We start from the raw sequence: 71,513 nt of genomic DNA, 5'->3' as shown, positions 1-71,513 counted from the left end.
TTAAGGAGAGGGTTAAGATTTGGGCTCTTCACTTTAAGAGTGACTATTCAAAATATGATTTCAAGTATGTTTTACTGATTCTAATGTTTGTGATGGTCAGTTCAGTCTGATGATCCAGCTGCAGTCTGTAAATGTAATACGTGCAAACAAACAGCAGAAGAACATCGCTGATTTACACATTCACACAACATCAGACAAACATGAGTCTCATGGATGATCTTGAACAAATGAATGCACATCATACAAGCTTGCATCCTGATTTCACTTGTTATAAAGCACCCCAGTTGAAACCAGGTGCAACCTCAAGAATGTGAAAGTGGTGTTGTTTTTTACTAAGTTGATATACAATTATTAGACCTCCATGTAGTTTGTAGTAGTCTGTTGCCCAGCAGCTAATTTTCTTTGCACTGAAGCTTTTCCACATACCATCAAGTATCCAGTTATTAGTAAGTTAGTATCAGTAAGTTAGTATCAAATTATAAGTTTTATGTCTGCTACACAACCCAGGATACCTCAATGAAGAAAGGGAAAGCTATGGGTTGCTTGATGTCTCCCATCCTTTTCACTCTAGCATTTGAGATCACCCTAACATGAAGAAGGCAGATGATTGGCAGATTGCCATATGGAGCTACGGGGGCAGTCATGGCCTAATGGTTAGAGCAGGGGTGCCCAATCACGGTCCTGGAGGGCCCCTGTCCCAGTTCCGACTGCGCTATCCAAACGGTGCGCAGATGCACTCTCTTCATAACAGCACTGAGACAGGGCGACATCAAAAGGAGGAAGCACATCAAACTAAAAAAACACCTTAAAGACCGACACCCGGATCAAATGAAAGAGTTCAAGCAGGTAAGTTTCAATTTTAAATGTAATATTTAGATCTTCTGTTATGAATATAATTGCATATTTTAATTTGAATGTCGGATTAAAATAAACATTGCCATTATAGCGGAGTTAATCGTTAGCATAAGCATGGCTAATGCTAATAAATTGAGCATTAGAATGAAGTTTCTTTATTAACTATTTAATGCTCCTATAACTTTGATTAGGGTAAAAAAAAAAACTGCAGGGCATGATGGTATTTACAATTTGTACACACCAGAGGCTTTTAAATGAATTGTAAATCTAAAATATGTGTGTTAGAGAATGTACAAATGGATAACAGTTATTATGTCATATCAGTTAGTTGTTATTCTTGGCTGGAACATCTAGCAGGTTTTAAAAGCCCTTTAAAATTAAATATGTACACAGTTTGGATTAAATGAAAGTACAGTCAAATTGTATTATTTTCATTAACATGACTTCATGTTATTATCTAACATCATCTTACAGTGAGTAAACAATATATTTTTACAACATTGATGTTTCTGAATGTTATTTAATACAAACACTTGATCATTCATGTTTGTTCATTGTGCATGGAATAATTTTAACAGATTGAACTTTTGATTTTATGTTTTAGTAAATTTTGAAATGAACCCTAAGCAGAATAATTGCTATAACTATTGCTTATTGATAGGTCATGTTATCTAACAAATGGAATCTTATTGTAAAGTGTTTTTAATACTACTGTTTCCATCTATTTGATATACCCTTGTCTTAAAATCTATGTAATCTTATCTAAATTTATTATAAAAGCTGAGGTTTGTTATTTACTGAAATGTTATATTTTAACTGGTGTCAATGATCCAATGTTGCATTTGGTCAGACTCAGCCCATCACTTTACTTTAGTATATTATATTTTCCTTTTACAGCTGCAGGCTGAGGAAGATCATGAAATATATCTCTTATATTCCCAGCAAACCCTAAAACAGACAACAGTTTACAGCTGTTTTTCGGCAGCAGCAGAAATATGACAAAATCTTTTGGGTGAAACTTGTTTACGTTTTTTTCATACTTTTATTACTTGTGGAAAAACTAAACAATTTTAAATAACCATAAAGAATGGCATTGATTTTTGTACAGTTTATTTTTGTTTAACTTTATTAATAAAACTAATTAGTTTTTTTAATTAGCATGTTTTTGTGTTTTGCTTTGCTACCAACATTGGTACAGAGAACCGTGGATTTTCACTGGTATTGGTACCGAATACAGAAATTTTGGTACCGTGACAACACTACAAAGCACCAAACCTCCAACTGCTCCCTGAGCACCGCAGCAAAAAATGGCTGCCCACTGCTCCGGGTGCATGTGTGTATTTGTTCACTACTTCTGTGCACACCCATCCAAGTGTACTGTACACACAACAGCTCACTGCCGTGTGTGTGCACTTGGATGGGCGAAATGCAGAGCAAAAATTCTAAGTATGGGTCACCATACTTGGCCACACGTCACGTCCTTTCCTTTCCGTGGACGTCCATGACATGCGGAGTCCCACAAGGCTCAATTCTTGCACCACTCTTGTTTAGCCTGTATATGCTCCCACTAAGTCAGATAATGAGAAAGAACCAAATTGCCTATCATAGCTATGCTGATGATACCCAGATTTACCTAGCCTTATCTCCAAATGACTATAGCCCCGTTGACTCCCTCTGCCAATGCATTGATGAAATAAACTGTTGGATGTGCCAGAACTTTCTTCAGTTAAACAAGGAGAAAACTGAAGTCATTGCATTTGGAAACAAAGATGAAGTTATCAAGGTGAATGCATACCTTGACTCTAGGGGTCAATCAACTAAAAACCAAGTCAAAAATCTTGGGGTGTTTCTGGAGACAGACCTTAGTTTTAGCAGTCATGTCAAAGCAGTAACTAAATCAGCATACTATCATCTCAAAAACATTGCAAGAATTAGATGTTTTGTTTCCAGTCAAGACTTGGAGAAACTTGTTCATGCCTTTATCACCAGCAGGGTGGATTATTGTAATGGTCTCTCACCGGCCTTCCAAAGAAGACCATTAGACAGCTGCAGCTCATCCAGAACGCTGCTGCCAGGATTCTGACTAGAACCAGAAAATTTGAGCATATTACACCAGTCCTCAGGTCCTTACACTGGCTTCCAGTTACATTTAGGATTGATTTTAAAGTACTTTTACTCGTTTATAAATCTCTAAATGGCCTAGGACCTAAATACATTGGAGATATGCTCACTGAATATAAACCTAACAGACCACTCAGATCATTAGGATCGAGTCAGTTAGAAATACCAAGGGTTCACACAAAACAAGGGGAGTCTGCTTTTAGCTATTATGCCGCCCGCAGTTGGAACCAGCTTCCAGAAGAGATCAGATGTGCTAAAACATTAGCCACTTTTAAATCCAGACTCAAAACTCATCTGTTTAGCTGTGCATTTGTAGAATGAGCACTGTGCTACGTCCGAACTGTATAATCACTTTCTATTCTTAAATGTTTTAAATTCTTTTAAAATCAATTTTTAAATCACTTTGTTTTTATTGTTGTGATTATTATTATTTTTAATTTCTTATTATTATTATTTTTAATGACTATTTCACTTCCTTTTATGTAAAGCACTTTGAATTACCATTGTGTATGAAATGTGCTATATAAATAAACTTGCCTTGCCTTGCCTTTTCTTCCTTTTCCTACAGAGGCTGGATGAGCTTTTACAATGGGCCGGTTTGAAGGTAAAACTTTGCAGCCTGTCAGTCTTCTCAGTCAATAATGAGAGAATTCCACTGTTGACAGAACAACCTGTACAAAGTCTCAGAAGGCTCTATACTTTTAAGATACCTGACAAGTACATGGCCGCCTCTGTGATGTCTCATTTAACGGATGGGTTGAGCAAAAATTACCAAACTGTCTCCCAGGAAAGTTCAGGATTTGGTGTTATGAGTTCACCCTTTGCCACGTCTGATGTGGTTCTTGAAGCTGTGTGATACCATCTTGACAGCAGTTGAGAAGATGGACTGCAGAGACAACAGCTATATTCGCAAATGGCAGGGCCTCCGGCGATGCCTCTCCAACATTACACTGTTCGGAAGGAACAACTTACAGTTTCCCCTGAAATCTATCAGCCTGCTAAGAGACTCACCTGACCCCACCATTCAGAACTCCAAGGTTCAAGTCCATTCTAGTCAAAATGGAATGCAGCAAAAAGGTAGAAGATCAGGTCATCAACAGGCTGAAGCATTAGGAGAACGTTGGCTGGCTGCAAACAGGCAGGACTGGCCTTGGATGTGGAATGCCTCCAAAGCTGTGAACCAAAGCCACAAAAAAAGAGAAGAGAAACCTGGTGATCTCAGAGGTTATTAAGACATACAAGATCGCAGCAGTGAATCAGCAATATCAGGGCAACTGGACAACCGGGAAGGCAGTTGTAGACAGGACCATCACAAGAGCGGACATGTGGACAATACACCAAACGAGGTTGAGCTTCAATATCCGGGCCATGTACAACACCCTTCCTAATTATCAGAACCTACACCTGTGGTATGGTTTGGTGGAGGCCTGTCAACGTTGTAAACACAAGAATGCATGTCTTCTTGCAAAGCACCACTGAAAATACTTTCCTATTAATGCATTAGAGCATGTAGCGTGGGTCAAAATTGTTAAGAGCCATTAATTTGCAAGGCAGAACTAGAAACTCATGTAATTTGTGCACACAACTTTTATTAACTAAACACTAACACATATAACTAATCTAAACAAACAAAAGATTAAACATACACTCACGCGTACATACAAAGGGGAGCTAAAGTGGATGAATGGAGCCATTAGAGAAACCAGAGAATGCAGTTATGGAAAGAGTCAGTTAACCACCCGAGTAAAACCATCAGCGCCGTTTATAACGGGGTCTATAACTTATACTAATCCTCTGTTTCATTTAGTTAGATGTACGATACTTGCATTGCCTTGGTCGTTGAGAAGTGTCCGGATGCAGTCTCGGATGGTTTCAAGGTTTTGGACTTGAGATCACGTTCTTCCGGGTTGAAGAGTGATGAATTCCAAAGATGTCCTGACTTGATGGTGATTGGGAATTTCTTCCCAGGCAGAAAGTGAAAACGAGCTAAGAAAGAGATCTGCTGAGATCCGAGGATCTTTTGTTGAATGGAAAGTCAAGGCCGCAAGGCCTGGTGCAAAAACTTAAAGGGGGCATAACACACACAGTTTCACCGAATCTTATGTTAATCTTGAGTACCTATAGAGTAGTACTGCATCCTTCATATCTCCAAAATGTTTTTAGTTTGATCATATCTATGAAAGAAAGATACAGCTTTACGATTCTCTCCGAAAAAAGCTGAGGCGCACCGTGGGCGGAGCTAGAGAGTGACGAGCACTTGAGCGGCAATTGAAAACAAAACATAGACATTTGATGCCGTTTCACTTACTGTCTGCAGTTCTGAATCATGACCGGAATGTTTTATAGCTGGGACCGCTCCATCTTTCAGTATCAAACGATGTGCAAATCCAGCATCAAACTGGGCCTTGTTTATAAAATGTTTGTCAACAAACACACTTGCGAAACTCCATTGCTGCCCCGGAAAAACCAGCTGCATCCACTTGTTCACGTAACACTGGGTTCTTTTGGGAAGCTGAACAAGGTTATCTGTCCCTCACAACCAAAAACACACTGAGCCTGTCCTCCAACAAAAAACGACCCTATAGGTCGTTTGTGCAAGCCCTTATTATGACCTATATTTATGTTTTAAAGTTAAGCGCCCTCTAGCGCGCGTAAAAATAATGACAGTCTCGTGTTGCATCTGTCGTCATGAAATGACGTATGACTGTCATTACCACTCAAAATGCGTGTTTATTTAAATGCAAAGTGTGGACTTTTTACACCGATCTCACAGTATTCGTACATATTTTACTAGGTGGCTAATTCGTACGAATGACCACACCTAACCCTACCCCTAAACCTACCCCTTACAGAAATCATGCAAAATCATGATTTTTAGTGCACCTTTTATGAGCACGTGCGTTCTCTGGGATCGAACCCATGATCGCATGATCACGTAATTACATAATTACATATCGTCGTATAACGCAACGCTCTACCAACCGAGCTACAGGAAACCCAAACTATAATGCAGATAAAAGGGTATTAAACATTAATATGAAAATGTCTTGTTGCCAATAGGGGCGCAATTGTAGTATACGCTCTGATGGGTCGTATTTCAGGGATTTGGACAAATGACCTATATGGGCGTATTGGTTGGAGGACAGGTTGTTCTTTAGAGACATTCTTCCTGAGCAAGTCACTGATGTGAGAGCTTTATCTGCTATAGAGGCCACTCCTTTCGGGTGTCAAAGAGCCAATGGTATCTTGAACTTTTGGAGGGAAAGTTTACGACTCTTTGTCTCCAAGCATGGTAATTTGCATATGAAATGGATTGGAAGTTGATATACAAACTATTAAAGATTCTTAGAACACTAATATGTTGCATAGTTATCAACATATAATATACACTCTCAATTAGTTCACCCGGAGACGAATTGATAGAGACCAAACATGGTATAAGTGAGGTAATATTAACTAGTGATCTATCATACGCATTCATAAAACAGGATACAATACACAAGAACATATACAAGAACAGTAATTATATACACAATGACCTGAAGGATATGTGTGTTCATTCAAAGAAAGGTTTTTCTGTGAATTAATTAGAGAATTATGTGTCTTTCCTAAGGGGAAATGAAGTTAGTGTTGCTCTGCCCGCATTCCTTAAATAAAACTAGTGTTATCAGATTGGTTGCCATGGAACTGGGGGCCTGGAGTCATTCACAGACATACTGGCACCCGGTATGTGTATTGGGTAAGGGGTCTGTGATTATTTGTTAAATCTAATGAAAAACTGTGTGTCTGATTGGTCCAAATGCTACAAAGAGGCTCTAAACTGAAAAAGTCCTGGCAGAGGAGGCAGAACACGGGAGTTTTGGCTCTGGAGGAAAGACAAGATGTGGGCAAAAAATGCATCCTATGGCTGACTGCAGGGGGTGGTTGGGAGACGCCACTGCCACTGCTCCACCACCTTGAGACTTTCCAGGAGTAAAGGAGTGAAACATCATTGAAGATTGGCTCCCATCTGATAACCTTGCAGCCAGCGTGCTGGCACCGGTGGAGGTGTGTCTGGCAGAAATGCCTTGCAGTTGTAAATAAGTAATACAATAAATTAAAAAAAGCTTTTTCAGTCTAAACTTGTGAATGGCAGTGTAAAACATGATTGTGTTTCTATTGCTTTTCTGTCTCTCTGTCAAAGGCAATTTCTCCTCATATTTCTGTAGATTAAAGTTCAAAGCTGTTCATAGTAGCAGGACAGGAAGATACTCTACAAACTAAACACATGTGCTTTGAATACCCACACTCACATACGTGATATTTCAACTTGTTTCAACTTTCATATTTCAACTTGTACTTTCAAGCTGTAATTAATTTTAATGTAACTTTTATTTTGCTTTACAGCAAATCATTTTAAAACACATTAAAGATCAAATTATTGATTCGCTCACATCTGAAGACAATGAAATACTGTAGATATTTGAAGCCGAAAAGTCTCTCATAGCTAAAATCAGCATTGAAAGCCAAATCTTCTACACATAGGATGATTAGAGAATGAATGAATATGTATATGTTGATCTTTTTGATAAGAGATTCAGAGACATACTGAAGCTGGACAATCAAACATCACAACTTAACATGCTGGGCGTTATAAACTACACTGTAAAAAATGACCGTGAATTTAATGGTAAAAGACTGTAAAAATGCTACAGTAAAAACCTGTTAAATGGTTATTGGTAAATTTCCCTACTATATATGGTGAAAAGCTGTAATGGACATTACATATAATTTTACGGTAGTATACCATTTTTGGAAGTGAAAAAGAACGTATAATTTACAGTGAATAACCGTAAATTGACATTCCCAGAATTCCCTGCGTTACATTTCAAATTTGATGTTTGTTTTTTTTTGTTGTTGTTGTTGAAATAACGGTTTATTCTTATTTTTTTTCTTATCAGTTTTGTACATTAGGGTTGTATGTTACACCTAATGTTGTTAAATGAATTTTTATTGCATTATTTCAGTTTCATGTGTGTTACCATGCTGGTGTTTAGTGTTTGTGTGAATGACACTGTGCACCTTCTATATATGTTCATATTTAAAAGCTGCTTGTGATGGGCTTTGGTTCATCATGTGACATTCTCATCACCACCTGCATTTGGTGGTTATCAGTGTATTACAAAGGTACAAAGCAGATTTCAGTACTTCAGTAGGTCAGTGTATTAACATTATATCAGTTAATGAAATTACCGTATTTAACTGAAAATTTAAGTTAAAACCGTAAAACCTAAAATGTTGCTACCATATATATATTTTTTTTTTTTCGGTAAAATTCCGGCAACCACAGCTGCCTTTTTTTTTTTACCGTACATTTTATGGAATTTTTTTAACAGTGTACAGTACAGATGAGTGGAGCTGAACTGTCATCAAAAACATTCAGTGTTTCTGTCTATGGTAAGTAAAAAGCTAATTTGTCCTCTGTTTATTTTCTTAGCTATTTGGATAATGAGATGCCTAATTATGTTATAGTCTCAGATGACAGACACAATCACTGTTCATCTTCACACTAAACACTCACTCAACACATTGAATCAAGAATAAGATCGACAATCCCATCAGCAACCAGACTCAACATCTATATATCAGGAAACTCTGTCACACATGTGCAGGTACGGCAGCACTGATATGAGTGGTTATTTACTTACCTGATCTCATTTATTGTAGACTGACACAATCCTCAAACTGACTGTCTGTTTTTAGCCATTACAGCACCGCTCCCCCAGACTCTCTCACACTCTCATTCTCATCCTTCAGTCTCATCCTGCTGCTGGATCTTTGTTGATGCACTGTAAAAAAAAAAAAAGTTGAGCGAATTAAAAAATTTTTTACCAGCTTCAGCAGATTTTTGAGTTTGCTCAACTTGTTTTTGTGGGAGATTCTCAAATTTTTGTTGTATAAACTTAAAACAACAAGTTGAGAAAACTCAAAAATCTGCTGAAGTTTGTTGCCTTAAAATTTTAAGTTGGCTCAACTTTTTTTTTTTTTTACAGTGTGGTTGCTGTAGTCAGGATGTGCTGAAACAGCAGGAAATGCAGAAAAACAGGTCAGGAATTTAAATATTAACTACAAATAATGCATTTGAAACAGAATTCTACATAGGAATGCATGCTCTATTGTTTATAACTCACCTGTATTATTGTTAATCCAGAGCAGAAGGAAGACAGAACTGATTCAGCAAACAAAAACACAAAACTGGTAAGACCACTCATGACTGCTGCAAGACGATGTGTTGCAGTCAGTTAGTCTGATTGAAGTTTTGTGTTTAATGTGCAGCAGGCGGTCAGTGAACAGACATGTGAATAACAGCCCAACTATTATTATTCTTACATTTAGTAGAGAGCAGATCAAACGGATAGTTTAAGCATGTTTTAAACTATTTACATTTAGTGTTTGTACTGTTTGCACCTCAGTGTACTGTGAATACTAATACATGGTATTTCCATTTTGCAGGCACAAGTTAATTAGCATAAATCAAAATTTATTAGCACAGAAAAGTATTGTGGGTTTTTTTTTCAATCCATGATGTATGCCACATGCCTGTGCTACTTCTAAATAGTTTTCCCACCTTGGAAATATACACGGGCAACCTGTGTCCTGTTGCATGAAGCTAGTTGAACAAACTTTCCGTTTACTAATAATCTTGGTTTCCTGAGATTACGGGAACGAGCTTTGCATAAACCGCTATGGGGAAACTCCTGTTTACTCTGAATACTGAAGCCTGATTTGTTAATGTTCATGTAACTGCACAAACAAATGTCATTTCAGCCCGCCAAAACGGGCAGAGCCAACTGCTTATATAAGTTGGTGCTAAATGCCATTTCATCAGAATCTTTTGAATTGATAGTGACAGTTTTAGCATGGCAGTGTGTGTATGTGTGTGTGTGTATGTGTGTGTGTGTGTGTGTGTGTGTAAGCATTCTTCATTTTTATCATTTAACAATGACTTTTTTTTTAAAGGTATAGTTGTCTGAATGTGTTAAATAAATAAAAGTAAATTAATATTTTGTTAAATGCAGCCTAACTCTAGTATTCTAAAAAACTGTTATATATTCAGTTTATTCAATTGTTGTGTATAGAAGAAGCAAAGTTAAAACTCACATTACTAGTCTTACTAAAGGTAAGCTTCTGCGTCTAAGCTGCTGTGGTCGAGTTTCTTCAGAAATGTTGTTTGATCTGTTGGGTGGACAGACAGAGAAATGGTATTTTTGAGCATGAAGTTTGTAGGTGAAGGGCCTCTTCCTGCTCAGACACTTTAATCTGCAGAAACATTGAACCATGATGAGAAATTGTTATTGACAAAGAGGGAGCTATAAGAGAAATAATAGAAATAGAAATGTAAATTTACATTTATTCATTTAGCAGGCACTTTTATCCAAAGCGACTTACAATTGGGGAATACATCAAGTGATTCATCTTAAAGAGGCAAATAGACACAGGAAGTGCCCGTAATGCCAAGTTTCAAGCATTGTTCAAGCTAGACAGGGAAAGATTAAAGAAAAGAGAAAACAAAGTTTTTAAAAAAGTCAAATAGTGACGAAAGAGATGAGTTTTCAGCTGAAATGTTATATATGTTTTCACATTTTATTATCAAATAACTTAATACTGTATCCATAAAATTAGAGCAGTTGGCAAACTCTCAGTTAGGGGCCATGAGAAATTTCCACTCACTGTGCAAAAAAACCTCAATGGTGTCCAACCTTACATTCTGCTTACTTATCACTGTCTTTCATGTCGTAACTATAAGACAATAAAGACATCTAAAGGTTTAGTAGATTCTCACAGATGACTGAGATTCAGCAAATCTCTAAAATTGGGCCTATTATTGACATCAGTGGGTCCATGTTCACCGTGTCAGTCCAAATCTGATTATTTGTGTATCCGATTGGATTCAGATCTAAACGATTGACTCTCTACACTGTATATTGCACAATCCGATTTGTGTCTTGTTTTCAGAATATTTGCAGTTTCAATGCCAGTGACACTGATTTGGTAGGCCTATGTCAAAATAAACCCAAAAAACAGCATAAACATGGAGTGGTTTGTAATACAGTGTGATAGTGGGTGCATCTCAATCAGCTCTTTAGATCAGTAGTCAGGGCACTCATTAGGGAGTCTCAATCGCAAAATCCTTCCAGTCCAAACTCTGTCTCCATCAGTAAAGTCACTGTCATTACTGCGGACATCGTATCATAACTTGTGCCCCGAATTAATGTCCTGAACATGGTGTACACATTTTCACAATGTGCACTGTGAAATGAGAGCATTGCATTGCAAGACTTCAATACCTTCACTAGTTCATTCTGACAGTGCACATAACTGCTTAATTACACTTAAAAGTCAAGCAAAACACATTCTAATTCATGAGCTGATTGAGACGCAGCCAATGTGTAGCTGTGGCATCTCCACTAGGCTGCAATGATGTATCACCCACAGTGAAAAAGCTAAGCACTTTTCCACATCAAAGGCAGTTCTTACAAATATGATTTAGGCACGTACACTCTAAGATCAAATCTGTGCGTACGCAAAAGTGGCCCGCATATGGTGCCACAAATGTGGCCCAGTTACCCTAAAACATATCTTGGCTAGTTTGGGCAAAAATATGGCACAGTAAGCACTGGCTAATTTGGCTATGAGCCTAAATCTGCCTTGCATATAAAATGACAAATATTGCCCAAATAATTAATAACAATTTGGGCCACTTTTGGCAAATATACGGCACAGGCAGCATTGACTAATCAGTGTGTAAGCCTGACTTGCCCCACATTTGACATGGCAAATATGCCCCATATATTATCAAACAGATGAGGGCCACTTCTGGTTTGGAAGTAACACTTGACACTGGCTAATTGGAAGATGGAAGTTTCAAATTGTAAATATGGTCTAATAGAATTTGGCTACTTTTAGTAGGATACAACACAGTTAACTGATGCGGGGTGATCTGGACATGAGTCTCAAGAAGGCTACATATCCAGCAATTTATTTTTTGAAATAAGCTTTTAATGGCAGGTTATATATATATATATATATATACAGTGAGGAAAATAAGTATTTGAACACCCTGCTATTTTGCAAGTTCTCCCACTTAGAAATCATGGAGGGTCTGAAATTGTCATCGTAGGTGCATGTCCACTGTGAGAGACATAATCTAAAAAAAATCCAGAAATCACAATGTATGATTTTTAACTATTTATTTGTATGATACAGCTGCAAATAAGTATTTGAACACCTGTCTATCAGCTAGAATTCTGACCCTCAAAGACCTGTTAGTCTGCCTTTAAAATGTCCACCTCCACTCCATTTATTATCCTAAATTAGATGCACCTGTTTGAGGTCGTTAGCTGCATAAAGACACCTGTCCACCCCATACAATCAGTAAGAATCCATGGCCAAGACCAAAGAGTTGTCCAAAGACACTAGAGACAAAATTGTACACCTCCACAAGGCTGGAAAGGGCTACGGGGAAATTGCCAAGCAGCTTGGTGAAAAAGGTCCACTGTTGGAGCAATCATTAGAAAATGGAAGAAGCTAAACATGACTGTCAATCTCCTCGGACTGGGGCTCCATGCAAGATCTCACCTCGTGGGGTCTCAATGATCCTAAGAAAGGTGAGAAATCAGCCCAGAACTACACGGGAGGAGCTGGTCAATGACCTGAAAAGAGCTGGGACCACCGCTTCCAAGGTTACTGTTGGTAATACACTAAGACGTCATGGTTTGAAATCATGCATGGCACGGAAGGTTCCCCTGCTTAAACCAGCACATGTCCAGGCCCGACTTAAGTTTGCCAATGACCATTTGGATGATCCAGAGGAGTCATGGGAGAAAGTCATGTGGTCAGATGAGACCAAAATAGAACTTTTGGTCATAATTCCACTAAACGTGTTTGGAGGAAGAAGAATGATGAGTACCATCCCAAGAACACCATCCCTACTGTGAAGCATGGGGTGGTAGCATCATGCTTTGGGGTGTTTTTCTGCACATGGGACAGGGCGACTGCACTGTATTAAGGAGAGGATGACCGGGGCCATGTATTGCGAGATTTTGGGGAACAACCTCCTTCCCTCAGTTAGAGCATTGAAGATGGGTCGAGGCTGGGTCTTCCAACATGACAATGACCAAGCACACAGCCAGGATAACCAAGGAGTGGCTCTGTAAGAAGCATATCAAGGTTCTGGCGTGGCCTAGCCAGTCTCCAGACCTAAACCCAATAGAGAATCTTTGAGGGAGCTCAAACTCCGTGTTTCTCAGCGACAGGCCAGAAACCTGACTGATCTAGAGAAGATCTGTGTGGAGGAGTGGGCCAAAATCCCTCCTGCAGTGTGTGCAAACCTGGTGAAAAACTACAGGAAACGTTTGACCTCTGTAATTGCAAACAAAGGCTACTGTACCAAATATTAACATTGATTTTCTCAGGTGTTCAAATACTTATTTGCAGCTGTATCATACAAATAAATAGTTAAAAATCATACATTGTGATTTCTGGATTTTTTTTTAGATTATGTCTCTCACAGTGGACATGCACCTCGATGACAATTTCAGACCCTCCATGATTTCTAAGTGGGAGAACTTGCAAAATAGCAGGGTGTTCAAATACTTATTTTCCTCACTGTATATATATATATTTTTTTGTTTTTGTTTTTTTTATATGTGTTCTGTGCAACATAAAAACAGAAGTGCACTATAATGATAGCTCTTACTGTCAAGGTTTCTGTTAATTTGGACTTTGTTTTCCTTTTGCACCATTTCCCTTGTTGTGTTGATTGTATTCTTCTGTTCAGGTGTGCCTAGTTAATTATCCTTGTTTGGTCTGAGTACTTAAGTTCCTGTATGTTCACTTTGAGTTTGTCTGTTCTTACGTCTACGTGTCTTAAATGTTGCTGTGTTACATTGTGTTCGGATTTACCCTGGTTGGATTAAAGACTTCTGATATATAACCTTGGTAACACTTTATTTTGATGGTCCCTTTTGAACATTCTGTTGACAATAAGTAATGTCGCAACTACATGTCAACAAACTCTAAGAGTATTAGTAGACTGTCTGCTTATTGTGTTGGTCTCCCAACAGATATTCTACTGACTGTAAGTAACTTTGCAAGGACGTGTCAACTTAATCTAACCCTAACCCTACCAGTCCTAACTAATACACTACTAACACTCTAATGAGAGTTGGTAGAAATGTAGGTGCAATGTTACTAGTAACATGTGTTAAAGGGACCATCAAAATAAAGTGAAACCATAACCTTTCATCTTCTTTGTGCGCTCTTTAACACAGCGTAGCGACACTTACAGACTTACTGTGTAGGTAGAGTCTAAGTGAGAAGCATTTATGTTCAAATTTGTGAAGAACTGTTTTTTAAAGTAATTGTGTCTTTGAATATTTATCTGTGACATCTAAATTGCTGTTTTTGTAAAACCTGGGTCGGGATGATTTTACTAAGTAGGACACATTTCTGGAGTTTTTTTTAACCTTTAGGGAGGACATTTTTAAATTCCTCTTTACAATATGTCGAGTATTGTTGATGCATAACTCAGTTAAGTTCAAGTTAATTTTACTTGTATAGCACATTTACAACAACCACCAGGCTGACCAAAGTGTTTTACAGACAAGCAATATATAACATTAACAGAAAACAGACCAGACAAAAAAAACAAACAAAAAAAAACCTTAAAGCTTAGTGTGGCCCAGATAATGTATATTTATGGTTTATTCGGTTCATTATAAGCTAAAATGTGGCTGTGTCGTGGCCTGCTTGTGGACCACTGCCAAAATGCCACCATTCTATGCAGCATGTGGGCCACATGAGGAATGTGGGGAAGACCAGGGTTAGAATAAAAATCAACTGTGGCCCACATTAGGCCAGTTTTGGTTTATTTGGTTGGCTTACATGTGGCAATGCTAAGGCTTACTTGAGGCCCAAATCTGGCAAACTGGACTGGACTGATGTCTTTCCGCTGTTGAAACACAGATTGAGTTAAAAAAAAAGTTAGATCATATTTTGTTTAATTCAAGTGAAATTTAATTGTAGACCAACCTTTAAATCGAGAACTTATAACATTTCTGTAGAACTTCTTCAAAGCTGAATCTGCTTTTCCTGTATTTCTAATGGCTTTTATCACTATGTTGATTAGAAAACTTATTTACGTGAATATTACTCTGTCAGCAGATACAATAAAGTGAGTGGTAATGAACCTTAGAAACCATCATCTTCTGAATATGTCTCTTAATTATTTAACAATGTAGAACTGCAACATCAACACAGAAGCACAAGAACAGGCGCAGCTACCACAGAGCAGTGAAATTAAATGACATCTAACATTCACTTCATATACATCAAATGACGGTTAAGGCTAGAAGGGATACGTATGACGCTACTGGGCATGCGCACATCGATACAGCGTAATTTTTGTCACACTGTACAACAATAATTACTATTTTTCATTATCGTAAGGGGTAGGTGTAGATGTTAATAAAACACAATCTAGTAGGTAGACAATTTTATTTCATTGTTCGTTTCCAGTCGGACCTGTATCCCTTCTAGCCACGACCATCAAATGACCTTTTAAACTGGATGAAACTGGCTTTGTATTGGTTATTTGAGATTAAAAGAAGTGTTTACATGATTTTAATCAGTGAGTGAATAAATTATGTATCAGTAAACTATTTACACAAGAGTTCAAACAGAACATACACTTGTAAATACCATGGAAGGGAAGGGAAGGGAAGGAAGACGTGTGGCCAAGTATAGTGACCCATACTCAGAATTTGTGCTCTGGATTTAACCCGTCCAAGTGCGCGCACACACAGCAGTGAGTACTAAACACACACACACACACACGTCTGGTTTGCTATCCTTATGGGGAATATATTCTATTGCCCTACACCTAAACCTACCCCTTACAGGAAACTTTCTGCATTTTTAGATTTTCAAAAAACGTAATTCTATGTGATTTATTAGCTTGTTTACCTGTGGGGACCTCAACACACGCACACACCAGGAGCAGTGGGCAGCCATTTATGCCGCGGCGCCCGGGGAGCAGTTGGGGGTACAGTGCCTTGCACAAGGGTCTCACCTCAGTCGTGGTATTGAGGATGGAGGAGAGCGCTGTATATTCACTTCCCCCACCGACAATCCCTGCCAATACCGAGACTCAAACCCATTACAATGTAGTCCGACTCTCTAACCATTAGGCCACGACTGCCCCCTTAAAGTGCATTAGAGCGTCATCTAGTGTCCAAACTAGGAATTCACCATTCAAAGGATCTATTTATAATGAGTGAATCAGATGTTTTAATGGCATTTATCACACGAACATACACATATCTTTCAAGTTAATTTTGCTTGTTTCAGAAAGAAAATGTTGTTTATAGGCTGATGCAAAGTTAAAGAAATAAATTCATATTTAAAAATATTCTGCTTATTCAAAAGCACATGATTTTTTCATACCTCAACATAAAACCTCTTTATATTCACAGATCATTTATAATATATGAATAGCTTATTAAACATTGAAACATCAATTTTAATGGAATTTAACGATATATGTCCAGCTCTTATTGATTTATATCATGGCAAGGTGTATGTTACAAATGACAGTATTTTAACCCTGGCATGACAAAACATTGACAAAAGCCACAAAATCTACCAATTCTATTTATTTATTTTCATTATTTTTATTTTAAAAGGGACAATGCACATTAAGTAACATAAGCAGTCAAGTATATTATGTAATGTGCCAGATGTAACCATTCAGGCAAATTTTCATCTGCAGTCCCTATACAATTACATATTTACTATGAGCACAAAACAAAAACAAGTCCAAAAAGGGGAATAGGTGTATATGACTTTCTCCATACAGACAAATACAAACAATTTTTAATATACAGTTATATTAAAAAAAAAAAAAAATGTCCTGGCTCTTTCAAGCTTTATAATGGCAGTGAATGGCTGTTGAGATAAAGTACAATAAAGTACATCCATCTATTATAAAAAGTGCTCCACACAGCTCAGGGGGGTTAATAAAGGTTTTTGTGTAAGAATAATATCCATACCTAAAACTGAATAAACCATATAGTCTCTAGTTTCTGCTAACTGTGGTACACGTTCATGAGATCACATGACAATGCTGTAAAGCACACACACACACACAAAAAAAAAAAAACATTCATTGGGCTGGACAGGATAGTATGACAACACACAGACTACAACACTAGATGGTTGTTTCTTTGTACTTTGGGGGCTACAGCTATGGACATTCAATATTTTCATACCAAGAGCAAACAATGTCAGTATTCCCATTCATTATTCTCCCATTCCACATTTCAGAACATGGAAAATTCATATCAATGTTAAGAGACATGACTACACAAAACATATCTAAAAACAAACACACAAATCATGTCTGTTATGAGTAAAAATGATTAATTTCCATTTCTAAAAACTCTGTTTGACCTTATGGCACTTTTCCTTCATGGCTGACAAAGAAAACATTTAAGAACATGTTAGGGAAAAGTCTGGTGTGTAAATTCAGGTCCTTGGCACAAAATAAACCTCCTTTACAATGCAATTCTTCCCTGGTATGAAAAAAAAATGCTTATATACTTACAATTTACAATATTAAGCTTAATTATTAAAACTGTTAGAAATGTGAAGAGCTTGAGCATCTGACAGTATAAAAAATGGCTTTTCTTAAAAGCTTGACTCTTTCACGGTATTTACATTACAATAGTAACTTTTGAACACTTAACATTGCATTTACCTTTCTCAATCATCTAAAAATATAAAAGAATAACACTGCCATTCTGGTACCCACTGGATGTTTGTCTGACAAACGTGAGGATTTTCTGTCATCATCACCAACAGTCAGCAGGGTCCAAACATTTCAAGTATCCCAAAAAGTAGTCCTTGCAATCTGATCACTTTGTTTGATGAACAGACCAATCTTCAAGTCATTATTCATCAGAGTGTCTGTTTAAGCTTGTGTCATTTCCTGATCCTGTTTCATTCCTCTCCTCTCGACTGGCCTCCATCTGTATCTGATAATTAGTCGCATCCCTGTCATGATTCACCTCTAAGAAAACAGATTCACAGAAGGTGTAAGAAATTAACAGGATGTTATTTCAAAAACACAAATACAAGAGTTGAGAAAACAAGAGAAACAGTCAGCAACAGTCGTTGAATAAATTCTCTTTGAAATGTTTCATGTTTGATGAGAAATTCAGAGTTTGAAATCACTGAATATGCGTGATTTAATCAGATTTATTAAACGTCTCTAAAATTAGATCATCAATGCATCAAGCTGTTTATCGATCATAAACATCCTCATGTTGGATCATTGAAATAAAACAATAAATTTAAAGCGTAAAATTTAATAAAGGCAAGTATCAAAAAGGCAGTATGCTGCAGTTGATTTTGTATTTTTTTTTAGTTTATTTGTGAAATTGGCTTGTGTTTTAATTGTCTCACCGGTGAAGTTCTGCTTTGATGTGGTGACAAAAATAAAGGTAAAACTAGAATAATTCATTATAGTATATGTTTATATCACATCCTGACTCTAGACTGGCCTCATCACATCCTGCTTGAAAAGTTTGATCAAAATATATTAAATGACACTGTAACACTGTTCTTCTGTCTAAAGTAACAGAATAACTGATGTGTTATTGGTGTTTCTTTGCATTGATGTTTTGACTATGAAAACATTTTCAAACCTTTAAAAAAAAAATTACACAACATCTCATGTTCTCCTTGTTATATCAGCTGTATGTAATACTTGCCATTGTTATTTGCTTGTCCATAGGTGCTAGTTCTGCAGCGATGGTAAATTAGAGCACCAGCCACCAGCAGAACAACAGCAGCAGCAACAGCAGCAACACATATTCCTGCTACAGCAGCTGAAGACAGACCTGAATCTGAAACACCTGAAGACAGACAGTCATTAGTCTATCTAGAGATACATAAATCATCAGTTTTACCATTTTGAATGATATTGACACCTTTCTACTTTGGTTATCAGTTTTAAGATAACTGGCACCATCTGGTGGATGGGCCAAACATAATTTGTGTGCAGCAGGAGACTAACTTATTTAATTGTTAATATTATGTAATTCACACATTCTTGTTCAAGCGAGATGTGCTACAGAAATTCTTGCTTTTGTTTAACAAAATTCATGTCATATCCTCTTTATGTGAGTTATTTTGTCTTCTTGTCTGAGTATATAGCCTACCAATAGTTTCTTGAATAAAACCAAAGACTCTGTGCCTCTTTACACTTTGTCTCTTCATTATTCTAATGCTGATTTATTATCGATGTTGGAAACAGTTGTGCTGCTTAGTATTTTAGGGGAACCTGTGATACTTTTTCATGATTCTCTGAAGAATAAAAAGTTGAGAAGTACAGAATTTATACAGCATTTATTTAAAATAGAAATCTTTACTACTTTTTATCAGTATAACACATCCTTGCTGAAAAAAGTATTAATTTCTTTCATTGTCAGGATTATGGACCTGTCTGTGTGTGTTTTTGCTCCCTGTGACCCAGTTTCTCCCTCATGTTGATTGTTAATTTGATTCCAGGTGTGTCTCGTTCTTCCCTGACTGTCCTGTGTTTAAAAGCCCCAGTCTGTTCAGTTAGTCTTTGTTGGTTCTCAAACGTCTTCCCATGTGTTCCTGTGTCTCCTACATTCCCTGAGTGTTTGGATTATTAAAGACTGGGTTATTGATGAACTCCTTGTTGCTTGCTTCCTGGTAAAATGTGACATATATATTGACCCCAAACATTTGAACAGTGTATATATTGTTTTAAAAGATTTCTATTTTAAATAAATGCTGTTCTTTTTAACTTTTTATTCATAAAATAATCCTGGAAAAATATTAACAAATATTAAGCAACTGAAACTGTTTCCAATATTGATAATAAATCAATATATTTGAATGGTTTCTAAAGGATCATGTGACAATGAAGACAGAAGAAATTAGGCTGAAAATTCAGCTTTGCACCGAAGGAAGAACTTGCCTTTTAAAGTATATTAAAATAGAAAAGCGTTATTTTAAATTGTAATAATATTTCAGAATATTAGTTTTTTTTCTGTAAAATGTATCAAATAAATGATCAATAATAAAAATAAATCATCTTTTTTAATATTCTGTAAAATATATATTTTTAAACAGTTCACGATGAAAACATTTATTAGCTCAATTTAACTGTTTTGAACATTATTAATTACCTGAGTGACACTCACCATTAACTGAAACATGAAATCTCTTGACTCTGCTGCTGCTGATGCTCAGCAAAGGGTTGTTGCAGCTGCTGTTGGTGATCTCTAGTTTATAGAGTCCAGAGTCTGTGGTTTTAATGTTTGTGATGTTGAGAGATCCAGTTTGATAATTCAGCTGCAGTCTGCTACTGAAACTCCGAGGAGATTTCCAGATTTCTGGACCTCCAGTGATATAAGCAAGGCGAATATCATTAAAATACCACATCAATAAATCATTTCTGTCTATTATTACACCAGTATCTAACGTGATGTTTTTTCCCTCCTTCACTGAGTTCATCTTCATTTCATTTGTCTCTACAGCATACACACCTGAAACACAAATGAAGTGAGTTAGGCATGTTCGTTCTCTGTGTGTCTGTGTGTTAACACTATTAACATGAGACTATTCAAGGGTTTCATGTGACATCACACAGTGGTGCAGACGTCATTTGTCGGACCGACCTGCAATTCCGTCTATCTGCTGTGCTGTGCTCTGGACTGTGATAACAGCAAATCACAATGGATTATTTACCAAGAAATGTGGATGTATGGGATCCTTTTGATTAAATATTTCTCGTAAGCATAGATGCATTTTCACATTTTAGTATTTTATTTAGCAAGTTTATAAAGGAACTTGCAAAATGTTAAATTTGCGTGCGAGACTGCTGATTTGCCAGAAAAATTTTGTTATGCTCCACCTTAAGCTAATAAATCAACGAGATGTTTTTGATCTTTGATCTAAGTACAGTTATGTGAGTCTAGAATGTTTACGCTGCACTAAACTTTGACGAGCAACACTCCGATCTGCAAACAAACAGATGAGGAAGAGGAGGATGATGGTCCAGTGCATACAAGGAGAAAGGTTTGTTGTTTTAGTTTCCACATTCTTATTTTTATGAATGTAACTGAATGTAATTACTTCAAGGACATTAGAGGATTTGTTTGCACTATTGGTATATTCTATAGAAGATTGTTCTTTTCAAATAATCTCAGTTACCTAAATACATGAGCTAGTTGCAGTGATTTTTATGACGAGAATGTACTGCAATCAAATGTATATGCATCAATATAATAATAATTATTATTATTTAATTTGTTACGTTTATATAGAGCTTTCTGGGTACTCAAAGCGCTTTTACATGAAAGGGGGGAATCTCCTCAACCACCACCAGTGTGCAGCATCCACCTGGATGATGCGACGGAAGCCATATTGTGCCAGAACGCCCTCCACACACCAGCTTACTGGTGGAGAGGAGACAGAGTGATGAAGCCAATCAGTGTATGGGGATGATTAGGAGGCCATGATGTTCAGAGGCCAATGGCCGAATTTTGGCCAGAATGCCGAGGTTACACCCCTACTCTTTTTCAAAGAACATCCTGGGATTTTTAATGACCACAGAGAGTCAGGACCTCGGTTTAACGTCTCATCCGAAGGACGGTGCTTGTTGACAGTATAGTGTCCCCATCACTATACTGGGGCATTAGGACCCACACAGACCACAGGGTGAGCACCCCCTGCTGGCCTCACTAACACCTCTTCCAGCAGCAACCTAGTTTTCCCAGGAGGTGTCCCATCCAGGTACTGACCAGGCTCAACCCTGCTTAGCTTCAGTGAGCAACCAGTCTTGGGCTGCAGGGTGATATGGTTGCTATGTGGATATGTCCGAGATCATCTCCAGTAGCTGTGTCCCGCTTTTGCAGGTGCTATGTAAGCAGACATATGTACAGGTGCTCACCAACCAAAACACATTTAACTGACTACAACAAAACACAGAATCACAGTTTTGTTGCTATTTTAGTTGCTTCTTCACTCAGCTTGTAGAGACATAGAGGAATAACTTAAGAGATTATTTCTCTTAATGTGCCACAAATTTCTTTTAACCTATGTTTTGTAGTAATATATTTTGGGTTAAATTATTTACTTATGTGGGACATTTAAGGCATAACATATACAGTCATATCACTAATCACAGCTTTTCACCATATAAATAAAGACAAGGACATGAAATCATATTTGAGAAGAAAAATTTTAACATCTGTATGAGAAATTTTCTATTTATCATATTTAACCTACATATATTTACTATATGCATATTATTCATATTTACTCACATATATATTTCACATTCCGTATTAATAATCACATATTTACTACAATATATATTTTCTATTGCAAACTGTTTAAGCACAGGGCCTATGAGGCCTGCTTCTGCCTTTCTCTGCCTTGCACGGGAATATATCTCGATAACCTGCTTGTTCTTGCTTGCTAAGGGAAGAACAGGATATCAGGAGATGTCGGGAAAACGCTACGTGAAGAATGAAACATGTCAAATGTGTTTATCACGCTTGCTTAGCCATGTATAGTCATATTAGGAGACAGTTAGTGAAAACATGGGGCAAAAGGGTATAAAAGCAGAGAACCATGTTCACTTATCTTTGTCACACATATTGCAGAGCTCACTGCTGTATTGTCTGACCTTCTTGCAAGAATAAAATCTCAAAAGACTCTGTCTGACCGTGTTCTTTATTAAAGATAAAATATCTACAACACATCTTAGCTGTTTATTATCTATTAATTATTAATATCCATGCTAAAGTGCCCTTTCAGTCCAGTCTAGGTGTCTAATAATTGAATGAATTACTCACCACGAACAGAAACACTGAAGATATGTTTACTTATGCTGCTGTTGCTGAGGATCTCTAATTGATAAAGTCCAGAGTCTGTGTTTGTGATGTTCATGATGGTCAAAGATCCAGTCTGATGATCCAGCTTCAGTCTGTCTCTGAATCTCTCAGTACCTTCATTACACTGAACATCTGTACAGGTCTTACTGAGATCTCCATTGATTTGAGCAATACGAATACCATTAAAATACCATCTAATTCTGTCTTGCTGGTTTTCTTTAATACCAGTGTGTAGAGTGACTGAATCTCCCTCCGTCACTGACACTGACACTTCACCTGCATCATCACAAAGAAATCCTGAGGAAGAAAGAAAGAAACAGATCATCTTAAATCACATGAGGAATAGCAGGAAAGTGCTGTGAAAATGGCTTTCTTCAGATCATAAAGAGTGTACATAGAGAACTATGTCTGGATTCATAACACATGCAAACAAACAGCAGAAGAACATCACAGATTCACACATCCACTAATCATACTAACATACATGAGTCTCATGAATTAACTTAATAACATAATCCACATCCTGATTCATATATCCCTATCCTCATGCATATATTTGTGCATTCATGCAACCCAGTAGGGATCACTGCATGTTTTCATAGACCAGTGATGAACCTATTGTTATTTTCTACAATATTAGAAGTCAAATAATTATATTTTATACAATATACAGTTTAACTGTTAAGTGTTAAATATATCAAAGTCTTTGGGTTTGCATGCATTTAAGTTAACCCATTCATCTTATGAGTATTGGAAGGCTTATATTAAGAGATATTTGAAATTAGATTTTAACTTTAATTCAGACAGAGTTAAAGAAGATTATTAATGAGTTATAAAATTATAATAATATAAATAGTTAAGGCTGCAAAGTATGTGCATAATACAGGACTACTTGAAGCTACACAAAAATACATTTACCATTTAAAAGAAAATAATATGAATTTTAATATTTCTGTAATGTTCCTCTTCAGTTTTAAGGGAGATTCAAAACCAAAAGTGAGTGGATATTTATGGCGACGTCATAAAAATGGCCGTTTCCGCATCTGAAAACAGAGCTAACAATATAACAGTATAATGCCTTATAAATAAATGTCTTACCATGCAGGAGAAAAACATATAGTGTGGAAAAAAATCTGACCATAATTCCCACTAAAATAAGTAAAGATATTGTCGAATCTTTATGTCATTCTTCTTTTGCTAAAGTGAAAGCAAAAGTAGGAGAAGTCAATTTGCTAGTAATGTGACGATCGACATCGAAACTCCGAAACGACTGTAAAATAAAACACATAATAACCGAAGGAAAAAAAAAAAAAAAAAACCGTCTCGTGTCGTTTTTGCTTTGGCTGCGCCTCGCATAAATTCCGTTAATACCGGATGGGCGACATTCGCCAGCTGCGTGAACAGGCGGAAGAGGAAGAGGAAGTCGTATGTGACTGCTTCGTAGTCAAGCTCCGTTGTGTACTCGATATAGGCCTAATACTGTGTGTATATCAATGCCCACGTACTGTATATGTAATAACAGTTACTAAGACACAGTGTTGGGCTAGTTACTCAAAGAATGTAATATATTACTCATTACTAGTTACTCCTTTCAAAAGTAATATTGTTACTTTAATTATTACTTTCTGGCAACAGTAATTAGTTACACTACTAGTTACATTACTTTTCCTTCACGCCCCACAGAAGTTGTAACTGTGTATCTTCCAGATAAAATTCTTATCTAATCTAGAATGTTACTAACAACATATTTCTGCCTCATCATTTGACCAACATCCACATTGGATCGCAGTCAGAAGTTATTACAAACACTCAATAGTGACTGATTGTGACATTCAAGTCATCTCATTAATTGTCATGTGTAGCTTGAAGTAATTTGTCCGTTACCCATATGCGATTAAATTCCGTTATGTATTTTATCAAATCACATGAGTTTGTAAGAAACTGTTTAATTGTCCAACAATATTTTAATTATATTAATATAATGTACCACATGCTGATCAGAGAGATGTAATGCCAGAGTAAAGTAAAGCCACAACTTACACAACAGATCTTTTTCCTGACAAAATCAATATAATGCAATATTTCTATCTGCTGAATGTAAGCTTTTCCATATTCCAAGCTTCATCACATGCATGTGTGAGTCATGAAAATTATGAAAATAAATCTAGGAATTATTTAATTGTTAGATTTTAAATCAGCGGGGTTGAGGCATCAAAAGTATCTAAGTAACTAAGCTGATTTATGGAAAGTAACTGTAATATTATTACTGAAATCTTATTAGTAATTAGTTACACTACTAGTTACTGCAAAAAGTAATATTATTACAGTAACTAAATTACTAGTAACTAGTTACTGCCCAACACTGCAGGTATGTAATATTATTCTAAGACATGATTCAAATAGACATAGTTTATTTTTAAATATGTGTTTCATACACTTAATTAATTTTAATGCACCCAATTGACTTAATCACTTAAAGCAATACTTCTCAAACCCACACATTTTAGATGTTTCTGTTATCACTCCCACCATCTTTATCCTTGCAGTGTCTACTAATGAGCTGTTGAGTTGAATTTAGTGTGTTTCCAGCAAACAGAACGTTTCCCTAACGTTCCTTTATGGTTCCCATTTGGTTATTTTTAGCAACCCTCAAAGAACCTTCTGGGAAAGGGAAGCTAAAGTTCTCAGAACATTCTTGGAAACAAAAATCGTTAGCTGGCTTATAAAGAGAAATCCAAAATGTGACTTAAACAATTAATTGTACCTCTTTACATTTTATTTTGAATACAACGTACATGAAACAAAATAGTTCATTGCAACCAGATGTGAAGTCTTTCATCTTTTTAACCACCAAATAACATTCACCTACAAACTAACACACCCGCAACAAAAGCTCATGCATGAGATGTTTGTCCATTAACTGATCACACCATCACTGTGAGGAACTCAGACCACAGCACGTTTCTATTTGACTTCATGTTTCACGTTGAGCTGCTCGTATCACACCTCAGTAACACCTACAATGAGAGATGGGAAACAAATGTACCTGTTTTTTTATTCACTACAACTAAATAGCCTTATTGCAAACCATTTTAAAATCCATAATCTTTATTTTACCATGACATTTAGGATGATTTACACAATATTACACTCTTCTTTTACATATTTAATAAGTTAGACAGCTACCTTAAAAAACTATCAATATAAAAATAAAGAGTGTTTTTACTTTGAGAACATTTAAAGTCTTAATAAGAGTCAGAAGAATATTTATATGTAACTGTAAAACATGTAGATCATGTGCGTTTGCATTAGGAGAGTCAAACTCTGTAGTGGGAGGATTCACACCATGTGTTCAGCAGATGGTCTTTTTAGATCAGACACAGAACTGGTAAAGAAATGTTTTACATGCTTCTTTTGTTCTGTTTGTGCAGGAGGTGTCTAACTGGTAAGTTATAAAAGCATTTTTACTGCTTCATTTCTTCTGTTTCAGAACATACTGTTGCTTTGCATTTGCTTTCCTTCCCAGGTCAATCAAATCAATCTGAGGTTTACGATAAAATTTATGTGAAATTTTATCTTTTGTGTCTTTGGTGCCGTTCATCAATTCACATTAAAATAATGCAAACTGGTTTCAGGCTTTCTAATTCAACATGAACTGAGTTCAAAACCGTTTCATGTTCTTTAGGTGCGTTTGGCCCAGAGACAAAAGAAATAAAGTCGGTGTCAGTGATGGAGGGAGATTCTGTCATTTTAAACACTGATGTTACTGAAATACATGAAGACGAGGACATTCTGTGGAGTTTCAGAGATGAAAAGTTACTGATTGCTAAAATCAATAGAGAGACTAAAATCTCCTCCACATTTGATGTTCTTGATGGGAGATTCAGAGACAGACTGAAGCTGGACGATCAAACTGGATCTCTGACCATCACAAACATCACAACTGAACACGCTGGACGTTATGAAGTAAAGATAAGTGCAACGAAACTGTCATCAAAAGTATTCAGTGTTTCTGTCTATGGTGAGTAGAGACAATTTGTGCTTCAAATATTCTTACTTTATTTTACTGAAACCATTTACATTATAAAATTATGTGAGATATCAGATGTGAGATCACACACTAACTCTCATTATATTAAACATTTACCCAGCGCATTAAACCAAGCATCTTCTTCTTTTTCATTTTTATTCTCACATGTTTTCAGCTCATCTGCCTGTTCCTGTCATAAGAAGAAACTGTTCTTCATCATCACAGCAGAATTGTTCATTGTTGTGTTCAGTGTGAATGTGGGTCATGTGACTCTCTCCTGGTACAAAGGAAACAGTTTATTGTCCAGCATCAGTGTGTCTGATCTCAGCATCAGTATCTCTCTACCTCTGGAGGTGGAATATCAGGATAACAACACCTACAGCTGTGTGCTCAACAATCCCATCAGCAACCAGACCACACATCTGGACATCAGTCAACTCTGTCACACATGTTCAGGTACAGCAGCAGTGATGATATGTGTGTTTAGTTACTGACCTGATCTTTGTCTTTTGTTGTAGATCAAACTGATGCATTCACTTCTTTATGATTACAGCACTGGATGGACACATTACTTCACAAACCATATCTCTGATAGTGTTGATCTCTGCTGCTGCTGTTGGATCTCTGTTTGCTGCAGTCAGGATCTTCTGCATCTTCAGGAGAAACAGAAAAACTGATCAAGAAGGTAAGTGTTACAGTATTTAAGAAAGAACTGTGAGTAGTATTTGTAGTTTTCGGGTTTTACAATTTCTGTGAATTACATTAACATCACAACATATGGTGCCATTAAGATATATTTTATATTTTAAGTTATATATTTAAGTTATATTTTATTGTTGTTTTTAATGCATATTTTTATTGTATTATAGTTGTTGTTGTGACTGATAATGAAACCATTCAGACTTGTGATAAAGAGATCGTTTACGCTGATCCGACATTCTACAAACGAAATAAACAGAAACGGGTAAGTGAATGTGTGTTATGTGTGTTATTGTGCTTTATGATGATCCGACACACACATAATACAAATATAAATAAAAATACTATAGATTAGTTTTTATTCTATTGTTCTTTTGGGTTCAGTAAATCAGTGGTAGAATTGGTGGGTTGTGACTGCTGTTATTTATGCATTTTTCTGAACTATGCAGTTACATTTTCAATTATTTAAAATGTAATTAAATTCCTTTTATTAAGAAATTTTGTAAATTTTTGTTTTTGTATCTTGTGTGATGCTTTTTTTTTTTTGTTACAGACAGCTGCAGAAGAGTATCATGTGGAGTATGCACCTATCTGCATAAGAAAATGAAACTTTCATTTGGCATTTGGATTTATGTGATCTCTGATCTTTAGAAGTAATGGACAACTGCCGAGGTTTCCACACAGACACAATCTACCTGAACTGTACACAAATTCTGACACAAAAATGTGATAATGTCCATATGGCTCACAGCATTCCCACTGGAGTACCAGCTCAGATTGAGAGCGTTTTGAGTTTGTTCCCTTAAATATTTAATCTGTTTCTTAACAGCATGTGTACAAAACCCCTATTATCAAACATTGCTTGATGTGCATTTGTGATGCATGTTAGAGGTGAGAATAGCATGTGGTTAAAAGGCTTTTTCCACTGCTGCTAATGCAAAACTTACTGTTAGACACTAATGATAATGATAATGTTTGACAAATAATATACATTCTCTCAAATTAAACAGTGATATTTCAGTGAAACCTTAATGTGTGAATGTGAAATGTGCAAATATGAAGTGAAACATTAAGAGGAATATTAAAAGTACATATACTTGCTGGCCTCGCACTTTTGTTTTTGAACCGGTTTTGTTTCCAAGGCGTCAACACAGAAAACCAAAGCACGCAAGAGTCTGTCTGCCACGCTACTCGTGACTTGTTTATAGGATTATTTGGCCAAAACTAGCCCAATGGACTTTAAAAGTAGTCAAATTCATGTTCCTCCAGTTACTGACAGTTAATGATGTAACGATGAATAAACGTTCATCTTGATGGGCCTTTAGATAACTCGCTCTGAGATGCTATAAATGGAACTGAAAATGTTTTGCACGCTACTTGTGACTTGCTGAATGGAGCATATGCACGAGGTTACAACTGTGTTACAATTAGTTGTGTAGATTGTTTTCCTCAGAAAATGTGTTTTAATAACCATGGCTACTAGAAAAAAAAAAAAAAAAAGGTTTCTGCATTGAACAAGTTTAAAAATTATAATTTTTCGGTACATTCAGTACATTATTTTAAAAGAAAACCTATTGTGCATAAGCGTGCTACTGCCCACACTTTTACTCCCCAAGGTTTGGGATTTTCTGGAATCTCCTGCTTGAGAGACAGGCGGCTTCTGAAGAGAATAATCTGTGTGCGAGCACTAGGGGGCGCTCAAAGGGTTCGGGCACAAATGGATGTGAGATTTCTCATTTCAAGGATGTATTAAGAAAATGTATTGTTAACATTTTAGGTCTACAATTAAACAGAAATAACAACAATTACGTACAACATTTATTAATAACAATTATGCATTTTAATATGAACAATATTACAAGTAATGCCACAGAAAGTCATCAGTATGATGTAGTTAAATTAGACTACTGCTACTAACAATTTTTTTTTGTCCTATTTTGTAACAATAATTTTATAATGAGCTTATGAAAATATATAGTATTGGCTACAGAAGGTGCACACAGTATAATACACAGAAATACAAAGCAGTTGCCATATATAGTAAGAGAACGTAACAGGTTTACAGCAGTTAAAAGACAGTTTTTACAGTTAAAATTACAATTATTTTTACATTGTACCGTAAATGATACTGTTCCGCTGTGCAGACTAGTTACACACACACCATCAGTTACACACACACACACACACACACGTTTGTTTTTGTGAAAAGCAGGGACATTCCATAGCGTAATGGTTTATATATTGTACAAACTGTATGTGCTATTGTCCTACCTAACCCTACACCTTACAGGAAACTTTGTGCTATTTCAGATTTTCAATACACTCCATTCTGTGTGATTTATAAGCGTTTTGAAAAGTGGGGATATGGGGTAATGTTATGAAAAGTCACCTTCTCCTTGTAATACCTGTCATACCCTTGTCATTATACGAATGTATGTCCTCATGTGTCACAAAAACACGCACACACACGCAGAAACTTCAGTCTATTGAATGCGATGAACTAAATCACATTGTCATCTTCTGTAGGCTACTACACTATTAGAAGAAAAGGTTCTATCAGGGATTCAAACTCTTTGAAGGGTTCAATAAAAATAACTTATGAGCTTATGAGCTGAAGAGCTTATGAAAATATACAGTATTGGCTACAGGACAAACCAGTTCTGTAAGAGAACATAACAGGTTTACATCAAAACAGTTTTTACGGTTAAAATTACAATGATTTTTAAACTGTACCGTAAATGACACTGTTCCGCTGTGCGATTACAGGACAGCCGTTTGAATATTTTAAGATAAATAGAGGATGTCCTTTGAACAGATGAGTTCTCTACACCACTATCCTATAAGAAAACATTAACAGAAGTTAAGAGAAATGGACTCGACTGACGTTTCAGTCACATACACTTCAATCTATTGAATGTGATGAACTAAATCACATTGTCATCTTCTGTACTACAGTAATGCATCATGTTTGAATGCAGTGTCCAATGCTTTATGATTAAAATAATCCAAGCTTTTCAGGAAGAATGTGGATGTTTAAAAGAATTTAGAAGTTTCTAATTTTGCAGTTAAAAATCCTGTCATCTTCCCTAAACTTGCACATTTAAAAGTGGCAGTACTGTCTTAAATATTAAATTATTAGTATTTTTGTAATGATAACTGAATGAAACCATATCACACATGCACATACAGAAAACACACAACAAGAAATTCTCACCTGTTACACCTGCAACCACCAGAACACCAACACACCAACACATACTCCTGTAATAAACAGTAACACAAGCCCACCTGTCATGAAAAAAGACAGTCATTATTACTAAAGACTGATAGTTGATTTTTCCAGATGTATTTCAGATATATTGAGTGAACAGATAATACCCAAGTAAGATACTCACCAGAGCCAGTCCCACTATGGCTCTTTTCGATGATGATTCTGATGCTGTACTGACGACGGATGCTGCTGCTGTTGGCAATGATCTCAAGATGATAAAGTCCAGAGTCTGTGTTTGTGATGTTCATGATGGTCAGAGATCCAGTCTGATGATCCAGCTTCAGTCTGTCTCTGAATCTCCCATCAGCATCTTCAAAGTCCCCATCTGTAGAGATCTTACTGGGATCTCTAGCAATTTCAGCGATGAGAGTATCATTAAAATACCACGTCATCAAATCATTTGTGTTTTTTATTACACCAGGATCTAAAGTGACAGATTCTCCCTCGTTCACTGTCTTGGTCTTCGTTTTATCCGTCTCTATTGAAACAAAGAAAATAACGAGAACTAACTTGGAAAGGAAAGCATAACAGCTTTGCACAACAAGACAATACCAGACTCTGAACAGAAATAATTGAGGATATTTATACACAAGAAAACAATTAACTAAACCAGACACATGCAGGTAAGGACAATAAGTACTGACAACTAACTGGTAACTAGAACAAAAGCAAACAGGAATTAAATAAATAAAAGGGAAAACAAGAAAATACAAATGAAAAGTCCCTGAAACACAATGTAGAACCTTTAGAGTCTTTAATCATGTATTAAACGACTCACCCTGAGCAATGACTCGAAAGACTTTTTCACTCATGCTGCTGCTGCTGATGATCTGTAGTTTATAGAGTCCAGAGTCTGTGATTGTGATGTTTGTGATGGTCAGAGATCCAGTCTGATTGTCCAGTTTCAGTCTGTCTCTGAATCTTTCAGTGTCTTTATTACACTGGACGTCTGTACAGGTTTTACTGAGATCACCGATTTGCGCTATGCGAGTGTCATTAAAAAACCATTTAATCTTTTCTTGTTGGTTTGCTTTAACATCAGTGTGTAAAGTGACTGAATCTCCCTCCATCACAGACACTAAAACACTGTCTGCAACAACACCTGGAGAAGAAGTTAAATGTCCGTTATAAATAACTCTTAAGAAAGCATATACAACAAGCACCGTGCATTTTTCCCCAGCAAGTTCTATAATTTTTAAATGTATGTTGTGTAAGATTTCCTATCATTCTAGGGTAGACAACAAAGCATTTTTTTTTTTTTTAATTGAATCAACTTGTGCTGGCTTATGAGAACTTATACAAATATATGCAAAATAAGATCATAAAGCTTCAGTAACATGTCTAGAAGGCACTGCAAGTGGTTAAGGAGGATCCAGGAAACAAAACAAAAAAAGAAAAAAAGAGAAAGGAACAGAAAAGAAACCATAATTAAAGGGGGAAAAAATCAGCATGATTATCATCCTGAATAAAAAAGTGCACAAGAAGGACAATTTTCTCTCTAAAAGCTTAAGTACTTCTCTCTATAATGCCTCAAAACCATTAGTCATTAGTAGTACAGTTTGCAGTTTTTGAGGAAATTAACCAATTAATTCTTTATAGTTGTCTTTGCCAAATAAGCTGGGACAGAATTAAGTATTTGAACACAGAAAAATTACTTTAACTGCTTATGTTCACTGTATTTACATGAATGCCAGGTCCGGCATTTTGAATATTTTTGTTTGTATTTTGACCATTTGGGCACGCCCCCGAAATATAGTGCAGACATATAAAGGAGCTTTAAGGCAAGCATGTTTTCTGCGCTGCACATCCAGCCCCGTTCATATCCAAATGTGATGTCAGAATTATACACAGGGTTCCCACACCTTGGACCTATCAAGGACTTTCCAGGTCCAATACCCTCAAATTCAAGGACTTAATGTGGGGACACATTTCAAGTGAGAGCAAAGGTTACATCGCGTCACCTTGTAAGATACATTGTTACAGTTTTCATGTGTAAAACACAACTATGTAAAAAAAGCTTTATTTTTTTTATTTTTTGGCCATATTACAGAAATCTGTTATTTGTCGTATTTCTGTTTTGCATAAAATTGAATAATATTTGGTACATTCTACACTGTATTCTAAAATGATCTGATATTAACTTTTGCATGGATTTTATGTAAAAGAGCTTAGGCTCATGTAACCAGAAGTTTTAAGATATATGAATATGCTTTTAAGATTTTCTTGTCTCATGGCTTTACATTATCTTAACAAGCAAAGCAATTCACCATTACATCCTTTGGATCTCCGGCAAGCCATTCTTTGTAATCTTCTTTGGTGAGCCAAATATCTTGAAACGTGCATTTTCCAGGCATCACGTTTCAGCGGTTTCAGCCTATTTTTGCAATGTTTCACGGTGTGTCTGTGAAACGTTGAGGTACCATCTTAGTAGTTTCTTGTGAACGTCATGGTAACGAACAACACAAAGTACCTCACGTGGGAAACACTTAACGTAACGCATAAATGTGCAACGTAAATCAAGCAAGCTAGTATGCATAGGCCACAAAGTGTTGGCGAAATAACACATTAGCGGACCGGAGGGAATAATATGGAATTTTCAAGGACCTGTATCCATGTTTGTTTATTTTCAAAAACTTCCCAGGGCCTTGAACATTTTTAATCAGATTCACAAACTTTCAAGGATTTCAAGGACCCGTGGGAACCCTGTGTACATTGTACAGCGTCCAGTCCAATTATACATCTCCTTGTGATTCCCCATCCCCATTCCGGCGAAACCAGGAAGTATGTTAAAGCAATTATAGCAGTTTCAAGGATCTGAATAAAACAATTTTATCTTTCATTTCACTAATAAATGTTTTCTTATTTTCGTAAAGGATGGTTACACTCCTAAAAATAAAGGTGCTTCACGATGCCATAGAAGTACTGTACATGTTGTCATCTTTTCTAAAATCTTAGTAAAACTTATTTTATTACTTATCTATTAATATTAGTTTATTTAATTTTAATTATTATTTATTTATTCATTTTATTTTATTTATTTATTATTATAATTGTTTAAGTCTACCAGGGGGTGGGTTCTAAATTTGCACAGTTGCTTTTTGTTTTTTTACTACTGTTCCCAGAAGAAAATTTTTAAAAAAATTTGTTAAAAAAAAAAAAGTGTAAAATGGCCCAAACTAAATCTATCATCACTGGGCATTTTTATATTTCTTATTTTACAAAAATAATTACATTTATAATCTTACAAAAATATATGTTCAACAAAAGACATGTTTCAACTATCATGAATCAGATGAACATATGCAGGCCTTGTTCATCAAGAGAATTTGATATGAATGTGTCCAGGTCCTCGGGATACTCAAAAAAAACAAACAACAAAAATATTGCTTCCTCTGATTCTCAGCAGAACTTCTCTGCATCAGGTTTGGACCGAAAATGTGTAGAATGTAAAACATAACAAATCAACATCGACAAACAATGACGAACACTATGTGAGAAAGTTGTTAAGGTAATCGGTCACATACACAGAGTTATCAAGACACGGTAAAATGATGTGGTTGCTCAACCAAGTCACTGTGATCAGTGTATATTATTAAAGATATATGTATGTGAGAGTGTTTTGTGTGGAGGGCAGGTGAGTATGTGTGGGTGGTTGAGAGATGAATGTTATGTGTGGGAGAGAATAATGCAGAGTATTAAAAAAAATGCATGTCCATTCTTATGACAACGTTAATGCTGAATCAATGCACTTCGTTATGTATTTCTTTATTTGCAGGGCTCTCAGGATGCAGGGCTATGGCATTATGGAAGGAATCGGCAGTGTTGGTTATGCACATACACAAACTACGCACACGTTTTTATAGTAGTTGTAAATCGAAACCGAAACTAAAATGCGATTCATTGTACAGCCCTAATGTCACACAGTTAAGACGACTTTAAGAACAAGTATAAATAAATAACACGTCGAGTCGAGAGTTAGTGATCCGAGGTTGGCTATTCGCCATTGACTTACCAATCTGTGAAACCAACACCGTGACTAAAATGAAGAACTTCATCACTTTTTCTCTGAAAAACTAATGAAAAAATACAACAAAAACAAACCAAAGTTCCGTGTTCATGTTAACACCATCTCTGAACGGATAAACATATCCTGTGGGCGGTTCTGAGGCTGCATGAGTTTTGCTGTAGCTATCAGATGATCCAACTAAATTGTTAAATTGACATGGACATCTTCGTGTTCCTCGTAGAAACTCACCTTTGCTTTAAAGTTTAAAACAAATCTTCTTAGGATTATACTTTTCCCTCTTCAGAAGAAGAAAAAAACCTTTTCAGAAACCTTTTAATATTCTCTTTCTGAGTAATTCATCACATCTGTTACAGCACTGTAACCATACTTTATAAGCTATTACATCTCTACCTAGTTACAACACTAATGATTACCCAATGATAAGACACTGGTTTTATTATAAGCTAGAGCAATGACAGCTTTAAAAAAAATAAGAATAAAAGAAAATATATTGTTAAACCAATTACTGTTACATCGATGAACAGCAGAATTTCTTATTCGACTGTTTTTAAAACATATATATATATTTTTTTTTAATCTTTAAATGTAAAGCTGTTCTGTGTAGGAGGGAAGCAGGCTGTGGTGTTCATGACAGCAGGACAGGAAGAGAGTCTTCACCTACAAACCGAACACAAACAAATGGCCATCTCTTGCACAAACTGCTTGTCTAAAAAAATCAGACCAGAGCAGGTTTCAGTTTGACTCAGATGTTGATGTTGCAGGCTCCGCCTTCAGAGACCCCGCAGACAGATTACTGTTACCTGTAAAACAGGAATAATGTCAGAAGAACGGGAGAGTCGCGACTGCTCTTTCACAGCCCCTGATTGGTTTATTTAATGCACAACCAGTAAAACTCCAGTACAAACAATTGCTTTTAAAGCATTAATTTAAATTATTTTGTCTGTGTTGCTTATTACATCACTTAAGTGCCACCAACATTAAAATAAATCACATTCTGACACTCGCTTGTCTCCTTTCTTCATTTTACCATTTTTAGTTAGCTAAATACTCAGACATTTTATAAACAGCAATAATGATATTAATAACCACTAAGTGATTTTATATGAATTTACTCATCACATTAACTGTAAACTTGAGTATTTCAAACTACTCTTGTTTCTTAAAACCAATGTGAAACGCAATTCACTCCTTTTCTCCCCATAAGAGTACATTTATAATGGATCACCACCAGGGCTGGACTGGGACAAAAAAATCGGCCCTGACATTTTTTGGTCCTGGTGGCCCACCACCAGTGTATATGATATACACTACTATTTAAAAGTTTTTGAACAGTAAGATTTTTCATTATTTTTTTCGAAAGAAGTCCCTTCTGCCAACCAAGTCTGCATTTATTGCATCCAAAATACAGCAAAAACAGTAATATTGTGATTTTTGATCAATTTAAAGCATCCTTGCTAAATAAAAGCATTAATTTCCATAATTTCTTTCCCAAAAAACAAAACAAAAATTATACTGACTGGGTTACTTTTTTTTACTAAATTACTGGGTACTTTTGAATGGTGTATTGTATAATGTTACAAAAGCTTTTATTTCAGATAAAGGATGATCTTTGGATCTTTCTATTCAAAGAATCCATTAATAATAATAAATATTTCTTGAGCAGCAAATCAGCATATTAGAATGATTTCTGAAGGATCGTGTGACACTGAAGACTGGAGTAATGATGCTGAAAATACAGCTTTGATCACAGGAATAAATTACATTTTAAAATATATTCAAATAGAAGGCAGTTATTTTAAATGGTAAAAAATATTTCACAATATTACTGCTTTTGCTGTATTTTGGATAAAATAAATGCAGGCTTGGTGAGCAGAAGAGAATTCTTAAAAAAAAAAAAAACATTCAAAATGAAATGTTCAATAACTTTTGACTGGTAGTGTAGATATGCATCATTGCATCTAGTTGTTTTGGATAATAAAAAAACGTCAGGTCTGACAATATCGTGTCTTTTCGAATTTAAATCTACATTTATTCGCATTGGCCCATGGAAACCTCTATGAACACACTTGACATGACTTGGCCAAAAAATCGCGGTGGATGAATTTACGTTTTATTAAAAAGTGTTTGCGTATTCTGCAATAATGGCGCGCGCGCACCGGACAGATGCCTGCCTCCGTTGCGAGTCCCTATCAAGCACTTTACCGATTCAACTGCTCTCCTCTCCTCCTCCTGCTGGCTCTTTACGCCGCATCACTCACCGCAGAGCAAGCCTGTTCTTGATAAAGCTGCTGTGAAAACGTGGGAAAAGCCGACGAGGAAGAAGTTGGGGTGAAGCGATCTTTATATAGGCGGAGGCTCCGTCTGTAGCGCATTGTGATTGGGTGGTTTACGCTGTCAATACAGGAGACAAACCAATGGGCCACTGGCTGCTCGTAGTCCCTGCGTGATATGGTCCTTGCAAAAAAAAAAAAAAACCTTTCGGGCCCTTCAGTGCGTCGGCCCACCGGGAAAATGCCCGGTATGCCCGATTACCAGTCCAGCCCTAATCACCACAGATCCAGCCCTTTCTATTCTTTCTTCAGTGAGTGGTCAAGTGACTATAAAGCGCGCCAAACGCGATGAGTAAGCCTCCCAGAGATACTTAAGGCTATTAATTAACTCATTAGCATGGTCAAACAAACATTTTGTGACCCGAACCAAGCAATACAACACTATAGTCAGATAAAATGATCACTGGAATACTTAAATTACATTTTTTTCACGTTAGTGTGAACACCACATATTACAAGGACAACAAATTCTAAACCTGCATCACAATTAAAAACTTTACATTCGCCGTACACTGTAATAATGCAACCGCAGTACTACTGTTATAGGTTTCTCTTTTAATCTGTGTCTTTACCTGTAAAACAGGAATAATGTCAGAAGACCGGGAGAGTTTCGTCTGCTCTTTCACAGCTCCTCTGCTTATCTGAGGATGCATGCGCATGCGCAGTTCGTCGTTCTGTCCACGATTCTCCAATCAGAATGTCAAAATAAGAGTCCATTTTTTCCCTCTCCATGTAGATCAATATATAATTGTTAAGTTGCACATAAACACTGCATTAGGAAATAATGCGATCAATGAACTTAAAACAATACAAATAATCAGAGGGAAATAAAGCAAACATAACACAATTGTGTACTTTGTGTGCATCACACTGAGCTGCTCCTGTCACACTTCTGTAAGACCCCCAATGAGAGATGGATATTACCGTTTACAAAAATGCAATAATTATAAAATCATTTTAAAATACATAAGATTTATCATTACATTTAGGATGACTAATCCAATTTATTATTTATTATTTATAGTCCGCGTCCTTTAGAAACTCCAAACACCGACCACACGTAAAGCTTAAAAAAATCAAGCTGCTCATGTGTTTGCCACAAAACGGGCAAAACATCCCTCGGACGCAGTCCATGTTCGGTCACCATAAACTTTATTTACGCCATTTACTCCACAACCACAACACAAATTTACCGCGCTCACCAACAACAACAACACCTTTCACCGCGTCACTTCCGGTGTGTGGTACATTCCCTTTCCGTGAAGAATCTGTCATTGTAAATTTGTTTCGGGACTGGTAAAAGTGTTTTGCGTCTTGTTAATTTGTTTTCTAAAATGTTAATTTGTTTTCTAAAATGTAAATTTGTTTCGTCCTTGGTAAAAGTGTTTTTCCCATGTAATTGTGTTTTATGATTGGTAAAAATGTTTTCCAAAATGTAAATTTGTCTCGAGCTTTCGTAAAAGTGTTTCACACTTTGTAATGTTGTTTTGCACTTCCCGGCCACCGTAAATTTTCCACTATCTTATGCTTTCATATTAGATAGTCAAAAACTTCAGAAAGATAGATAGATAGACAGACAGACAGGAAAGTTTTCAGTCCAATGATCCAGTTAGTGAATGCATTCAAACAAGGCCCTGTGTCCACCAAAGCGTTTCCACATTAACAATGGAGAAGTTAAAGGGGTCATATGATGTGATTTCAAGTTTTCCTTTATCTTTGGAGTATTACAAGCTGTTTGTGCATAGATGAGATCCCGAAAGTTGCAAAGACTAAAGTCTCAAACCCAAAGAGATATTTTTTGTCAAAGTTAAGACTCGTCCACACCCCCCTAAAACGGCCCATTCAAACACGCCCCCACATCTACGTCACCATGTGGAAATATTTGCGTAATGCCTCCCAAATGTTCACGCAAAGAAAGAAAGTGTGGTTTCAGTAACCGCAGTAGTGTTGATGCAGCCATGTCAGGGAGACGCTGTGTGTTTCTGTGCAAAAGCAAAAGCACTTTATTTGGCCTTCAGAAAGTAGATGCAATTAGGAATCATTGGTTAAGATTTGTTTACAACACAACAGCACAACCCAAATGTTCAAATTTGTGCAACGTATTTTATGGAGGACAGTTTCGTGAACCTAGTGAACAAGGCTGACTATGCACGAAGACTATTTATAAAAAAAAATTCTGGGTCAATTCTGGGTCAATTCCAGGTCAATTCCGACTTTGCATTGACAATCTGGCGCTTCTGAATCAGCGATTGTAAGTATGTTTTGTTATTAGTTCAATTATTTGCTATTGACTGTTCAAATGTGGAGTTTTGCGCGTAATGTGTCGTGTGTGTGTGTGTGAGGGGAACAGGGTCACATCACAGCGGAATCGTCTTATTTGCGGCTTATATGCAAATACATACGAGCATCAGCACTGTGTCTGTCACGCGACTCTGTTCCCCTTTCGGGCATGAACTGATGGTAAAACTAACTTGAAAGCTGAAGCTCATGATTATGGTAAGGGGCATTACATTTCCGATGAGTGCTTGTGGTGTTCAGCCAATCACAATGCACTGCGCCAGTGGACCAATCAGAGCAGACTATGCTTAATGGAAGGAGGGACTTTTGAGAGAGGCGGGGCATAGAGGAACTACAATACAGTATTTGAAAAAATATGTGTTGTTTTGAACATTAAAGCATGTCAACATATTCTGTTACACCAAATACACAAAATAATGATCTTTAAAATAGCATCATATGACCCCTTTAATATTGCTTGTCTCAGAGTATTTATGTCTTTAACAGGTGGAATTTCCAGACTGCCATATGATTGCTATGAAAAATAATGCTTGGATAAACATTTCGTTCACAATGCATCTGTCCACTTCAGTAGGAATTCCATATGATAGCAACAACAGCATGTCCACTGAAAAAAACACTGCACGATTTTAGCAATCCGATAAGATTATTGCATGTCACACTGTGCGACGTGGATCTGATAAACTTGGCTACGATGTGGGTTTGTAGACTGTACGACAATGACACCTATCGACTCGTACGCTACGACGCACGTTTCTATATAAGAATAAAATGTCAACAGCATGTGCTAAACAAAAAGAACATGATAAATCACACTTTAGCAGTTGTAGTTTTTATGTGTGCTGAAAAAAAGTGGAAGTGGCGAAAGAGAAAGGGATAAGAGCTTGAGTTTCCTCACACAATTGCACTGTGTTAAATACAAACTAAATAAAACTGGATGAGGACTGCAAACAAGAAAAATACAATTGCGGTGACGTACAGGAGTCGTACAGTAAGTATGTGTGAGTCTGATATATTGATGTGCAAACAAACCATCTATGATAGCTCTACTGTAAGCTACACATACACTAATTCTGAATTCATCAATACTTCTTATATAATTTGGTTCTTTGGTGTCATTTTGGAGTCTCCAAGTGCCCTTTTTTGAAAAGACATCTAAATTTATCTTGAAATAAGCTTGCAGAAAATACAGTTTTGCGAGAATCACCCTTCAATCTTTTGGTTTACTTTGTTGGATATAGTAAATAATGACAAAATGAATGTGTTAAGATAAATGGTGCATGCTTAATTTCATGATAAGTGTGCAGTTGATCGCGATTAATCACACAAAAGGCAATCACACCCATGGCACGTACACAATCATAACATGCATTCAGAGTGTGTGTGTGTGTGTGTGTGAACTAGGAGGGTCAGACTCTGTCGGGGGAGGATTCACACACACCAGCTTCAGTGTTATCAGCAGGTCTTATTAGATTGAGAGTTCTCGCTGAACAACTGAAGAAAATGTTTCACATGCTTGTTTTGTTCTGTTTGTATTTTCTGGCTGGTAAGTTACAGATGCGTTTTTACAGCTTCTTTTATTTTCATTTCGGAGAAATAAAGCTCCTTCTGCAATCGTCCTTCTCCTTTTTCAAATTCACAGTTTTTAGTGAGCCTGTTGCAATAAGCCAAATATAAAAATATATAGCTACGGAAGGTGTTTAACAGAATTAAACTTAGTTTTACCCATCTTTAATGGACTTATGTATGTCACATTTATTTTAAAACATTAAAGATGAAATTATTGATTCACACACATCTGTCTGTTCATATGTCGACTTTCATTTTTGCTGCTATTAAAAGGTTACAAACTGATTTCAGGCTTTCTAAACCAACATTAATCGGTGTAAAATCTGTTTGTTCTTCAGGTGTGTTTGGTGATTCAGTGTCAGTGATGGAGGGAGATTCTGTTACTCTACACACTGATGTTACTGAAACATATGAAGGCGCTAACATACTGTGGAAATTTGGAGCTGAAAAATCTATGATAGCAGAAATCAGTGGAGTTTATGGAATCTTCACATCTGATGTTCCTGATGGGAGATTCAGAGACAGACTGAAGCTGGACAGTAAAACTGGATCTCTGACCATTACAAACATCACAACTGAACACGCTGGACTCTATGAAGTACAGATAAGTGGAATAACACAGCCATCAAATAAATACATTTTAAAAAAAATCAACCATACAATTTTTGTCTATGGTGAGTTGAGACATAATTTGTTGAGCATTGATCATATTCCTGTTTTATTAAATTAATATTTTGTGATGAAAGAAATATGGACATAATTTGTCACATATGCTTGATTATCACAAAACTAATTTTTTGACTCGTTAAGAAAAGAAAAAAAAAAAGTTCCGTTGAGGCGGAAGTCAATGCGCCTCAATTCCTTAATAACACATATAGCTTATAACACATTAATTCTTCTGTTCAAACTAGTGTATTATTTTGAGCTGTAATGCTGTTTAAATCGATTTTTTACAGTCGCTTCAAGGTTTATTATATTGTTGTCAAACACAAAGTTGTAAAATATGCAGAGTTTAACATTTAAATGTTTCCAGATTGACCCCATTGACTTCCATTGTAGACACCTCAACATAACCTCAATTTCAGTTTTAAAAGAAAACAAGGGATGAGTCAACATTTTTTGTTTGTGGTAATCACCATTATGCCACTAATTCTGTTGACTGAGCTTAATTTGTCCTGAACTCAAAAATAAAAGTTTATAGTTCATTTTACAGAAACACTTACTGACCGTCAGCACACTACATCAGAAACAAGACTGATGATCAGATTTATATTTCTGCTCATTTATGTTTTTCAGCTCGTCTGCCAGCTCCTAACATTACCAGAAATTTTTCACAAAATCTTTCACCATCATCACAGCAGAATTGTTCATTGTTGTGTTCAGTGGTAAATGAGAGAAATTTGAGTCTCTCCTGGTACAAAGGAAACAGTTTATTGTCCAGCATCAGTGTGTCTGATCTCAGCATCAGTCTCTCTCTACCTCTGGAGGTGGAATATCAGGATAAAAACACCTACAGCTGTGTGCTCAACAATCCCATCAGCAACCAGACCACACATCTGGACATCTGTGAACTCTGTCACACATGTGCAGGTATGTCGCTGTTGATATTAACGATGATTAACTGACCTGGGGTGCGTTTCCCAAAAGCATCGTTAGCTAACTATGGTGGTAAGTCCCATTGAACTCTATTGGTAACGACGGAACTTGCGACCATAGTTGCTTTTGGGAAACGCACCCCTGATCTATCACGTTTGATAGTGTTTGTTGTAGATCAGATGGACAGATTCACTCACACTAATGGCTCGTTTTGTTCATTACAGATCAAGGCCTACCTTTATCGTACATAGTGTTGATTTCTGCTGCTGCTGGATCTCTGTTGATTGTAGTTTCAGTCGTGATGTGTTGCATCTGCAAGAAACATAGAAAAACAGGTCAGGAGGACAAACAATTCATCTTTACAAATATTTAAGACACATATGTCAATATATTGAAAACTTGGTCATTTTAATACATGGGTGTATTATTGTTAATGCAGTTGAGATCCAGGAGGAAGACAGAACTGGTTCAGCATTGTGTAAACCAGCAACAAGAAAAACGGTAAGAAGTTGCAAGAAGTCGTTGCAGTTTTTTAGTGTGATTGAAGTTTGCTGATTGAAGTTTGCAGCATCAGTCGGTCAGGTTTTTTGTTTGTTTGTTTGTTTTTTTCATAAAAGGACAGTCAAGGGGACTTTCAGGTCATACACAAGCCAAATAAAAAAAAAACATTGTGATGCGCCTTTAGTTTATGGACAATTTATTCTTTTTGACATGCTGCTGTCTTAAGGAAAGTTTGTATTATTTTTTTTAATGTATGTATTTATTTTAATTACGTATCATTTGTTATGAATGTGGTGTGGCCTACTTTATCTTTGTTTAAAATCATATGTAAACAGTTCTAACTCTAAATAAATCGGTTTGTTGTTCTAAAATATCATTCAAAGTTAGCTTCTACCAGTAGATAGTTACAAGAAAGAAAGTAGGACACAAGCTGTTGACGCATGTTGCTGTGCTGAATTCTGGTCTCGAGCTGCAGCTGCTCTGCATGCGGTTCATACTTGTCTGAGGTGAAATGCAACTTTAGAGGTCATCGGTTGATTTGTAGTCGCGCTGCTAGTAGCTATCTTTGCTGTTTGTTTTGCTTGAAAGAATCATTCTTAGTGTGTCATTACAAACCTTCAGAACATAAATAATCTGTTTGATGATTTAACGGCATAAAAAGTCATGTGATGAGCGGGATTGATGTCATTTTCTTCTCGCTGCTCCAAGTTAGCATCTGTTCTGTTTTTCAACAAAACAAGACGGCAAGATTAAGCGTTCAGTTAATAAGGTTTGCATTCTTAAGGTTAATTAAGAGAATAAACATGCTATTCAGGTTATTAATTGTCTGTTGCATCATCAAGACTCCTGACTGAATGTATTTCTTCTTGCAGAAATCAAAGGCGGAACATGTGTATGAAAATATACCCAAAAAACGATGATCAAATAAGCCATCTATCTGCTGCAGACAATTCTAGAGAACAATACCTCAAATTTATTCTTTTCCAGGATGTCTCTGTTTTGTTTTCACTCTTTCTATCACATCTATTGATGTTATTGTGTAAAATAAAACACAATATTTTATTTTAATTTAGTTGTTCAGTTGCATAGCCAACAGAAATGTACCTAGTGTTAATTAATAAATAGCTATTATTCCTACTCTTCACCATGCTCCATTGGTTTTTTTTTAATTATTATTATTATTATTTAACAAATAACTGAATACGGAGAGCATTGCTGATGTCTTTGATATTTGTGCCGTTACGCGCTTGATGTTAAAAGGGGATGATTGCGCAACATTTAGGCCTAAGTGAGATATTACTACTGCAGTGCAAATAACAAAATCAAACAATGAGACAGAATAGGCTCGTTTTATATGAGCCTCGCCTGAAATGTAGGCGAGAGCAGGCGGCTGCAGTGAGGAGATGAGGGAAATAAGTGCAGTGAAGACGGACAGATAACCACTGAAAATATATCGCGTATTCACACCCTTGCGCTGTGTTGCTAATAAACAAGATATAATTTCAGCTCTGTTGTTTTATATGAAAATACATATTATGAACAAGACACTCAAAGTATTTGATATTTAATTCCATTCGAAATGCATATTTAACACCCATTTCTTACTTTAATACAAACGTATATTTTTTTCTAAAATAATAATAATAATAATACACAGCCTATGATAACAATCTTCTCGCACAGAGATAACACTCATACTGTTTGGAATATATCAGGTAAAAAAAAAAAATTGAGGTTTATTGAGTTTTAGAAGAGAAGGAAACCTCACGGTTAGGCTACGCGAACCAACGAGCATTAAGCTGTGTAGTCAGCAAGTCATTTCCCATCATGCTTTTGGTCAGCACAGCAGCTGGAGGAGAGAGCAACTGCGCTCGAGATTTTTGGCATATGTAACGTCGACATGACATCAAAGCAAGGCGGACTGCCCTCTGTCACATTTCTAACCGGCATGCATCTTGTGGTGATCGTTTCTGCACAGATTTTGCTCAACTCAAACGAGCCTCATATGTCCAAATATTAGTGCGGTGTGAATAACTTGCAAACAATATAAATAAAAGAAATACAAACATAGAAAACAAGAGTGTCGGTCAAAACAAAGAAATAATCACATCCAAACAATTTCCGCAACTAGGCTAACCCAGAACTTAACTACCAAAAAGAAAATGTACAAACAAAACAGAAAACTCCAGAGTAGGCTATTCAACGCCTTAACTACACTAATTTACACACTGCGTTTATCACCTTGGCTAATTATTACCAGAAAGTGTTACACAAGCTCGCTAAAATGGTGTATAGGCTACACCAGGGGTTCTCAACTTTGTTCCTCAAGTTCCATTTTCCTGTAGAGTTTAGCTCCAACCTTGATCAAACTCACCTGCCTTTAATTTTCTAGTAATCCTAGAGACATTGATTAGCTTGTTCAGGAGTGTTTGATTAGGGTTGGAGCTAAATTGTGGATGGCAATGGACCACGAGAGCTAGAGCTGAGCCTAGTCTACAAGCACTGCGCTTGACACAAGACTTAAATCCTGACGCTAAATCAATGCTGACTATCAAACGGAACAAATACTGAAATATGCCTATGTCAATAAACATAGAACAAACCCCAAGATGTGTGGAGGTTCAGAACCACATGACAAATACATTAACAAACAATCATGATTGGAGTGACAGGGGCAGAATTGAGTGTAGTCTGACATCGATATGGCTCACTCTACTCAAACAATGTTAACAGGGCCTTTTATTCTGCCGACACGGCAGCGGATTGGTCGAGCGTTGGGACGTCATACACATGATTGACAGTCCTTTAGTCCAATGTACATGAAACAGCGGCAAAGAGACAAATAAAGGAAGGAAGCAAGAGACAAATAAATAGCGCCCTCTGGTGGGTTGAGCAACAGCAGCTAAAACAGCACTACAGGACTGTGAGCTCAACAGAAAACTGACTAAAAATGCAGTCATGCAATTTTTTTTTTTTTAATTTACATGGTTGACAAAAACCCAAAAATCAAATAAAATGCATTTAACAATACAATTATAATCACCAGTAACACTAAAGATCTTAAAGTGTGATTGTGATGGTGAGAAATACAGATGAATCATCAATTCACGCATTCACTCTTCAGACAAACCTACATGTTCCATAGATGTATTTTACAACTGCATATCATAAAACCTGTTTGTATCCCCTCCCCATATATCATAGGCTTTGTTCACTGCATATGAGAACTGGCTGCCTGTCCATGCAGCATTGGTTGTATGAAACCATCAAAACAAAACAACATATTACAAGATATTTTTGACAGTCTCAAATGTTTGACTGATGTGGCTTGCATGAACCGGCACTTGATTTATTAAATATCATCAAATTAATCTGTGTGTTTCTTTTGTTTCTCTCACTCTGTGTCAAACAAAGTGTCTCATCATGGTTTGTTTCTGATGATTAAAGAGTCATAAAAGCTAGCAGCAGGACAGGAAGACACTATTCACCTATAAACGCTGAATGTCCACTCTGACCTACAAACTGTTCGAACACCTAACAGAGCAAACAGCATTTCTGGAAAAAAAGAAAGAAAAAAAGTAATGAATTCATAAATAAAAAAAGAAAGAAAATTTGCACCACAGTAGGTTTCAGTTTGACTGCGAAGATGAGTGTAAGTAAAATGGATAGTGTGAGATGGCAGATGGTTTTAACTGTGTTGCATGCACTAAAACTATAAATATATGTACAACCAATTAAACATAGCTTCATTTTGCTATGAAATGTACTTCCAAAACAACAACAACATGCAATATATACTTTTTTTTTTTTTCTTCTTCTTCTCCAAACCATGTTCAGAGCATGGACATGTAAAATAGGTGGGTCTTATACTGCTGTGGGAGGATTTACAAACCAGATGAACAGGTTGAGAGTTTTCAGTAGATGATCTTATTGGATCATACTTTTTAGTGAAAGGTTTAATAAAATATTTCTCATGTTTTTGTTCTGTTTTTGCTGCTGGCACCTGCTCGGTAAGTTATGCAAGTTTTATTTTATGAATAAAATGTTATAATATTGCCTACTTTCCGTTTCATGGTAACAAAGCAACTGCTTTCATTAAGCCGCTTTCAAATCTCATGCATCTTTTGTAATTACACATTATTTCAAGGATTATAAATGCAAATCCTCTTCAGCAATGTCTAAGAAATATTTTTAAAAACACTTAAGCAGTAAACACACAGAAGTCATGGAAATTCACTGGACAAAAATTGTGGACACCCCGTGTGAATTAAAGAATCCGGCGCAGGGAGCTATGAGAAGCCATAATTATTATCATGTATTTATTCTTTAAATATAAGTAACTTTGATTTTACTGTAGAACACATGAGTTTAAATTTATTAAATATATTCTGCTGTATTCAGTTTACATATAAACAATACAATCTAAAACTGATTTCAGGCTTTATAAAGCAAACGGAGCTTTAATCTGCATGTTCATGTTCTTCAGGTGTGTTTGGTGAGTCAGTGTCAGTGATGGAGGGAGATTCTGTCACTTTAAACTCTAATGTTACTGAAATACATGAAAACAATGACGTACTGTGGACTTTTGGTACTATAAAATCTCTCATAGCTAGAATAAGAAAAACCAATCACATCTCCTCCATGTATGCTCATATTGATGAGAGATTCGGAGACAGACTGAAGCTGGACAGTCAAACTGGATCTCTGACCATCACAAACATCACAACTCAACACGCTGGACTCTATAAAGTAGAGATAAGTGGAGCAAGATCATCATCAAAAACATTCATTGTTTCTGTCTATGGTAGGTAGAGATCATTTGCCCTGCCCTTCACATGTTTTTGTTTTATTCAATATTTACAGTACACTAAACATTTACTCAACATATTAAAGTGAAAATAAGGTTGTTGATTAGATTTGTTCATATATATGTTAATTCTCTCATGTTTTTCAGCTCTTCTGCCTGTTCCTGTCATCAGCAGTAACTCTTCATCATCATGTTCTTCATCTTCATATTGTTCATTGTTGTGTTCAGTGGTGAATGTGGGTCATGTGACTCTCTCCTGGTACAAAGGAAACAGTTTATTGTCCAGCATCAGTGTGTCTGATCTCAGCATCAGTCTCTCTCTACCTCTGGAGGTGGAATATCAGGATAAAAACACCTACAGCTGTGTGCTCAACAATCCCATCAGCAACCAGACGAGACATCTGAACATCACTCAACTCTGTCATGCATGTGAAGGTAGTGTATGTTGGTGTTGATATTAACTAATGTTAATTAACTGAGCTGATCTGCTGATGTTGGATAGTGTTTGTTGCCAGATTCACTCACAATGGCGCTTCTTGTCCATTACAGATCAGAGCCTACCATTATTGTACAAAGTGTTGATTTCTGCTGCTGGATCTCTGTTGGTTGTAGCTGCAGTCGTGATGTGCTGCATCTGCAAGAAACTTAGAAAAATTGACAGAGAAGGCAAGTGTTAATTACTGCTTTTAAACAAGAAATATGTTTAAAAATAAATATTTTTACTCAATTAATAGCCCAAATTATCACTATTACAGTCATAATTTTGTAGTTAATGCCATCTAGTTTTCTAATTTTTTTTTTTAATTAATTGTATTACATTTGAGCCTTGACAATAATACCTTTGCTGTAAAGAAACAGTTAAAATTGACTGTTTAAAGCAATTACTGCCTCTATTGTTGTTTGAACAGTTCAGACGTGTGAAGAAATGATCACTTATGCTGAGCCAATGTTCATCAAAAGAAAAGCACAAATGGTAAGATCATTTATACTACGGGGCCATTGAATGCTTGAATCTGATTGGCTGACGAACGTTCTAAGTTGTGCATATATAATTTTCAGGGAAACGCACGGCGAACGTAGTTCCAGGCAGGTCTTGACCGCATTACATGTCACTTCGCCAAATGATTTCAGTTATTTCAAAGGTCCTTACAGCCTACAACAGCAAAATAACCAAAACCCACAAAGACACTGACCAATCAAATACCCAGATAGCACACGTACATCTGCAAGATGTCTGTTAAAGATGATTTGATCTGGAAAGCATCTGCTGTGTACAAACATCTGATAGACGTCTGTAAGATGTCAGTTTTACATATATTTTAAATCATCAAACATCTTAAAGACATCTTATGACACCTGATATAGGAAACGTCCTATAGACGTATTGCAGATGAGCAAACACTTTAAAAACAGAAGCACGGAAAGCACATATTCTATCTTTTTCTATCTTACGAAAATTAACCATGTTTTTTTTATAGTAAAAGTGCAGTAACCATGTTTTTTTTTTTTTTTTTTTTTATTACAATTTGTATAACCACAGTTTTACTACAAATACCATGGTTAAACTACGGTTAGTGTAACTAAACCATGGTTAATTTGTGGTTACCATGGTTTAAGCATAGTAACTTTTTTTTTTTTAAGCAATGGCGCTGTTCGTGACGAAAATTAACTTAAAATTTAGTAGAGACTCCACCTTGCGTCGTGGCTGCATCACCACCTCAGGTGTGCATTATTTTCTAATAATTCAACGGCCTGTTGTCAATTATTCTTACTTAATCTGTATTTAGTCTCTATATCAAATCACATTCAGATATGTGAGAGCAAGTGTTTTTGTCTCACATTCTTACACACACATAACAGCACCATATCAGATATGCACAGTATAAAAGCCATAAGATCGTCATTATATGTGAATAATGCAGTGAATTGTATGTACTGGTACAGCAATAAAATGTAGGTAGAGGCTTTTTTTTTTTTTCAAGTAAATTAAGTGAACATATGCATGCCTTCAGGAAGTGAAAGTCATAACGATGCACACATTACTCATACAATCCATGAGAAACAGAGCTTTTTAAATCATATGATTAAAGTCAGATCTGCTTTTTTTTTAACACCACGGCTGCATTTACACTGTTCTTTTTTCCACAGACATTTGGCACAGATTGGCTATTGCTATGACAAAATCACATATCAGATCATTATTTGTATTTTATTGATTGATTGATTGTCCAATCTGTTATTACTTCAATATAGGGTATTAAATCTGATTAGTACTCTAATTTTATTCAGTTTATTTCACAGTTTTGTCAATAGTATCCAATGTAACGTAATTTGTTTATATTGCCACATGTTTAACTGGTGCTATGAGATTTGCATTTTGCAGCAAGATGCCAGGTAACAGACCACATAACTTGCACTAGCAGGCTAGAAATTCTAGTGTGAAATACAACATGCTACTTCACAACTAAAGAAATGGTTCACAGGTCTGTTCAAACACAGTCACACATCTGCTGTTATTTATGCATTTGGAAAAACTGTGAATTTTTCTGTGCAGCTTGCATCACGTTTATGTTTTTGCATACTGTTAGACCTGTGCAGTTCATTGTACACTCACAATAGTACCATAAGTGTACTTATTACTCACCAAGAAATCAAAGTTGAGGATTTTTTTTTTTTTTTTTGTGAACAAAATGAACAAAAAATGTTGGTTGGATGAATACAACATAATGTGTTATGTATTAACTTGTATACATATTAAAATAAAGTTTTGACAAAAATAAATATTTAAATAAAATGATAAATCTCAGATTTCAGACTTTTAAGAAAAGAGATATAAGTCAAAATGATGGATAATTAGGTAAGGTATTTGACCAGATTTTTCAAGTATTTTATCTGTTCTTTTAATTATTCTAGATACCTTATTATCTGAATTGTTTAGATTTTTATAATGCACATTATCTTATTCAGGGCCGGCGCCAAGGTAGGGTTGGGGGCTTGGCGACCCCTTGTAAATTTTAAATTTTATTCTTATTTTTAATTTAATTAATTCATTCATTTTTTAATTTTTTATTATTTAGTTTTTCCAATGTAAAATTTAGGCCTTCAATTTGCTTTCATTGTAAGATTTTTTTTTGTAATTACAGATTAAAACTCCAATAACTAAAGTATTCATTTAAATAAAGGCCTTAAAGCTAAACAACTGAGAATCTGATCTCAATCTGCCTCAAGTAACCTTAGCAGCAATAGGAAGGCAAATATTTTCTGAATGCCACATTCCTATAATTTTGTTATGATTATATCTTGTGTTTGTTCTTTTCTTTTCTTTTCTTTTTTTTTACAGAAAATCAAAGAGGAGACTCACGTGGAATATGCATCTGTCGCCATAAGAGTATGATCAAACCTTTTCTAAGTACCAGATCCAGCTGTGTGATTGCTTTCACTCAAACGTTTGTATTGTTGAGTTTTGGGATTGGTGAGAATCACCAGATGTATTCATTAAAAAATTCATATAGATGACATGATATCGGAACACAAATGAGGTTATTTTTAATGTCATATCTTTTAATTTGGTCCATCCATTAAAAGTCTATTTTGAAGCTTCAGAAAGTAAATACAGACTTGCCTGATGTGCAGAAATGATCCTCACTGTTTCTTGCAAATCAAGCATGCAGGTTTGAGCTTCTATGTTTAGCATATTTGATGAGCTCTATGTATGTGCATCAGTCAGTGTTTACACGTGAATAAAAGCCCAATGTTTTTATAAACTATTTGAAGCTTGAAGAGGTTAGTTGTGTGGACTTTCAATGGATAATGTAAAATGACGAGAGAATATTAAACACACCTTCATGTTCTGGAGATGAACAAAAGTTTTATGGGTTTGGAACTACGTTAGGTTGAGTATGTGATGACAGAAATTTCAGTTTTTAGACGAACTATGCCTTTAAAGTCTCAAAAATGTGTGTGTATCCCTAAGTGCAAAACGTAGATGCAAAATACTCATCAAAAGTAGTCAAAGTGAACCCTGCTTCATTCTGTACAGACATGTTTTGCACGAGCATGTCTACTGCTAGATGTTGGTGTTTGATGTCAGTTTGCGAGCGCGTCTGAGGTGTCAGTGTCCGTTTGAATAATGTGTGGTTAAAGGTGTTTTTTTTTTTTTTTCCATTCCTGCTCACAATACTCACAGTTTGACATCTACTTTACAGAAAACAACTTAAAAAAATTTTTTTTTATATAAAACAGGTTTAACTACGGTGGCCGAGAGAGCTCAACGCGCTGCAAATAGAAAAAAAACCCCTGCAAATTAAGAAAACAAATGCTCACAACACAACCAACCAAACAAATGCGCTGCAAATAAAAATCTTTATTTGGTTGTGTTGTGAGCATTTGCAGTGCGTTTCTTTATGTGTTTGAGCATTTGCAGCACCTGCTTTCAAACTGATGAAGATGTTTTCTTGATTTGCTGGTGCTTTTTCTATTTGCATATGTTTTGTGAAGTTGCGGCGCGCTGAGCTCTCTCGGCCACCGTATTTAACAGTTCAATAAATCATAAGTTAATATTTATTGACAGTTTTTGCCCTATTTTGCTAACAAAAGTTAAAAAGGCAGAACAGTTTTCCAGTAACACAGACTGGTGTTTCATTCTTGAATGATGCAGGGTTTTTTAACAAACAGTCAAACTGTCAATGATTCATGATGAACTGTCATTCACCCATTTATAAAAACTGTCACTTGCTTCGTTCATGAATTAATCAGCAGGTTTGAATGAATCAGTTGATTCAAGACTTACCTCAACCTACTGACAAATTTCCTTATAATCAATGTTGTTTTCCACCAATTCATTCTTACACAAGTTTCCCAAAGGATTTGTGCAACACCCAAAGATATAAGAAAGCACACACATACACAGTCCACAATTAAACTCAATTCATACAGCAATTCAACAGAACAATAACAATGTTCATTTTTTGTAATCAACAGTTCTTTTTGGGTTAACAGCTGAACAGTTTATCACTCAAGAGGACAAAGTTAACTGAACACCATAAAGTTAAAGATGAGTCAATGACAGATGTAGTAAATCTCACCTTAAGGGAACTTGGTGTTAACATCCAGATACAAACATGAAGATCTGAGGTATGATGAAAATCTGTAGCTGCTCTTCATGAGTTGTCACCTGAGGAAACCAAACCATCATCAGGGAACAAAACGCTGCTGATGAAGTCTGAAGGGGTGATGTTAATCATAAAACCATTGTTTAAAATGAAGTATAAAATATTTTATTTGATAAATTAATACAGTTAACAAATATGCGGTTTGTAAGGTGTAAGTGGTTTGCTATGTGGCTACTAGGGTACTTTTGGTGGTTGGTTGTTTACTGTTCAAAAGAGTCCACCTTAAGTCTTCACAGGTCCACACACACTTGCAAACTTCCCTAAGCACTTCCTTCTAGGGGAATCCCAAACACTATTTTCACTGCACTTCCGCTATATATATATATATATATATATATATATATACACACACACACACACACACACACACACACACAACCGTTCAAAAGTTTGGGATCAGTAAGACTTGTAATGTTTTTTAAGGCAGCATTTATTTGATCAAAATAAAAAACAGTAATATTGCAAAATGTTATTACAATATAAAATAATGGATTCTATTTTAATATACTTTAAAATATAATTTATTCCTGTGATGCAAATCTGAATTTTCATCAGCCATTACTCCAGTCTTAAGTGTCACATGATCCTTCAGAAATGATTTTAATATGCTGATTTATTATTAGAATTATCTATGTTGGAACTTCTGATATTTTTTCAGGATTCTTTGATGAATAAACAGTTAAAAAGAACAGCATTTATTCAAAATATAAATCTTTTCTAACAAAATAAGTCTTTGCTATCACTTTTTATCAATTTAACACATCCTTGCTGAATAAAAGTATGCATTTCTTTAAAAAAAAAAGAAAGAATAAAAATGTACTGCTCCCAAACTTTTGAACGGTAGTGTATATTGTTAGAAAATATTTCTATTTTAAATAAATGCTGTTCTTTTTAACTGTTTATTCATCAAAGAATCCTGAAAAAAGTATCATCGGTTCCAAAAAAAATATTAAGCAGCACAACTGTTTCCAACATTGATAGTAAATCAGCATGTTAGAATGATTTCTGAAGGATCGTGTGACACTGAAGACTGGAGTAATGAAGCTGAAAATTCAGCTTTGCATCACAGGAATAAATTTGATTTTAATGTATATTAAAATAGAAAACCACTATTTTACATCGAATAAATATTTCACAATATACATTTTTTTTCTGTATTTTTCATCAAATAAACAGCCTTGATGAGCATAAGAAACTTCTTTAAAAAAAACATTAAAAACCTTACTGATCTCAAACTTTTGAACGGTATATATATATATATATATATATATATATATATATATATATATATATATATATATATAGCCAGTTTTTTTTTTTTTTTTGTAGCTCTATTAACCTTATTTTTCCCATAAGAGTGGCTTCTGGTATCATTTGCTTCCAGCTATTTTTAGCTGTACAAAACAGCTCATTTTGCTGCTTGATATTGCAAACTGGTGTGTCGTACCATATAATTTTAATGTATTATCTGGGAACAAGAGTGTTGCCAAAATAGAGAACCAAGAAAAACTGCAAGTCAAAGCAAATGATCTTACCTAATAAAAACAAAGCAGTAAAGGCAAGTCTTAATATTCTAGAATACAAACAAAATGAAACAACAGATGATATGAAGCGTTATTGTTTACCTTGGATGCCCCACAGGTCTTCATCTGCCACCTCACATGCAACGGCAACAAATGAAATGAAATAACTTCCCAGCAAAATAAAGTAAACACTTCGTGAAATTTCACAAATGATTTATTTTCACATTTTCAGGTAAGAACAAATTTAGAATTTCTTTATGATTCATTTTTGCAAAATTCAAGCAAACTCATTAAGACTACAAGATACAAAATAACTTTTAAAAAGATTATGAGATATAAAAATGACTGCTAAAATGATTCATTGTTTTTCATTCATTCATTATTTTCAATTTTTAGTGAAGGATCCAGCACATTTAAGGCAGTGGCTAAAGGCTGCCAAGAATGTCTCAATTTGGATGCAGTGTTTCTAGGGACGCATTTATTTATTAATTAATTAATTTTTTTTTAAATGCACCAAAAAATTCAATATACTGCAGTAATTGTAAGTCCACAAGACCGTAAGTGCATAAAATGTGTACCATTTGGGACAGGGCCTTACCATCATGTTTATGAATCGGCATGTGACCACGTCATCCATGTGTAGGTCAGTAACACATGCACACCGTGGTCAGAGTGAAGTGTTAGTGTTTATTCTGTTTAAAATCAACATATGCCACATATATTCCTGCTATTATTGTTACTACATTTATCAGCTTAATTGTATCAGTTTGATTGAAGTATTGTGTTTACATTAAGTAAAGTTTAACACAGTCATTGATTTGTCAAACCAGCTGTGCATTAATAGGCGGTATAGTGGAAATGACAAGAAATAGAAAAAAACAAATAATAATAATAATAATAATAATAATTATCAAGAGCTCTTTGTTCTTTTGCTGGTCAAAAGTTGCTTTGTTCCTCATTTTATGACTGACTTGCTGTTTAATTAACTATATATGTTTTCGTTTTTATTTATAATAATTCAGTTTTTGCTGAGATGTTGAGGTGAAATTTGACTGCCGTTGATACCATATACTGAAATCTTTCTCTGAGAGCCATAAAAGTTTCTGCTGATTCTCTTCTCATGGGTCTTCCTTTTTTTCATTGGCCCTTTCAGTTAAAGTCTAAATAATTACATTAGTGTCTGATTAGCAACCTCTCATTCCCATCAGGTGATGTCTCATTAGCAGTAGCCATCAATGCAGAGTCAGACGGGTTAGGGGACGAGTCTTTTAAATGAGTCTTCTGTAATAAAACACAGATTCACATGTAAATGATGATGATTCGGTTATACACACACATGGTGCTTTTTCTGGATGTTTGCTAATTGCACACAGGGTTTCTTTTCCTAAATAATAAACACAAAGTGGAACTTGTAACCCAAAGGGCCACGGGTTCGAGTCTCGGTAACGGCAGGGATTGTAGGTGGGGGCAGTGAATGTACAGCGCTCTCTTCCACCCTACAATGTTTGAATGACATGTAATACAATGTTTGAATGACAGTGTCTGAAGTATAACGTTTAGAATATTACAAACTATTTATGAAGAATTTGAATGGTTCTAAAAAAATAAAAAATATATATATTTTTTAAATCACAAATAATAAATATCAAATGTCACAAATAATGTGACTTGTAATTTTGCATTTGAAAATCCACATTCATCTTCCTAAACAACATACACATCTAAAGTGCTTCAAATATGCTCACACAAGTATCTCACCTGATCACTGCACTGCCGCCTGCTGTCTGTTTGAACAATAACAAACACAATCAAATTATTGTGGTTAATTAGGATAGAAATACATCTTTTTTACATCTTTTAAAGATTGCTTTTGAGCAATTTCTATCTTGTTATCTGTATGGGATACTCACCTTTGCTTTTTGTTTGATGCCTGCCGTAGTAAATCACAGCAGCGGCTGCAGCAACAAGCAGCAGAACACAAATACATATTCCTGCGACAGCAGCTGAAGACAGAGCAAAATCTGTAATGAAGACAGGCGGTCATTATTACTAGAGAGAGATAAACAGTTTTACTGACTTGCGTCTTTTTACTTTGATCATCAGTTTTAATTATTGATTAAACCTGATTAAATTTTTGCGTTTTACAGTGTTCTTTTGGCAGTACACATGAGGGTGATAGAGATGCTCTTAATCATATTTTAATATTGAGTCAAAGCTCTCTTTTTCACACAGGCAACAATGCAAACATTTTCTGGGTCGATTTAAACATTGTATTTTAAAACTCCTCAAGGTCAAAGGCCCTGAAGGGCTAAATTTTACTCACCAAAGACAGTAACAATAAATGTTTTCCAACTGGTGATGCTGATGCTGCGGCGATGACGTCGGATGCTGCTGCTGATCTGTAGTTTATAAAGTCCAGAGTCTGTGGTTCTGGTGTCTGTGATGATCAGAGATCCAGTCTGATGATCCAGCTTCAGTCTGTCTCTGAATCTTTCTTCACACTGATCATCTGTACAGATCTTACTCTGATCTCCAGTGATTTCAGCGATGAAAGTGTCATTAAAATACCATGTCATTACATCATTTGGGTTTTTTATTACACCAGGATCTAAAGTGACAGATTCTCCCTCCTTCACTGACTTTCTCTTCATTTTATCTTTTTCAGATGCAGAAACACCTGAAACACAAACCAACAGCTGGATGACCCTTTTTGGGGAACTACTATATACATCATGAGAGAACTGTGGACATGAAAGTGATTGCACATTCTCAATCTGGACATTCAGAGTGAAATGTAACATTTGTGCATGTATTGTGCTTATAAAGACATTTTATATACTTATATTACATTAAATCCTCATTTAAACAGCTGATAATAAAAGGTGATCAGAAATGGCATGATTAGAAACTGTTATGTCCACCAGAGCACTCAACAGCAGCTTCTTATAAAACTATCAGCTCAATGAAAATAATTTAGTTTTCAAATTAAACTGTTCAGTTTAATAAGAAACAAACAAAACAAAACAAAACAAACAAACAAACAAAAAATCTATAAATAAATACTTCAATATGATTTAAACAATGAAGAGTTTATTTGCAAAAAAAAGATAACTCAGTTTTTTTATTGAAAAAAACATGTTTTTTTGAATGTTTTCAAAACATGTTTTTTTTATTATGTTATCGTGTTTTTATTGTGTTTTGTGTTAATTAGCTGTTTTTTTAACCTAGTCAAAATAACCCACCTGCGGTTTGATTAATTGATTAATTGATTAAACCTAACTGCAGTTAATTTGAATGCACAATGAAAAAACATGATTTCTGAGAATTGTTAAAAATGGAGTTATCGGTTTTTGCAAATGAATTCTTCATATCTGCTTCTGTTTGAGTCATTTTAAAAAATGTTCCATGAAATGACTTACCAAGAACAGTAACACTGAAGATCCTTTCACTGATGTTGCTGTTATTAATGATCTTTAGTTCATAAACTCCAGAGTCGGTGGTTTTGGTGTCTGTGATGGTCAGAGATCCAGTCTGATGATCCAGCTTCAGTCTGTCTCTGAATCTCTCAGTGCCTTTATTACACTGAACATCTGTACAGATAAAACTCTGATCTCCATTGATTTGAGCAATACGGATGCTATTACAATACCATTTAATATCTTCCAGGTGGATTGTTTTAACTCCAGTCTGTAGAGTGACTGAATCTCCCTCCATCATGGTCACTTTGTCTGTACCATCACTGAAAACACCTGCAGAAAAAAAATGAACAGGTAATTATAAATGATGCCTGGAATAGTGGAACAACATTTTACAACAGGAAATTTTACAGATCATGAAGTTTATGAGTAGAGAATTATGTCTGAATTCATAACGTACCACATGCAAACAAACAGCACAAGAACATTAATTTACACATTCACTCATTCGCTTGTTTAGTTTGTTTTATGGAGAGCTTGGTTAATCAGACTAATAAGAAGAAACTATTAACTATACATCTGAAGAATTCAAATGCAAAAGCCTCTATACGTATTACGGAGCTGATGAGACGTGAGGCATATGTACAAGCTTTATTTAGTGAACATAGTCAAAACATAGGAAGGGTCAAACATCAGTAAACAAATATGGCACGGGGAAGACAAAAGAGTATTCCGAGAGCATGCGTGGGTCGACGATCGGCGAACAATATCCACAGGGCTTGAAAATAGGGGTAATCCGAGTAGTGATTGTGATAAACGCTAAACAATACTCTGTGATCTAACTAATGAAGTCCATGGCTTAAGTAAGCTGTGTGATCAGTGCAATCAGCTCTGTGTGTGTGTGTCGTCAGTGCAATAGATGATGGGTATTGTAGTCCGTGGGTGACGTGCAACAGTAGTGTAGTGCAAGAGTCAATTCGATGGAAGGGCCACCTCTGGTATCGGGCGGAAGGCCACAGACCGGATTCGTGATAATAAGTGCAAACATATTGGTCTCCCAGACTCTCCCAGACTTGCGATGGAGGACAAAAATTAAGAGAATATTGTATTTATTTGTGTTCCAAAAATTGCATGGGTTTGTATGGGTCTGGAACAACATGGAGGAGAGTAAATTATGACCATTTTCATTTTTTGGTGAACTAACCCTTTAAAGAGCAGCCCTCCAGGTACATGAAAATTTGTGAGGTATGTGAATGTCATGTCTGTTTTAATGTTTCAGTAAAGAAGTAGCTTTCTGAAAGCAATACATTTATTTAAACAGTATTACATGCCCTCACACTAGTGCTGCCATTATAGCATTCTACAGCGCTGTGGTAGACAGACATTAAACAACCACACAACGTGGTTGAAATTATAAAACAGACTATTTACCTATGCTTACGGATGTGGATGCACCTCTATCTGAAAATAGAGTATGTTAGAGTGTCAAATGTTTTTCTCTTTTTAGGTCAAAGATGAGAATGACCTTTACCCCAAACTGATGCAACAGTGGTTTTAAAGGAGGACGCTGCCCTGGGTAATGAAAATGTCACATGCCTTTGCTGTGTAAACAAACTGTAAGTGTATGATTTGTAAAAACGATGTTAAATGCTTGTTCTGTGTTGTTTAGTAGAAATGGAGTTTACACTCTGTCATTCATACACATGCTCACATTCTTTCACACACATATGCTTCTGTTAAATGCAGTGTTGGGCACGTTACTTTAAAAAAGTAATTAGTTATAGTTACTAGTTACTTCTCACAAATAGTAACTGAGTTAGTAACTGAGTTACATCATTATAAAAGTAACTAATTACCAGGGAAAGTAACAATTGCGTTACTTTTAAAAAAATGTTCAAATGTCAAATAACTTTGAATGTCCCCAATATTAAATATGTTAAATTAATGAAATGGACACTAAAAAGAATAAATTATTATTATAAAACATTGTACATTAATCTACACTATTTATCTACTGACACTTAGTATCAGTCAGTCAAGCATTATAATATAATATTATAATAATTCAATATTATATGATGCTAGAACTTTAGTAATTAGAATAACCAAGTATGAATGCATATTTGTCATCAATATAAAACGCACTAAGGATTAATAAGCTGCTGGGTTCATGAATATTAATCACGTTGTCTGTTCGCGCGAATTGATTTGCTGAAATCAAAACAGGGACGATAATAGGTGAGCGCCAGCCAATGAGATTGTCGTTTGCGCATTAGCTCCGCCCACTACCAGAGAAACCGGCAGTTCTTAAAAGCTGAAGAATTCCAAAGGAACTCCGTTATTTTGACAGGAAAATACAACAAAGAATATTGTTTACATGTAGCGCATCAATTCTGCATGTTATGAAAGACTCTCTCGCTCTGTATCTTTCTTTGCGTGCGTGTATGTGAGAGAAAGCGACGGCGAGTCGTGCGCTTCACACTATAGTTTATGGTACGTCAAATACAGCTACACTGCGCATCCATTCAGATGAACTGAAAAATTAAATTCTAATAATATAATATAGTAACGCCACATTTTATTGTCAGTAACGGTAACGGCGTTGTAACGGGGGAAACAGTAATTCGTTTGATTACTCGTTACTGAAAAAAATAACGCCGTTAGTAACGCCGTTTATTTATAACGCCGTTATTCCCATCACTGGCTAAATGTTATAATATCAGTGTTAAATTTGTGGTTTATTTGTGTACTGTCATGTCAGAATAGTTTGTAAAGAACTTAACTATTAACTAATTGTACAATTATTGTATAATAGTGTTTTTGTATATTTTTATACAATATATACAATTTACCAGAAAAAGTCAAATTTGATCTTAAAAGTTATATTCGACAAATGTCCCCAATGCTTCATTTATAAACTCTTACACTCTTACATGTTACTTTTTGACTGTTTTCTCTTGTTGTTTTTAATAAATATTTACCTTTTGATAGTCATTCTGTGTGTGTCAAAGTGATTTTAAAATGAACAAGATTTGTAGGTTTAATGCCTACACTGTAAAAAAAAAAACGTAATTTTATGGAAAATAACTGTGATTTTTTTCAGGTTGTTTTCTTTTATTTTGAATTGCATTCAAAACGCTGTAAAATTATCTCTGAATTAACTACTTGGCTATTATTTTAAGGATTATGAAATTAATGACAAATTAAAATAATTCACATTTTTAATACAGAAAAACTACTGTATTTTTATACAGTACATTTTCTGTTTTCTTAAATTACAAACAAATGTATGTAAAATTACAAAAATAATCTGTAATTAATAAAATAACAAAACCGTTAGATGATAAAATGGTCAAATTACTGGCAGCAACAGCTGCCAAACAAAAACCTTAAAATTCAAGTAAAATATCCTTATTTAAATAATCTGACAAACACTGTTATTTTACAGGTATTTCCTGAATTTTTATGATCAAACACCTTCACTGAAAAACAAAAGACAAAAAAAACGGTCAAATGACTGGCAGCACAGGGTGCCAAACTAAAACCTTTAAATTAAAGTAAAATCTCCTTTTTTAAACAAGCTGACAACACTGTTAATTTACAGGAATTTCATAAATTATTACAATCAAACACCTTCACTGTAAAATTAACTAATTAACTAATTAATTAATTGAACGTCACATGACTGGCAGCAACAGAACATTAAACACTAACAGATCTCTCTAGATCTCAGCATCTTCACTTATTACAAACCAGTCTGACTTTATTTATTTCATACAAAACTTCTTATTGAGAATTAACAGAGGTTTAGATGTCAATGTTTTATTGAAAATAATAAAGTTTGAAATCACCATTGTGGAGATAAGCGTTTGCTTTAGTTGGGCTTCTGACCCTTCACTTTATAATATCATCTTTTCGCTGGCTGCTGTGACTTTGCTAATGAGAAATTACTCTGGTCATGTAAACCTGGCTACTTATTGATGATGAGTTAATCATCATGTAGTAGCCTGATCACATCATGAGTATTGTCTCAGAGTATGTCTCCTTTAATGTTTTTTATTTGTCTTTTTTATACAGCGTTTTTGTGATGTTATGATAGTCAGAGATTCATTTTTTTATCATTATATAGAAATTGTTTTGATTCACAGAAACATCAAGAATCAGCACATGAATCTCAACAATGGTGACAATCAACAAAAAGCTTGTTTTGTGATGATCAGAGATGATCTGAATATTTTGTAGATTGTTACCATTGTTGAGGTTCATATGCAGATTCTTGATGTCTGTGACTCTACGTGCTCTCATCTAAGCAATTTCTTCAAAATGCTTTGCAACCCTTAAAATATCAAAGCAGGGCCACTTTTCAAGCAATAAAATTGTAACACTACAGCAAAATGATTCAGACACTTCTGATGAGGCTAGTGAGTTAGGCTACTATACGATGACAAAACCATCATCAGTATGTAAACCACTTCATCTGATCAGAATTTTTCTTGCTGTAACAAATGTGCTTTAGAAACACACAGTTACAGCAGCCACAGAAAAAAATATTGTTTAAAAATTGAAGGGTCAGAAGCCCAACTAAAGCAAACACTTATCTCCACAATGGTGACTCCAAACTTGATTAATTTCAATAAAACATCAACATCAAAACCTCTGTTAATTCTCAATAAGAAGTTTTGTATGAAATAAATAAAGTCAGACTGGTTTGTAATAAGTGAAGATGCTGAGATCTAGAGAGATCTGTTAGTGTTTAATGTTCTTTGGGGATCTAAAGGGTTACTGTTGTCTGTGTTTTGTGGGTCACCATTGTGCTGAAGAGTAGAGTCTGTGCTTCAGTCCAGGAGAAGACCAAGAAACAAGATGTTATGCTGAATGTATCTTTATTTAAAAGCAGTAACTGTGGAGTTGTTGATGTAGCGGTAGTTATGAGTTTTGGCACTTATGTTGTTGTTAGATGATGGTTAACTGCAAAAAAAAAGTTTCACAGAGAATGTTTCACAATTATAATCCAGACAATACCTGTAAAGTAAAAAAAAAAAACTAAGAAAAAAATAGGATGTTGTACCTTAATTTTACAGTTTTTGTTTGGCAGCTGCTTCTGCCATTCATTGACTGTTTTTTTAATAGCGTTCTTTAACCGTTATTTCCATTAATGGTAAACGTTTGGCACCCTGTGCTGCCAAGCATTTCACTGTTTTTTTACATTTAATTTTTTTACAGTGTAGCTCGATTTGGGTTCATTTTAGCCTAGTAATGTAGTAATTTTAAACCATAAAAAAGCAACCCAGCATGCTACCCAACTTGTCGGGTTAAAATAATCTGCCAAAGTCACATGATTTCAATAAACAAGGATTTCTTCTTTTGAAGCTATGACAACCCAGCGTTATTTTGGCAACCCAGCGCTGGGTTGCCAAAATAACCCAAATTGGGTTGTTTTTAACCCAGCAGTTTTTAGAGTGTAGGTAAAAAACTAGGTAGATGCTTGAAACATTTCGAAAGAAGCTATGACAAAGCCTTGTTTATTGAAATCATTTGACTTTGGCAGATTGATATGCGCTCTGAACCACTAGTTCCAAACAAATCTTTCACAAAGGTTTTGAAGCAGCCTTCATTGGCCAACGGCTGCCCAAGAGGCGTCTGACTGTGAAGCAACCAATCACAAATTGTTTTGTTCATTGTCATGATTTTCATTTTATATTCTAAAAATCTACTCTAAAATCTCTGTTGTATATATAAGACAGGAACAGTTCATATACAATATTGTTTTATTCAATGACTAGTCAGTCTTTTACAATCATAAAATACACACACACACACACACACTAAATGAGTAAATGTTTTGGGATGTGACGGGCAGCAACAGCAGCCAATGAGAATCTGTTGGAAGAAAACTATGGTATTATGAGTAGGCTGCTCCAGTTTATTAAATAAAAATCTTATATATTCATGATTGAAAAGTTACATCAAAATCAGCTTCACCGTGCCAACTCATTTGTCAGACATTTAAGTTTCAACCCATCAATTGCATATAGTGTGACCACAGCTGCACGCATTAGATCAAGGCTTCAACATATCGAGCATGCTGCACAATCTCCAGCAAAACCCTGTATTGGGGCATGTATTGGTTTCACAGAGTGTGTTCGTCTTGAAGTGCACTAACCAGTCGATAAATTGCATTCACGCTACAGATGTTCAGCTTGAAGCGGGAGCAATAAGTCTCAGTGCTTCATAAATCACGAGGTTTTATTTCCTTTTTTTTAAAAAAAAAGAAGAAGTGATCTACTGTAATTCTCTATTAACATCAACGCCACTGAAACTGAGTCACAGCACCTATTGTTTTAGCTATTTACGGCATTGCTTCTCAAAATTCCAGAACTTCGCATTTTGCATGTCTCCCTTATCTGACACACCAAATTCAGGGGTAGCAGTTTCTACTAATGAGCTGACGAGTTGAATCAAGTGTGATAAATGAGGGAGACATATATGCAAGTGCTGGGGTTCCTCTAGGGCAGGTTTGAGAAGCACTGATTTACAGTAAATGAAAGTGTAACAAAAAAAAAAAAAAGACTTACCAGACACAAAGAATGCAGTCAATGTGAGTAAAATAAAGAATATCATTTTCACCACTTTTCTACTGAAATTAAATTAATCCAAATTCTGTTAAAACCAAAGTGTTTAGTCCCTGTGTTGACTCCATTGCCATGTGAAAAGTGGAAGTAAATGTGCATGCTTACCGCAAAGGGTCATTGGGTGGAGTTTGATGACAAGCTATTCCTCACTGGACCTAATAATTGAAACTAGAAGGTCCAGCCACAACCTAAACATAACCCTATCCCTAAACCGGGGCCCTGTACCATGAAGCCAGATTAGCTGGCTAGCCAGGTAAGTTTCAGTTTAGTTTGCACCAATCCTGGGTTTTAGGTACCATGAAAGTGGCTTGGCTTTTAGCTGCGTTCATTGCCATAGTAACTTACACTCCACTGCTAACCTGCTTATGTTCTGAGTTGAAGATATCAAACTGATGCTGAACCAATCAAATGTGAGCAATGTGACACAAAAAAGTCACTCCCCCAGTTTATCTTGCTCCAAATTAAAGGTCACTAGTACTAAAAAAAAATTGTGTGGCTTTAATGATTATTTTGTTAGAGTTATTTTATATGATTTATATTATTATTAATCCATTACTCATAAGCAATTTTAGTTTAAAATATAGTTTTACATAAACCACCCATCATAGGAATGTTGTTTTCTAGGATTCTTCCTTTAAAGGGTTACAGGTGTTTATTGTGAAATTCTCCTTTTACAGAAAATGTCAGAATTGCATCCCAAGCTTGTGTATGAATCACTGTATTTTTAATAATTATTAACTTCACAGCAGAATTATCTGTCTGTGTCACTCCCTGACTTCGTTGTTAATGAATGTCCTTCACAATGTCAGATATGAATGTTAACATGTTCCTCTTTTAACCAACATTATTTCACCCATGCATACGGTGGCACCAAAAAGTATATGGACACTTAAGCCATACTTAAAAAAAATAAAATACATAAATAATAATTATATATGAAGAGTTCAGATGCAAAAGCCTCTAAGTGCCATCTGAAATTTTCATCTAAAATGAGCATTTTTATTTTATTTTTATTTTTATCAGGCTCCTATTTTTAGATTCAGTAACTTTACTCTAATGGCAATAGGTCATTTTCTATGCAATTAAAGTGAAATAACTGAACGTAAATATAGGGGGCTGATAAAAATGGTCATTTTAGAAGAAAATTTCAGACGGCATTTAGAGGCTTTTGCATCTGAACTCTTCATATATAAATGCATTATTGCATTATATACTAAGCATATGCCATATTTCTTGGTTCTTGGAGAATCACAGTTTTTGCTAGTCTGTGTAATTATTTCTCTGGAAATGCAAAGGAATGCAGGGTTTCAGTTTATTTTTGTAAGCTTATGTTTCATTTCATGCTTTTCATTTCACTGTCACCCTCCCAACCATTAAACAAACACTAATAATTTCAGGTTTAACCAGTTAATGACAATAGGGGGCAGTCCTTTTGTTATTGCTATAAAATCGCATGTGCTTCCTTTAACTGTTGCCTACATTTTGATTCTTAACAGAAAGGTAAGACTATTCATGATTTTTTTTTTTTTTTGTTGTTGAGTGTTGCTGAAAGTGTATTTAACATAGCATGTATTCCATATTTAATCAATAGTGCAAAGAATATCACTAATTGTATTTGAAATGTAACCAAACATGTAATTTTACATACTACTGCATGACTGTATAACGATCAGAGCACACATTAGTGTTTTGCCACAAGGGTGGATGCCAAAAAGGAGAGAATTAATGAAGAAGAAAATAAATAAATAAATAAAATACATTTCATTTTTTTATTTTTATATATACAGTATACTGTATATATTTTTTTTTTAACACAGGTGCTGGTAGCTATTGCTTTCATTAGGTTTGTTTTACTTCGTAAAGCAGAACATGATCGGATAAGTAACCATGGCAATTCTCTACCATATGATAAAATGTAATCAACCCTAAGCAGGAACAATTGCTTCCTTACTTTCATTTTCAGAGAAAATGTATTAATTGTGATTACCAAAACATCACCTCAAAAATGCAACAAACCACCATATGAATGTTTTCCTGCCTGGGATTGTTTGCGTGTTTGGTGGATTTTTGAAGGGTTAATTATTTATAATCAATGATTACAGTATCTGATATTAAGTTATTTTAGACATAGCACAATCATAAAAATCCTGTAAATCCTCCTTGCCGCAGCATTTTATTTAATAAAGACGACAAACAAACATGGAGACAATACTCCAAAGGCTTCAGAAAACCCACAATTACAACAACCAACAAAGACCAGGTGCCTGTTCACAACCAATGAGCACTCTCATAAAAATACGTACCTCTGCGCACTTTTTGTGCGTACCTTGCTGCACGTTTCGCCAGTTTCGCCGCAGTTTCAAATAGAAGTGTCCACTTAGTGGCGCTAAAACACAGGTTCAATATGTGAACCCTGGCACGTTTTTATTACGTAGATATTGCTGTTTTTTTATTACGTTGCTTCAGATACTTATTGCTGCGGTTCAGTATTCAAATATCCGGGGACTGTCGCTAAAGGTTAATGCTCTATCGTGTTGGAAATATGCCCTACACCAAATCCAGCCCTAAACCTACCCGATAGTGTTAACAAATGCAAAACTGATATAAAAATATATTAGCTGATGCAACTGTGCCATTTGAACTTCCTTTTACGCAGATTTTAACTGCTTTGTCGATCCGTAGTTACACGGGATTCGAACCGGTGCTTCTCGTCTCCTAAGTCCGTCTCCGTACTCCGTGAGCTACCGAACAAACTTAACAGCTATGAAAACCCATAGATATGAAGCTGGATGTGTGCGATGTTAATGTTCAAAAGCATTAGTTTTCAAATCTCCCAGCATATTGATATTCTTCAAGTAATTGTGCGAAAATTACGCTTTATTAATCGCAACTCTGTAAATTTGTGTGAAAGTGTTCATTTATTTTGGAAACTGCAGTGATATGTACTTACTGGTACGTATTTCATGTCACGCTAAAAAGTGCACCCAGGTACGTACATGCCATGAGACCAGGTAGCAACAAACATGAGTAAAAGTTGTGACAAATCCATTTAATCATGAAATTTGTCAGTGGTGTTACTGGGTCATATTGCTTTTACCAATAATTCAGTGCGTTTATTTATTTATTTATTTTTTAATAAATTTTTTATCTACATTAAGACAAGACTATTCAAATAATGAAAGCTTTTTTATATTAAAAATTTCTGGACACAGGGCGCTTGTCCTCCTCACATTTAATAAAACTATTTTTTTTTAAATTATTATTATACCACACATTTAATTTGGCAAATGTGTATAGGTGCAGTTGTTAAATTTCACTTAAGATCATTGAGGTGTACAAAGGTGTTCATGGAGATAAGATAACATTGTTTCCTTGTTTCCTTAACAATGAAGTCACTAACACCAAAGCACACCCTAGCAACCGTTAATGGTATGGCAAGCCAAACTGACTTTTATATGGATATGAAGTTTTGATATCAGCAATTCAGTTTTCACTAGTTAAAACGATTATTGTTACAAGACATCAGGAATTATTTTTTTACTAGCAGACATGAATTATTGATATAAAAAACTAGTAGAAAATACGACTAGCTTTTGTCTTCTTTTCTATATTTGAAGCCATGTTTTAACTTGTTAAATATCACAATGATCTGCCATTCAAATTTAATTACAGACATCAAAAATTAGTTTCAAATAAGTAAAAAGTCCAGATAAACATAGCAGTCAATAATTACTTTGTTACTAGTAAAAATAAGAATATTCAGATGACATATTGAATAAATGATATCAAGAATTTGTATTTCAACTAGTGAAAATGTAATTATTGATATCAAGTACTTCTGATGACAAAATTCATGCAAAGCCCATTGTACGCTGACCCTCATGTACATGTAAAATAGGCTTTACTAGCAACAATCACATTATATAGCTATCAGAAATTAAATTATTGATATCAAGAATAGACATTTGCACTAGCAACCACGCAATTACTGGTATCAAAAATGATTTTTACTAGTAAAAATTGCTTTTCTGATATGTGAAATTGGAATTTCAACTAGTAAATGACTTATTGACATCTCTAATTGCATTTGAATGGTGAATCGTTGTGATATTTAACTAGTAAAAATTACATTTATAAAGAATTATGACTTTTTAGTTTAAATCCAATTTTTGATATCAAGAATTTGATAATCTGCCTCATCAACATGTTTAGGTTAACATTAGCACACAAGAAAATGTTAATACAAGCTACACAAAAAGAATGGTGCCAGTGGCAGGGTTCAGCAAGCAATCAGAATTTTGGGGCTAATTTTGTTTTAGGTGACTACAACACAGTTGTGTATAACGAATTTTAGACATAAATTAAGGTAGTGGAATAGATCAAGTAATGTTGAGTGTAACTGATTTTTTTTCTTCTTCTCACCTCCAGGTATTTTACTAGAAAATAAGCTTACATTAAAGCTATAGAACATTTACAATTTTAACAAAATCCAAAAGGTCAAAGTGGATAACAGAGAAAGAGAATATTCCTCCAAAATTGAAGAGATATTTGGTTTTCCTTGATCATTGTTTTAGCATATTAAGCCCAATTAAGCAGTTTTAAGTGGTATGGCATGTCTGATATATCTTATATATTTTTAGTCCTCTGAAGTCATACAATGGCTTTACGTAAGAGAAGATCATTTTAAAATATAATTTGTTATTAGCTGAAAATCTTCTCCACTGTAACCACGAGCAGTCATAAAACAAACACACTGGGTGTTTAAACTATACATGCTTGTGAAATAGAAGAGAACAAAATATGGGGTGAGGTGGCACATTCTTTTCAAAAGGTACACCGTTGTACCTAAAGGGTCCATATTGGTACCTTAAAGGCACATATTAGTACGTAAAGAGTATGTATTAGTACCTAAAAGTTATTTGAAATACATTTATTTCATGCTAACAATACTACCAATGAATTTACAAATTTGTGTACTTAAAAAAAAAAAATACCCTGCAACTGTACTTTTGGTATTGTTACGAACTATAAGTTAAACCCCTACTCAAAGATAAAATAAATTGGTTCATAACAATTAACAGGGATCCATCTAAGAAAGATCCCTGGGGTCCCCGCTCTCATTCAATTTCTCAACCACAAGAGACTTAAATGCAAATAAACAAGTTTATTAGAGAAGAATAAACAAAAGGAACATCATAAACTTTGGGAGGGGCAAATTGCCAAAGTAAATTACAATAAACAAAACTACTACTATACACAAACTAACCTGAAAATCAAATAACAAATAAGATGCAAGTTCTTACCTCCCTGCTAACATAAACAGGAGAAAACGAACAAAACAAACAGGCGCCCGTCTCCCAACCAAGCTCCACTGAAACAAGGTCCAGGACGTAAGCAACCAAAAGTACAATTACAACTAAACCATTACTTTAATCAATGGTTGACAACAAATGCCTCAATTAGCAATGCTTTCACATACACACATTTAACAGTGGAAACAACAAAGCCATGAGGAGAGCAGGGAGCCAACGATTCCTTCCACCAGATGACTTAAATACTGCGGCAATCCTTCCGGTCACCAACCAGCTCAGTCCTCCTAATCAGCTTCACCTGTAAACAATTATGGCGAAAGAGGGAGAGACAGAGAAACACAGGAAAAGACCTACGCACGCACACACATAAGCGAATGATATCCCGTTCCCCTAGAAACACGCGAATACATTCATAACAGTATACTAAACTGGTATACTTCAAGTCTGCTAAACAACTAATTTTGTACTTAATGCACTTTAATTGTGTGGAAGTAGTGCTGAGGTCCAATTGAAGATATACTGAATGATTGTGTTAAAGTGGAACTATTGCAAGTACACTTTGGGTGCACTTTAAATATCTTGCATTTAAAGACTGAAATTATACATAAAGTATATCATAGAATCCTTATTAATTGCTTTGTGAATAGTTCTATGCGATGTGTCATAGTGATTATTTTCTATTTTGAAAGATATAAAACTATTCTTTTTTTTTTTTTTTTTCATAGACAAAATTAGGAAAAGTCCACGTGTGTGGGGAAAATTTGTCAAGGTTTCATCTATAACTGTCATTCAAATGGAGTATTATACAGTCCCAAACAAATATGGTGCTCAGATTCCACTCCAGACTGGAGTAAGAGATAAACTCTCAAGTCTTGATGTTGTTTGGGGAAATATGTTTGAAGGTGAGGATATTGATCCTCAGCTCGTCTTGGAGAAGGAAGCAGAGTTCTTCAAAGGAGCCCCACCACAATGGCTGAACTTCTACTGTGCTGAGAAAAACCATACACCTTTTGTTAAAAGGGACATATACACAAAAATAACAGAGCTTATACAAAAGAAAAGAGAAATAAACAATAGCATTTCCAGCATTAATCTCTTTCATCAACCAGGCAGTGGAGGTACCACACTGGCAATGCAAGTTCTCTGGGACTTAAGGAAAAAGCTCAGATGTGCACAAGTTATTGATTCAATATCAGATTCAAAAGCAATTGCGCAACAAGTAATACATCTGTTTAATGCAGGGGATTCACAAAACCAGAACACAGTCCTACTATTTGTGGACAATAAAGAGACAGAAGAAAATGACGACATGCAATTTAACTCCCTGCAAGAAAATTTGATTCAAAATATAAAACAAAGCAACATCAGCGCAAACATTC

The 71,513-nt window shown here is 35.5% G+C and overlaps 5 protein-coding genes and 1 long non-coding RNA gene across 19 annotated transcripts in view; 2 read left to right on the top strand and 4 right to left on the bottom strand.

Moving 5' to 3' along the window:
- The window catches only part of LOC131529785 (uncharacterized), a 19,832-nt gene extending 9,563 nt beyond the window's left edge, over positions 1–10,269 (bottom strand). The window contains exons 1-3 of one of the 2 annotated variants that reach the window (XR_009268221.1): positions 10,117–10,269; positions 9,147–9,184; positions 8,664–8,804 (exon numbers count right to left, since the gene is read on the bottom strand). This is a non-coding gene — a long non-coding RNA (uncharacterized LOC131529785). Of the gene's footprint in view, positions 1–3,519; positions 4,150–8,663; positions 8,805–9,146; positions 9,185–10,116 lie in introns of those variants that run through there. The other variant, XR_009268222.1, reaches the window with a different exon arrangement.
- A 6,392-nt stretch (positions 10,270–16,661) lies between these two features.
- LOC131529659 (uncharacterized) lies at positions 16,662–24,576 on the bottom strand. Its single transcript, XM_058759465.1, has 5 exons — positions 24,051–24,576; positions 22,914–23,249; positions 20,253–20,597; positions 18,789–18,932; positions 16,662–18,085 (listed from the first exon to the last, which is right to left on the bottom strand). The coding sequence occupies exons 1-5, from the start codon at positions 24,091–24,093 to the stop codon at positions 17,967–17,969; spliced, it is 987 nt and encodes a 328-aa protein (XP_058615448.1). The 5' UTR covers positions 24,094–24,576; the 3' UTR covers positions 16,662–17,966.
- A 2,926-nt stretch (positions 24,577–27,502) lies between these two features.
- Positions 27,503–52,031, bottom strand: LOC131529705 (uncharacterized). 11 transcript variants are annotated; one of them, XM_058759550.1, is made up of 9 exons: positions 51,922–52,031; positions 48,642–48,724; positions 43,009–43,084; positions 37,882–37,995; positions 33,220–35,779; positions 31,731–32,054; positions 31,077–31,430; positions 30,896–30,969; positions 29,328–30,518 (listed from the first exon to the last, which is right to left on the bottom strand). In XM_058759550.1, the coding sequence occupies exons 5-8, from the start codon at positions 33,293–33,295 to the stop codon at positions 30,899–30,901; spliced, it is 825 nt and encodes a 274-aa protein (XP_058615533.1). In that variant the 5' UTR covers positions 33,296–35,779; positions 37,882–37,995; positions 43,009–43,084; positions 48,642–48,724; positions 51,922–52,031; the 3' UTR covers positions 29,328–30,518; positions 30,896–30,898. The 11 variants fall into 11 exon arrangements, 9 of the variants coding, with proteins under 9 accessions (XP_058615539.1, XP_058615533.1, XP_058615534.1 ...); XR_009268183.1 differs by lacking the exons at positions 48,642–48,724; positions 51,922–52,031 and adding an exon at positions 27,503–27,635 and having other exon boundaries at positions 30,415–30,518; XR_009268184.1 differs by lacking the exons at positions 48,642–48,724; positions 51,922–52,031 and adding an exon at positions 27,512–27,629 and having other exon boundaries at positions 30,415–30,518.
- On the top strand, positions 40,536–44,417 carry LOC131529706 (SLAM family member 5-like). The gene is made up of 6 exons (XM_058759559.1): positions 40,536–40,598; positions 41,515–41,850; positions 42,473–42,766; positions 42,997–43,107; positions 43,212–43,273; positions 44,146–44,417. The coding sequence occupies exons 2-6, from the start codon at positions 41,541–41,543 to the stop codon at positions 44,191–44,193; spliced, it is 825 nt and encodes a 274-aa protein (XP_058615542.1). The 5' UTR covers positions 40,536–40,598; positions 41,515–41,540; the 3' UTR covers positions 44,194–44,417.
- Positions 47,203–51,929, top strand: LOC131529703 (natural killer cell receptor 2B4-like). The gene is made up of 6 exons (XM_058759546.1): positions 47,203–47,283; positions 47,760–48,077; positions 48,228–48,515; positions 48,630–48,746; positions 48,989–49,053; positions 51,421–51,929. The coding sequence occupies exons 1-6, from the start codon at positions 47,247–47,249 to the stop codon at positions 51,472–51,474; spliced, it is 879 nt and encodes a 292-aa protein (XP_058615529.1). The 5' UTR covers positions 47,203–47,246; the 3' UTR covers positions 51,475–51,929.
- A 2,941-nt stretch (positions 52,032–54,972) lies between the features above and the next one.
- LOC131529700 (uncharacterized) lies at positions 54,973–64,901 on the bottom strand. Of its 3 annotated transcripts, XM_058759531.1 has the most exons (7): positions 64,766–64,891; positions 62,998–63,158; positions 58,194–58,523; positions 57,098–57,451; positions 56,685–56,795; positions 56,533–56,558; positions 54,973–56,055 (listed from the first exon to the last, which is right to left on the bottom strand). In XM_058759531.1, the coding sequence occupies exons 3-7, from the start codon at positions 58,489–58,491 to the stop codon at positions 55,948–55,950; spliced, it is 897 nt and encodes a 298-aa protein (XP_058615514.1). In that variant the 5' UTR covers positions 58,492–58,523; positions 62,998–63,158; positions 64,766–64,891; the 3' UTR covers positions 54,973–55,947. The 3 variants fall into 3 exon arrangements, with proteins under 3 accessions (XP_058615514.1, XP_058615511.1, XP_058615513.1); XM_058759528.1 differs by lacking the exon at positions 62,998–63,158 and having other exon boundaries at positions 64,766–64,901; XM_058759530.1 differs by lacking the exon at positions 62,998–63,158 and having other exon boundaries at positions 56,685–56,777; positions 64,766–64,901.
- Between the last annotated feature and the right edge of the window lie 6,612 nt (positions 64,902–71,513).

The sequence above is a fragment of the Onychostoma macrolepis genome, chromosome 22 (assembly GCF_012432095.1).
Source record: "Onychostoma macrolepis isolate SWU-2019 chromosome 22, ASM1243209v1, whole genome shotgun sequence".
NCBI lineage: Eukaryota > Metazoa > Chordata > Actinopteri > Cypriniformes > Cyprinidae > Onychostoma > Onychostoma macrolepis.
Note: the sequence above shows the minus strand (reverse complement) of the source record. Positions and strands in the feature narration are given on the sequence as shown.

What these genes read in the sequence shown, in the direction of transcription:
- LOC131529659 (XM_058759465.1), bottom strand. Translation starts at nt 24,093, where the DNA reads ATGGTCAGATTTTTTTCCACACTATATGTTTTTCTCCTGCATG. An exon ending in ATATGTTTTTCTCCTGCATG is followed by an intron (nt 23,250 to 24,050) that starts GTAAGACATTTA and finishes TTTCTTCCTCAG; the next exon opens with GATTTCTTTGTGATGATGCA. An exon ending in CTTCAGTGTTTCTGTTCGTG is followed by an intron (nt 20,598 to 22,913) that starts GTGAGTAATTCA and finishes TTTGTGTTTCAG; the next exon opens with GTGTGTATGCTGTAGAGACA.
- LOC131529705 (XM_058759550.1), bottom strand. Translation starts at nt 33,295, where the DNA reads ATGCACGTTTCAAGATATTTGGCTCACCAAAGAAGATTACAAAGAATG. An exon ending in GAGATCCAAAGGATGTAATG is followed by an intron (nt 32,055 to 33,219) that starts GTGAATTGCTTT and finishes CTTCTTCTCCAG; the next exon opens with GTGTTGTTGCAGACAGTGTT. An exon ending in CCATAGTGGGACTGGCTCTG is followed by an intron (nt 30,970 to 31,076) that starts GTGAGTATCTTA and finishes TTTTCATGACAG; the next exon opens with GTGGGCTTGTGTTACTGTTT.
- LOC131529706 (XM_058759559.1), top strand. Translation starts at nt 41,541, where the DNA reads ATGGAGGGAGATTCTGTTACTCTACACACTGATGTTACTGAAACATAT. An exon ending in CCATACAATTTTTGTCTATG is followed by an intron (nt 41,851 to 42,472) that starts GTGAGTTGAGAC and finishes TATGTTTTTCAG; the next exon opens with CTCGTCTGCCAGCTCCTAAC. An exon ending in AACCAGCAACAAGAAAAACG is followed by an intron (nt 43,274 to 44,145) that starts GTAAGAAGTTGC and finishes TTCTTCTTGCAG; the next exon opens with AAATCAAAGGCGGAACATGT.
- LOC131529703 (XM_058759546.1), top strand. Translation starts at nt 47,247, where the DNA reads ATGTTTTTGTTCTGTTTTTGCTGCTGGCACCTGCTCG. An exon ending in TAGAAAAATTGACAGAGAAG is followed by an intron (nt 48,747 to 48,988) that starts GCAAGTGTTAAT and finishes TTGTTTGAACAG; the next exon opens with TTCAGACGTGTGAAGAAATG. An exon ending in TCAAAAGAAAAGCACAAATG is followed by an intron (nt 49,054 to 51,420) that starts GTAAGATCATTT and finishes TTTTTTTTACAG; the next exon opens with AAAATCAAAGAGGAGACTCA.
- LOC131529700 (XM_058759528.1), bottom strand. Translation starts at nt 64,811, where the DNA reads ATGATATTCTTTATTTTACTCACATTGACTGCATTCTTTGTGTCTG. An exon ending in CTTCAGTGTTACTGTTCTTG is followed by an intron (nt 57,452 to 58,193) that starts GTAAGTCATTTC and finishes TTTGTGTTTCAG; the next exon opens with GTGTTTCTGCATCTGAAAAA. An exon ending in GGCGGCAGTGCAGTGATCAG is followed by an intron (nt 56,056 to 56,532) that starts GTGAGATACTTG and finishes GTTTTATTACAG; the next exon opens with AAGACTCATTTAAAAGACTC.